A 72,089-nucleotide genomic window follows, 5' to 3' on the forward strand; every position below is an offset into this window, starting at 1 on the left:
CCGTTAACTCATCCTCTCATTATCTCATTGACTAGTTCCCTCTAGAACCCGTTAACTCATCCTCTCATTATCTCATTGACTAGTTCCCTCTAGAACCCGTTAACTCATCCTCTCATCTCATTGACTAGTTCCCTCTAGAACCCGTTAACTCATCCTCTCATTATCTCATTGACTAGTTCCCTCTAGAACTCGTTAACTCATCCTCTCATTATTTCATTGACTAGTTCCCTCTAGAACTCGTTAACTCATCCTCTCATTATCTCATTGACTAGTTCCCTCTAGAACTCGTTAACTCATCCTCTCATCTCATTGACTAGTTCCCTCTAGAACCCGTTAACTCATCCTCTCATTATCTCATTGACTAGTTCCTCTAGAACCCGTTAACTCATCCTCTCATTATCTCATTGACTAGTTCCTCTAGAACTCGTTAACTCATCCTCTCATTATTTCATTGACTAGTTCCTCTAGAACTCGTTAACTCATCCTCTCATTATCTCATTGACTAGTTCCTCTAGAACTCGTTAACTCATCCTCTCATCTCATTGACTAGTTCCCTCTAGAACCCGTTAACTCATCCTCTCATTATCTCATTGACTAGTTCCCTCTAGAACTCGTTAACTCATCCTCTCATTATCTCATTGACTAGTTCCCTCTAGAACTCGTTAACTCATCCTCTCATTATCTCATTGACTACTTCCATCTATTACTCGTTAACTCATCCTCTCCTTATCTCATTGACTAGTTCCCTCTAGAACTAGTTAACTCATCCTCTCATTATCTCATTGACTAGTTCCCTCTAGAACTCGTCAACTCATCCTCTCATTATTTCATTGACTAGTTCCCTCTAGAACCCGTTAACTCATCCTCTCATTATTTCATTGACTAGATCCCTCTAGAACCCGTTAACTCATCCTCTCATTATCTCATTGACTAGTTCCCTCTAGAACTCGTTAACTCATCCTCTCATTATTTCATTGACTAGTTCCCTCTAGAACCCGTTAACTCATCCTCTCATTATTTCATTGACTAGTTCCCTCTAGAACTCGTTAACTCATCCTCTCATTATTTCATTGACTAGTTCCCTCTAGAACTCGTTAACTCATCCTCTCATCTCATTGACTAGTTCCCTCTAGAACTAGTTAACTCATCCTCTCATTATCTCATTGACTAGTTCCCTCTAGAACTCGTTAACTCATCCTCTCATTATTTCATTGACTAGTTCCCTCTAGAACCCGTTAACTCATCCTCTCATTATTTCATTGACTAGATCCCTCTAGAACCCGTTAACTCATCCTCTCATTATCTCATTGACTAGTTCCCTCTAGAACTCGTTAACTCATCCTCTCATTATCTCATTGACTAGTTCCCTCTAGAACTCGTTAACTCATCCTCTCATTATCTCATTGACTAGTTCCCTCTAGAACTCGTTAACTCATCCTCTCATCTCATTGACTAGTTCCCTCTAGAACCCGTTACCTCATCCTCTCATTATCTCATTGACTAGTTCCCTCTAGAACTCGTTAACTCATCCTCTCATTATTTCATTGACTAGTTCCCTCTAGAACTCGTTAACTCATCCTCTCATTATCTCATTGACTAGTTCCCTCTAGAACTCGTTAACTCATCCTCTCATCTCATTGACTAGTTCCCTCTAGAACCCGTTAACTCATCCTCTCATTATCTCATTGACTAGTTCCCTCTAGAACTCGTTAACTCATCCTCTCATTATCTCATTGACTAGTTCCTCTAGAACTCGTTAACTCATCCTCTCATTATTTCATTGACTAGTTCCCTCTAGAACTCGTTAACTCATCCTCTCATTATCTCATTGACTAGTTCCCTCTAGAACTAGTTAACTCATCCTCTCATTATCTCATTGACTAGTTCCCTCTAGAACTCGTTAACTCATCCTCTCATTATTTCATTGACTAGTTCCCTCTAGAACCCGTTAACTCATCCTCTCATTATTTCATTGACTAGATCCCTCTAGAACCCGTTAACTCATCCTCTCATTATCTCATTGACTAGTTCCCTCTAGAACTCGTTAACTCATCCTCTCATTATTTCATTGACTAGTTCCCTCTAGAACCCGTTAACTCATCCTCTCATTATTTCATTGACTAGTTCCCTCTAGAACTCGTTAACTCATCCTCTCATTATTTCATTGACTAGTTCCCTCTAGAACTCGTTAACTCATCCTCTCATTATCTCATTGACTAGTTCCCTCTAGAACTCGTTAACTCATCCTCTCATCTCATTGACTAGTTCCCTCTAGAACCCGTTAACTCATCCTCTCATTATCTCATTGACTAGTTCCCTCTAGAACTCGTTAACTCATCCTCTCATTATTTCATTGACTAGTTCCCTCTAGAACTCGTTAACTCATCCTCTCATTATCTCATTGACTAGTTCCCTCTAGAACTCGTTAACTCATCCTCTCATCTCATTGACTAGTTCCCTCTAGAACCCGTTAACTCATCCTCTCATTATCTCATTGACTAGTTCCCTCTAGAACTCGTTAACTCATCCTCTCATTATCTCATTGACTAGTTCCCTCTAGAACTCGTTAACTCATCCTCTCATTATCTCATTGACTAGTTCCCTCTAGAACTCGTTAACTCATCCTCTCATTATCTCATTGACTAGTTCCCTCTAGAACTCGTTAACTCATCCTCTCATTATCTCATTGACTAGTTCCCTCTAGAACTCGTTAACTCATCCTCTCATTATCTCATTGACTAGTTCCCTCTAGAACTCGTTAACTCATCCTCTCATTATCTCATTGACTAGTTCCCTCTAGAACTAGTTAACTCATCCTCTCATTATCTCATTGACTAGTTCCCTCTAGAACTCGTTAACTCATCCTCTCATTATTTCATTGACTAGTTCCCTCTAGAACTCGTTAACTCATCCTCTCATTATCTCATTGACTAGTTCCCTCTAGAACTAGTTAACTCATCCTCTCATTATCTCATTGACTAGTTCCCTCTAGAACTCGTTAACTCATCCTCTCATTATTTCATTGACTAGTTCCCTCTAGAACCCGTTAACTCATCCTCTCATTATTTCATTGACTAGATCCCTCTAGAACCCGTTAACTCATCCTCTCATTATCTCATTGACTAGTTCCCTCTAGAACTCGTTAACTCATCCTCTCATTATTTCGTTGACTAGTTCCCTCTAGAACCCGTTAACTCATCCTCTCATTATTTCATTGACTAGTTCCCTCTAGAACTCGTTAACTCATCCTCTCATTATCTCATTGACTAGTTCCCTCTAGAACTCGTTAACTCATCCTCTCATCTCATTGACTAGTTCCCTCTAGAACCCGTTAACTCATCCTCTCATTATCTCATTGACTAGTTCCCTCTAGAACTCGTTAACTCATCCTCTCATTATTTCATTGACTAGTTCCCTCTAGAACTCGTTAACTCATCCTCTCATTATCTCATTGACTAGATCCCTCTAGAACTCGTTAACTCATCCTCTCATTATCTCATTGACTAGTTCCCTCTAGAACTCGTTAACTCATCCTTTCATTATCTCATTGACTAGTTCCCTCTAGAACTCGTTAACTCATCCTCTCATTATTTCATTGACTAGTTCCCTCTAGAACTCGTTAACTCATCCTCTCATCTCATTGACTAGTTCCCTCTAGAACCCGTTAACTCATCCTCTCATTATCTCATTGACTAGTTCCCTCTAGAACTCGTTAACTCATCCTCTCATCTCATTGACTAGTTCCCTCTAGAACCCGTTAACTCATCCTCTCATTATTTCATTGACTAGTTCCCTCTAGAACTCGTTAACTCATCCTCTCATTATTTCATTGACTAGTTCCCTCTAGAACTCGTTAACTCATCCTCTCATTATTTCATTGACTAGTTCCCTCTAGAACCCGTTAACTCATCCTCTCATTATTTCATTGACTAGTTCCCTCTAGAACCCGTTAACTCATCCTCTCATTATTTCATTGACTGGTTCCCTCTAGAACCCGTTAACTCATCCTCTCATCTCATTGACTAGTTCCCTCTAGAACTCGTTAACTCATCCTCTCATCTCATTGACTAGTTCCCTCTAGAACTCGTTAACTCATCCTCTCATTATTTCATTGACTAGTTCCCTCAAGAACCCGTTAACTCATCCTCTCATTATTTCATTGACTAGTTCCCTCTAGAACTCGTTAACTCATCCTCTCATCTCATTGACTAGTTCCCTCTAGAACTCGTTAACTCATCCTCTCATCTCATTGACTAGTTCCCTCTAGAACCCGTTAACTCATCCTCTCATTATTTCATTGACTAGTTCCCTCTAGAACCCGTTAACTCATCCTCTCATTATTTCATTGACTAGTTCCCTCTAGAACTCGTTAACTCATCCTCTCATCTCATTGACTAGTTCCCTCTAGAACTCGTTAACTCATCCTCTCATTATTTCATTGACTAGTTCCCTCTAGAACTCGTTAACTCATCCTCTCATCTCATTGACTAGTTCCCTCTAGAACCCGTTAACTCATCCTCTCATTATTTCATTGACTAGTTCCCTCTAGAACCCGTTAACTCATCCTCTCATTATTTCATTGACTAGTTCCCTCTAGAACCCGTTAACTCATCCTCTCATTATTTCATTGACTAGTTCCCTCTAGAACCCGTTAACTCATCCTCTCATTATTTCATTGACTAGTTCCCTCTAGAACTCGTTAACTCATCCTCTCATCTCATTGACTAGTTCCCTCTAGAACTCGTTAACTCATCCTCTCATCTCATTGACTAGTTCCCTCTAGAACTCGTCAACTAATTTCCTAATTAATCCACTTGATGACTCATTAACGAGTTTACTCATTTACTTGTCGACTCGTTAAGTTGTTCGTCTTCCTGTTGATAGTACTGACCGTTCTCCTGGAAGTCGATGCGGACCTTGTTGGACTCAGCACTCGTGGCTTTAGTCCAGGTGTGGCTTGGTGACTGCTTGGTCCACGCTGTGATGTCACACCAATAAAACGCCCTATCAGAGAGCTGCACGCCTGACAAACGGAAACGGAACTCTGACTGGGCTGACTTTACCAGGACCAGGCTGTCCCTGTCAAAATAAAAGCATGGGGAGAAAGAGTCTCAGAATAAAAGCACAGAGAGGAAAATGAGGTATCAAAATAAAAGCACAAAAGAGGGAGGAAGTGTCAAAATAAAGGCAAAGGTAGAGTGGGATGAGATTTCAGAATAAAAGCTCAGAATGAAGCCAACAATAAAAGCACAAAAAAGGGAGGTAATTTCAAACTAAAGGCAAAGGGAGAGGGGGATAAGATTTCAGAATAAAAGCCCAGATTGAGAGGAAAGAATCATTAAATCAAGAACACACACAGGAAGGGAGTTTCAAAATAAAGTACAGACAGCAGGAGGAGGTTGAAAATAAAAGATCACAAAACCTTCACATGCACCAGATGTTCCTGTCAAAATAAAAGCATAGAGAGAGAGAAAGTGTCAAGAAAAGATCCCACAGTAGGAGAGAAAAAGTCAAAATAAAAACCCACTGTAAGAGAGATACATTTCAAAAGCTTACAGTTAGAGTTAGAAAATGTCAAAATAAAAGCCCTCAGCGACTCAGTAATAGTGGTTTTCTGACCTCCTGGTGGGGTCAGTGGCGCCCCCGTGCTGAACCACGCTGTCCGGGCTCAGAGTCATGATCGTTCTCACAGCGCTCTGCAGGCTGTCCTGTGATTGGATGAGCACAGAGTAGCCCGCCTCCCCGAGGTTCTCTGTGGAAACGGTGCAGCTCATCTCAAAGGTAGCCCCGCCCACAGACGCCTCACGTACTTGCTTCGCCACCACGTTCAGAGACGGACCTGGAAGGGGAGCAGTGGAATGAAGTGCTTTATTTTGAAGGGTCAGAGAGTGATTGGGAGTATGATGGATGCAGAAAAAGTCTCTGTTGTTTTATTCTGAAGGGTCTAATAAATAAATAAATCTCACCACTGGTTCACACCAGCACACATCATATTCAGGAAAAGTACAGAAACGTGTATTTTAAACAGTATATTATCTTCATGATTATTATTGTTAGCATTACTAATATTATATATTCTATGAAAGACAAACATTGGAGCCTGTTTGCGTACGTTTGGCGTCCCAGCGTACAGTCAGCGCTGAGCTCTGGAACTCGGAAGTCTTGACCACATCTCCCTGACCGCTGAGCGTCCACGCCGACACCGAGCACACGTACTGACCCATGTCTTTCTCCTTTAAGACACAGAGAGTCATCATATGAGAGACGTGACATCATGATATATCCCACTGCAGGTCAAAAAGACCTGTTAACACCTGTGAGTAAATAATACATAAGATAATAATTAATAAAGAAGAAATAAATAAAAAAGCATGGGATTTAACTTTATTTCAAAACATTCCATCTCTGCCATTAAAGATGATGTCATACTTAAACATTCCATCTCTGCCATTAAAGATGATGTCATACTTAAACATTCCATCTCTGCCATTAAAGATGATGTCATACTTAAACATTCCATCTCTGCCATTAAAGATGATGTCATACTTAAACATTTCATCTCTGCCATTAAAGATGATGTCATACTTAAACATTCCATCTCTGCCATTAAAGATGATGTCATACTTAAACATTCCATCTCTGCCATTAAAGATGATGTCATACTTAAACATTCCATCTCTGCCATTAAAGATGATGTCATCCTTAAACATTCCATCTCTGCCATTAAAGATGATGTCATACTTAAACATTCCATCTCTGCCATTAAAGATGATGTCATACTTAAACATTCCATCTCTGCCATTAAAGATGATGTCATACTTAAACATTTCATCTCTGCCATTAAAGATGATGTCATACTTAAACATTCCATCTCTGCCATTAAAGATGATGTCATACTTAAACATTCCATCTCTGCCATTAAAGATGATGTCATACTTAAACATTCCATCTCTGCCATTAAAGATGATGTCATCCTTAAACATTCCATCTCTGCCATTAAAGATGATGTCATACTAAAACATTCCATCTCTGCCATTAAAGATGTCATACTAAAACATTCCATCTCGGCCATTAAAGATGATGTCATACTAAAACATTCCATATCTGACATTGAAGATGATGTCATACTAAAACATTCCATCTCTGCCATTAAAGATGTCATACTAAAACATTCCATCTCGGCCATTAAAGATGATGTCATACTAAAACATTCCATCTCTGTCATTAAAGATGATGTCATACTAAAACATTCCATCTCTGCCATTAAAGATGATGTCATACTAAAACATTCCATCTCGGCCATTAAAGATGATGTCATACTAAAACATTCCATCTCTGTCATTAAAGATGATGTCATACTAAAACATTCCATCTCTGCCATTAAAGATGATGTCATACTAAAACATTCCATCTCGGCCATTAAAGATTATGTCATACTAAAACATTCCATCTCTGTCATTAAAGATGATGTCATACTAAAACATTCCATCTCTGCCATTAAAGATGATGTCATACTTAATCATTCCATCTCTGCCATTAAAGATGATGTCATACTTAAACATTCCATCTCTGCCATTAAAGATGATGTCATACTTAAACATTCCATCTCTGTCATTAAAGATGATGTAATACTTAAACATTCCATCTCTGCCATTAAAGATGATGTCATACTAAAACATTCCATCTCTGCCATTAAAGATGATGTCATACTTAAACATTCCATCTCTGCCATTAAAGATGATGTCATACTTAAACATTCCATCTCTGCCATTAAAGATGATGTCATACTTAAACATTCCATCTCTGCCATTAAAGATGATGTCATACTTAAACATTTCATCTCTGCCATTAAAGATGATGTCATACTAAAACATTCCATCTCTGCCATTAAAGATGTCATACTAAAACATTCCATCTCGGCCATTAAAGATGATGTCATACTAAAACATTCCATATCTGACATTGAAGATGATGTCATACTAAAACATTCCATCTCTGCCATTAAAGATGTCATACTAAAACATTCCATCTCGGCCATTAAAGATGATGTCATACTAAAACATTCCATCTCTGTCATTAAAGATGATGTCATACTAAAACATTCCATCTCTGCCATTAAAGATGATGTCATACTAAAACATTCCATCTCGGCCATTAAAGATGATGTCATACTAAAACATTCCATCTCTGTCATTAAAGATGATGTCATACTAAAACATTCCATCTCTGCCATTAAAGATGATGTCATACTAAAACATTCCATCTCGGCCATTAAAGATTATGTCATACTAAAACATTCCATCTCTGTCATTAAAGATGATTTCATACTAAAACATTCCATCTCTGCCATTAAAGATGATGTCATACTTAATCATTCCATCTCTGCCATTAAAGATGATGTCATACTTAAACATTCCATCTCTGCCATTAAAGATGATGTCATACTTAAACATTCCATCTCTGTCATTAAAGATGATGTCATACTTAAACATTCCATCTCTGCCATTAAAGATGATGTCATACTAAAACATTCCATCTCTGCCATTAAAGATGATGTCAAACTAAAACATTCCATCTCTGCCATTAAAGATTATGTCATACTTAAACATTCCATCTCTGCCATTAAAAATGATGTCATACTTAAACATTCCATCCCTGCCATTAAAGATGATGTCATACTTAAACATTCCATCTCTGCCATTAAAGATGATGTCATACTTAAACATTCCATCTCTGCCATCAAAGATGATGTCATCCTAAAACATTCCATCCTTTGTAAACCTGTGTTTTCTACCTGAGTGTTCAGTATTATTAGAATAAAGGTGTTATTATAATAATAAAAGAGTTAGTTTAAAGGTGTGATGTTACCTGGTGAAACAGGTGTGATGTTACCTGTCTAGTGTACAGGTGTGTTTCCTACCTGAGTGTTCAGTATCTTCAGAGTAAAAGTGTTGGGTTGAACTCTGCTAAGACTCAGCGCTCCGCTCTTCATCCTGTCGGAGTATGATGAAGCAGCGATCAGGTTACCATGAGCGTCCAAAGAGCCAATAGGATGGGAGGTAGGCGGGCTATCAGACACACCTGTAGACAGCAGAGCTCGTCAATAACTAGAATAGACTGGTGTTCAGAATTTAAGAGTGTTTAAATAAAGGTTTCACAGTACCAGGTAGAGGCGTGTGCTCCCAAGTTACCGCCAGCCGGCCACCCCGGGGCAGATGGGTAATGTTGGTCACATGACACGCCAGCTCTGTGAGGTCAGAGGTCGTCTGAGGGGACAGGATGGGATCAAGTGACAGCGTGAAGCTCGGCTCTGAGGAAGAAACAGATAAAATTAAACTTAAACATTTTATAGATTTAAACTGGTTAAAAGGCCAGGCTGATTCGCTGACATCAGTTTCAGGATTAAAATAAGAAAAACAATGACATCTCTATATTAGCTGTAAATATTGGTCTAAATATAAATGATCACCTCCTTTAATAAAAGCTCTGTAGCATCCTGATCAGGAAAAGTCAAAAATCAGGCGTCTAAACATCACAGAAGGTCACTGCTGTTATCTGAAATAGATGCTGTGTAAACATGGCCTCCAACAGTTTAAAGAAAGCAGGATTTAAAAAATAAAATCATTAATAAACAAAGAAAGCAGGATTTCCCCTTTAAGGGAAGGCGAGAGTGAAGCCAGCAGAAACAGGGCAGTGTTAGTGTGCTTAGACAGATTGAACTCTTCCAGCTCAGTGAACACAGAGAGCTACACCTGTTTACCTGGGAGGATCACACTCTGACACCTCCAACTGACCCCAACACAAACACACACACTATAAATAGATCTACAGTCACACACACCTCCTCTATAGCTCTGGTTACACCTAGACAGGACATTCCCCTGTTCACATCCTCCAATCACACTGCAGAATAATCCTTATGTCAGTGTTTTAGGGCGTGTTCACATTAGGCATGACTGTTTCAGACATGACATTCAAGAGCAGATGAGAGACGAGCCTGGACCTCTAGAACCAAGAGTTCTGCTCTGTAGCAGAAAATCCTGAAGGAGAACGTCCGACCATCAGCTCGTGACTTCAAGATCAAGATCACTTGGGTTCTGGAGAAGGACCATGATCCCAAACACACTCGCAAGTCCACCTCTGAATGGACTAAAGGCTAAATGAAGGTTCTTGAGTGGTCTAGTCAAAGTCTGGACTTACATCTGACTGAGATGCTGTGGGAGGACCTTTAACAGGCCGTTCATGCTGGAAAACCCTCCTATCTGCAGAGAAGAATGGGAAAACATTCCTCCACAGTGATGAGAAAGACTCAAGTGTGAAGAAGATGTCAGCTCTGTCCTGTGGCTCTGACACATCACACACACTGTGGCCGCCATCTGATCATGATCTATACTCTACACACACAGTAATCACACTCTACTACCACACACACATACACACACTTACACCACACACTGTATGACACACTCTACACACACACACTACCACACACTCTGTGTTATTGGCAGAGATGTCACATTCACAGTCTACACACTGCCTTACAAGACACTCTGACTCACACACACTACACCACACACTACCACACACTCACACACACTCTACACCACACACACTACACATTCACACTACCACACTCTACACCACACTCATTTCTACACCACACACTCATTATCTACACACTACACACCACACACACTACCACACACTCTACACCACACACTCTACACCACACACTCTACACCACACACACTACCACACACTCTACACCACACACACTACCACACACTCTACACCACACACTCTACACACTCACCACACACTACACACATCTCTACCACACACTCTACACCACACACTACACACCACACACTACCACACACTCTACACCACACACTCTACACCACACACTCTACACCACACACACTACCACACACTCTACACCACACACACTACAACACACTCTACACCACACACACTACACAACACACTCTACACCCCACACACTACCACACACTACCACACACTCTACCTCCACCACACACACTACCACACACTCTACCACACACACTCTACACACACACTCTACACCACACACATTCCATCTCTGCACACTCTACACACACACTACCTCTACACACACCATCTCTACACACTCCCACCACACATACTACACCACACCACTCTGCACACTCTACACCACACACACACTACCACACACTCTACACCACACACTCTACACCACACACTCTACACCACACACACTACCACACACTCTACACCACACACTCTACACCACACACTCTACACCACACACACTACCACACACTCTACACCACACACTCTACACCACACACTCTACACCACACACACTACCACACACTCTACACCACACACACTACCACACACTCTACACCACACCCTCTACACCACACACACTACCACACACTCTACACCACACACTCTACACCACACACTCTACACCACACACACTACCACACACTCTACACCACACACTCTACACCACACACTCTACACCACACACACTACCACACACTCTACACCACACACACTACCACACACTCTACACCACACCCTCTACACCACACACACTACCACACACTCTACACCACACACACTACCACACACTCTACACCACACACTCTACACCACACACTCTACACCACACACACTACCACACACTCTACACCACACACACTACCACACACTCTACACCACACACTCTACACCACACACACTACCACACACTCTACACCACACACTAGGGATGTACATTCTCTTAATCTCACCCGTATTTAGGACTGGAAATATGACACACTGAGAATGCTGATTAATCTAAATGTACGCACTGTTCTTGAGCTAATCTAAAGGCCACATGAAGTTTGGAGGTCTGTAGCCATTGACTCTGCAGAAAGTTGGTGACCTCTGTGCACTATGACCTCAGCATCCTCTGACCCCGCCCCGTCATTTTACGTGGCCTACCACTTGGTGGCTGAGTTGCTGTGGTTCCCAACGACTTCCACTTTGTTCTAATACCACTGACAGCTGACAGTGGAATATTTAGGAGCCAGGAAATTTCACCACTGGACTTGTTGCACAGGTGGCATCCTATCACAGTACCACGCTGGAATTCACTGAGCTCCTGAGAGCGAGCCATTCTTTCACTAATGTTTGTAGAAACAGTCTGCATGCCTAGGTGATGATTTTATACACTTGTGGACATGGAATTGACTGGAACACCTGGTTTACATTATTAGGATGGCTGAGTCAATACTTTTGGCTACACATATATATATATATATATGTATACACACTATATTAGTCAGTCTCTATGATACTATGGAGCATCCTGGTATCAGTCAGGTTTCACAGATGTATTTATTAGTCAGTCTCTATTATTATGGAGGATCAGCAGAGCTCTGTCTCTTCTTCTGTGGAGTTTATCGGAGCAGCAGCTGCTCTCATCACCACTCAGAGACTGTGTTAGAGTCAGTGTTGATGTGTTGTGTTGTTGCTGAGCAGCGTTGCTGGAGGAGTTGCCGTTGCAGTAAATAGGTCAATGTCAGAAACAGAGTTTTATCAGCCGGCTGCATGTGTTCACTGTTAGCACTCTCAGGGTTCAAATGTCTACAACTTTATTCATACCCTGTCTCTAATAAACACAGAGACAACAGGAACTCTGGATTATTTTCTGTGGTAGTTTTTAGATGTGATTATGGTTTTTTAAGTTTCTATTAAAACTGCTGAGGTCAGACCAACAGACTGTATAAAGGGATGATCTGACTCCTCTGAACCCTCCATGATAACACTGACATGTTTTTACTGTGATCATACAGTCATATTCTGACATCAGGGAAACTGAGACAAGATTAACCTTTACGTTCTCTAGATCACTCAGACAGTGGTCTAAACATGTCTACTAACTGGTCTGGTCGATGCACCAGTGGAACAGCAGCTCAGATCTGAGCAGGGTTAATGTTAATGAGTCAGAGCATTCTGACAGACAGTAAGTCTGAGAATCTAGAGAACAGAGGGCTCGCCTAGTTAACTTCAGATGGTTTGGAGTATCTAGAGAACAGAGGGCTCGTCTAGTTAACTTCAGATGGTTTGGAGTATCTAGAGAACAGAGGGCTCGTCTAGTTAACTTCAGATGATGTGGAGTATCTAGAGAACAGAGGGCTCGCCTAGTTAACTTCAGATGGTGTGGAGTATCTAGAGAACAGAGGGCTCGTCTAGTTAACTTCAGATGGTTTGGAGTATCTAGAGAACAGAGGGCTCGTCTAGTTAACTTCAAATGGTGTGGAGTATCTAGAGAACAGAGGGCTCGTCTAGTTAACTTCAGATGGTGTGGAGTATCTAGCGAACAGAGGGCTCGTCTAGTTAACTTCAGATGGTTTGGAGTATCTAGAGAACAGAGGGCTCGCCTAGTTAACTTCAGATGGTGTGGAGTATCTAGAGAACAGAGGGCTCGCCTAGTTAACTTCAGACAGTGTGGAGTATCTAGAGAACAGAGGGCTCGTCTAGTTAACTTCAGACAGTGTGGAGTATCTAGCGAACAGAGGGCTCGTCTAGTTAACTTCAGATGGTTTGGAGTATCTAGAGAACAGAGGGCTCGCCTAGTTAACTTCAGATGGTTTGGAGTATCTAGAGAACAGAGGGCTCGTCTAGTTAACTTCAGATGGTGTGGAGTATCTAGAGAACAGAGGGCTCGTCTAGTTAACTTCAAATGGTGTGGAGTATCTAGAGAACAGAGGGCTCGCCTAGTTAACTTCAAATGGTGTGGAGTATCTAGAGAACAGAGGGCTCGTCTAGTTAACTTCAGATGGTGTGGAGTATCTAGAGAACAGAGGGCTCGTCTAGTTAACTTCAAATGGTGTGGAGTATCTAGAGAACAGAGGGCTCGCCTAGTTAACTTCAGATGGTTTGGAGTATCTAGAGAACAGAGGGCTCGCCTAGTTAACTTCAGATGGTTTGGAGTATCTAGAGAACAGAGGGCTCGCCTAGTTAACTTCAGATGGTGTGGAGTATCTAGAGAACAGAGGGCTCGTCTAGTTAACTTCAGATGGTTTGGAGTATCTAGAGAACAGAGGGCTCGTCTAGTTAACTTCAGATGGTTTGGAGTATCTAGAGAACAGAGGGCTCGCCTAGTTAACTTCAGATGGTGTGGAGTATCTAGAGAACAGAGGGCTCGCCTAGTTAACTTCAGATGGTTTGGAGTATCTAGAGAACTGCCTAGTTAACTTCAGATGGTTTGGAGTATCTAGAGAACAGAGGGCTCGCCTAGTTAACTTCAGATGGTGTGGAGTATCTAGAGAACAGAGGGCTCGCCTAGTTAACTTCAGATGGTGTGGAGTATCTAGAGAACAGAGGGCTCGCCTAGTTAACTTCAGATGGTGTGGAGTATCTAGAGAACAGAGGGCTCGCCTAGTTAACTTCAGATGGTGTGGAGTATCTAGAGAACAGAGGGCTCGTCTAGTTAACTTCAGATGGTTTGGAGAATCTAGAGAACAGAGGGCTCGCCTAGTTAACTTCAGATGGTGTGGAGTATCTAGAGAACAGAGGGCTCGCCTAGTTAACTTCAGATGGTTTGGAGTATCTAGAGAACAGAGGGCTCGCCTAGTTAACTTCAGATGGTTTGGAGTATCTAGAGAACAGAGGGCTCGTCTAGTTAACTTCAGATGGTTTGGAGTATCTAGAGAACAGAGGGCTCGCCTAGTTAACTTCAGATGGTTTGGAGTATCTAGAGAACAGAGGGCTCGCCTAGTTAACTTCAGATGGTGTGGAGTATCTAGAGAACAGAGGGCTCGCCTAGTTAACTTCAGATGGTGTGGAGTATCTAGAGAACAGAGGGCTCGTCTAGTTAACTTCAGATGATGTGGAGTATCTAGAGAACAGAGGGCTCGCCTAGTTAACTTCAGATGGTGTGGAGTATCTAGAGAACAGAGGGCTCGCCTAGTTAACTTCAGATGGTGTGGAGTATCTAGAGAACAGAGGGCTCGCCTAGTTAACTTCAGATGGTGTGGAGTATCTAGAGAACAGAGGGCTCGCCTAGTTAACTTCAGATGGTGTGGAGTATCTAGAGAACAGAGGGCTCGTCTAGTTAACTTCAGATGGTTTGGAGTATCTAGAGAACAGAGGGCTCGTCTAGTTAACTTCAGATGGTGTGGAGTATCTAGAGAACAGAGGGCTCGTCTAGTTAACTTCAGATGGTTTGGAGTATCTAGAGAACAGAGGGCTCGCCTAGTTAACTTCAGATGGTGTGGAGTATCTAGAGAACAGAGGGCTCGTCTAGTTAACTTCAGATGGTGTGGAGTATCTAGAGAACAGAGGGCTCGTCTAGTTAACTTCAGATGGTGTGGAGTATCTAGAGAACAGAGGGCTCGCCTAGTTAACTTCAGATGGTGTGGAGTATCTAGAGAACAGAGGGCTCGTCTAGTTAACTTCAGACAGTGTGGAGTATCTAGAGAACAGAGGGCCTGCCTAGTTAACTTCAGATGGTGTGGAGTATCTAGCGAACAGAGGGCCTCGCCTAGTTAACTTCAGATGGTTTGGAGTATCTAGTGAACAGAGGGCTCTGCCTAGTTAACTTCAGATGGTTTGGAGTATCTAGAGAACAGAGGGCCTGCCTAGTTAACTTCAGATGGTGTGGAGTATCTAGAGAACAGAGGGCTCGCCTAGTTAACTTCAGATGGTGTGGAGTATCTAGAGAACAGAGGGCTCGCCTAGTTAACTTCAGATGGTGTGGAGTATCTAGAGAACAGAGGGCCTGCCTAGTTAACTTCAGATGGTGTGGAGTATCTAGAGAACAGAGGGCCTGCCTAGTTAACTTCAGATGGTGTAGAGTATCTAGAGAACAGAGGGCTCGCCTAGTTAACTTCAGATGGTTTGGAGTATCTAGAGAACAGAGGGCTCGTCTAGTTAACTTCAGATGGTTTGGAGTATCTAGAGAACAGAGGGCTCGCCTAGTTAACTTCAGATGGTGTGGAGTATCTAGAGAACAGAGGGCCTCTAGTTAACTTCAGATGGTTTGGAGTATCTAGAGAACAGAGGGCTCGCCTAGTTAACTTCAGATGGTTTGGAGTATCTAGAGAACAGAGGGCTCGCCTAGTTAACTTCAGATGGTGTGGAGTATCTAGAGAACAGAGGGCTCGCCTGGTTAACTTCAGATGGTTTGGAGTATCTAGAGAACAGAGGGCTCGCCTAGTTAACTTCAGATGGTTTGGAGTATCTAGAGAACAGAGGGCTCGCCTAGTTAACTTCAGATGGTGTGGAGTATCTAGAGAACAGAGGGCTCGCCTAGTTAACTTCAGATGGTGTGGAGTATCTAGAGAACAGAGGGCTCGCCTAGTTAACTTCAGATGGTTTGGAGTATCTAGAGAACAGAGGGCTCGCCTAGTTAACTTCAGATGGTGTGGAGTATCTAGAGAACAGAGGGCTCGTCTAGTTAACTTCAGATGGTTTGGAGTATCTAGAGAACAGAGGGCTCGCCTAGTTAACTTCAGATGGTGTGGAGTATCTAGAGAACAGAGGGCTCGCCTAGTTAACTTCAGATGGTTTGGAGTATCTAGAGAACAGAGGGCTCGCCTAGTTAACTTCAGATGGTGTGGAGTATCTAGAGAACAGAGGGCTCGCCTGGTTAACTTCAGATGGTTTGGAGTATCTAGAGAACAGAGGGCTCGCCTGGTTAACTTCAGATGGTGTGGAGTATCTAGAGAACAGAGGGCTCGCCTGGTTAACTTCAGATGGTGTGGAGTATCTAGAGAACAGAGGGCTCGTCTAGTTAACTTCAGATGGTGTGGAGTATCTAGAGAACAGAGGGCTCGCCTAGTTAACTTCAGATGGTTTGGAGTATCTAGAGAACAGAGGGCTCGTCTAGTTAACTTCAGATGGTGTGGAGTATCTAGAGAACAGAGGGCTCGTCTAGTTAACTTCAGGCAGTGTGGAGTATCTAGAGAACAGAGGGCTCATCTAGTTAACTTCAGATGATGTGGAGTATCTAGAGAACAGAGGGCTCGCCTAGTTAACTTCAGATGGTGTGGAGTATCTAGAGAACAGAGGGCTCGTCTAGTTAACTTCAGATGATGTGGAGTATCTAGAGAACAGAGGGCTCGCCTAGTTAACTTCAGATGGTGTGCAGTATCTAGAGAACAGAGGGCCGCCTAGTTAACTTCAGATGGTGTGGAGTATCTAGAGAACAGAGGGCCTGCCTAGTTAACTTCAAATGGTGTGGAGTATCTAGAGAACAGAGGGCTCGTCTAGTTAACTTCAGATGGTGTGGAGTATCTAGAGAACAGAGGGCCTGTCTAGTTAACTTCAGATGGTGTTGAGTATCTAGAGAACAGAGGGCTCGTCTAGTTAACTTCAGATGGTTTGGAGTATCTAGAGAACAGAGGGCTGCCTAGTTAACTTCAGATGGTGTGGAGTATCTAGAGAACAGAGGGCTGCCTAGTTAACTTCAGATGGTGTGGAGTATCTAGAGAACAGAGGGCTCGCCTAGTTAACTTCAGATGGTTTGGAGTATCTAGAGAACAGAGGGCTCGCCTAGTTAACTTCAGATGGTGTGGAGTATCTAGAGAACAGAGGGCTGCCTAGTTAACTTCAGATGGTGTGGAGTATCTAGAGAACAGAGGGCTGTCTAGTTAACTTCAGACAGTGTGGAGTATCTAGAGAACAGAGGGCTCGTCTAGTTAACTTCAGATGGTTTGGAGTATCTAGAGAACAGAGGGCTCGCCTAGTTAACTTCAGATGGTGTGGAGTATCTAGAGAACAGAGGGCTCGCCTAGTTAACTTCAGATGGTGTGGAGTATCTAGAGAACAGAGGGCCTCGTCTAGTTAACTTCAGACAGTGTGGAGTATCTAGAGAACAGAGGGCTGCCTAGTTAACTTCAGATGGTTTGGAGTATCTAGAGAACAGAGGGCTCGCCTAGTTAACTTCAGATGGTTTGGAGTATCTAGAGAACAGAGGGCTCGCCTAGTTAACTTCAGATGGTGTGGAGTATCTAGAGAACAGAGGGCACCACTAGTTAACTTCAGTTGGTGTGCAGTATCTAGAGAACAGAGGGCTCGCCTAGTTAACTTCAGATGGTGTGGAGTATCTAGAGAACAGAGGGCTCGTCTAGTTAACTTCAGATGGTGTGGAGTATCTAGAGAACAGAGGGCTCGCCTAGTTAACTTCAGATGGTGTGGAGTATCTAGAGAACAGAGGGCTCGTCTAGTTAACTTCAGATGGTTTGGAGTATCTAGAGAACAGAGGGCTCGTCTAGTTAACTTCAGATGGTTTGGAGTATCTAGAGAACAGAGGGCTCGCCTAGTTAACTTCAGATGGTGTGGAGTATCTAGAGAACAGAGGGCTCGCCTAGTTAACTTCAGATGGTGTGGAGTATCTAGAGAACAGAGGGCTCGACTAGTTAACTTCAGATGGTTTGGAGTATCTAGAGAACAGAGGGCTCGCCTAGTTAACTTCAGATGGTGTGGAGTATCTAGAGAACAGAGGGCCTGCCTAGTTAACTTCAGATGGTTTGGAGTATCTAGAGAACAAAGAGTTAACTTCAGATGGTTTGGAGTATCTAGAGAACAGAGGGCTCGCCTAGTTAACTTCAGATGGTGTGGAGTATCTAGAGAACAGAGGGCTCGCCTAGCTAACTTCAGATGGTGTGGAGTATCTAGAGAACAGAGGGCTCGCCTAGTTAACTTCAGATGGTGTGGAGTATCTAGAGAACAGAGGGCTCTAGTTAACTTCAGATGGTGTGGAGTATCTAGAGAACAGAGGGCTCGTCTAGTTAACTTCAGATGGTTTGGAGTATCTAGAGAACAGAGGGCTCGTCTAGTTAACTTCAGATGGTGTGGAGTATCTAGAGAACAGAGGGCTCGTCTAGTTAACTTCAGATGGTTTGGAGTATCTAGAGAACAGAGGGCTCGCCTAGTTAACTTCAGATGGTGTGGAGTATCTAGAGAACAGAGGGCTCGCCTGGTTAACTTCAGATGGTTTGGAGTATCTAGAGAACAGAGGGCTCGCCTGGTTAACTTCAGATGGTGTGGAGTATCTAGAGAACAGAGGGCTCGCCTGGTTAACTTCAGATGGTGTGGAGTATCTAGAGAACAGAGGGTTCGTCTAGTTAACTTCAGATGGTGTGGAGTATCTAGAGAACAGAGGGCTCGCCTAGTTAACTTCAGATGGTTTGGAGTATCTAGAGAACAGAGGGCTCGTCTAGTTAACTTCAGATGGTGTGGAGTATCTAGAGAACAGAGGGCTCGTCTAGTTAACTTCAGGCAGTGTGGAGTATCTAGTGAACAGAGGGCTCATCTAGTTAACTTCAGATGATGTGGAGTATCTAGAGAACAGAGGGCTCGCCTAGTTAACTTCAGATGGTGTGGAGTATCTAGAGAACAGAGGGCTCGTCTAGTTAACTTCAGATGATGTGGAGTATCTAGAGAACAGAGGGCTCGCCTAGTTAACTTCAGATGGTGTGCAGTATCTAGAGAACAGAGGGCTCGTCTAGTTAACTTCAGATGGTGTGGAGTATCTAGAGAACAGAGGGCTCGTCTAGTTAACTTCAAATGGTGTGGAGTATCTAGAGAACAGAGGGCTCGCCTAGTTAACTTCAGATGGTGTGGAGTATCTAGAAAACAGAGGGCTCGTCTAGTTAACTTCAGATGGTGTGGAGTATCTAGAGAACAGAGGGCTCGTCTAGTTAACTTCAGATGGTTTGGAGTATCTAGAGAACAGAGGGCTCGTCTAGTTAACTTCAGATGGTGTGGAGTATCTAGAGAACAGAGGGCTCGTCTAGTTAACTTCAGATGGTGTGGAGTATCTAGAGAACAGAGGGCTCGCCTGGTTAACTTCAGATGGTTTGGAGTATCTAGAGAACAGAGGGCTCGTCTAGTTAACTTCAGATGGTGTGGAGTATCTAGAGAACAGAGGGCTCGTCTAGTTAACTTCAGATGGTGTGGAGTATCTAGAGAACAGAGGGCTCGTCTAGTTAACTTCAGATGGTTTGGAGTATCTAGAGAACAGAGGGCTCGCCTAGTTAACTTCAGATGGTGTGGAGTATCTAGAGAACAGAGGGCTCGCCTAGTTAACTTCAGACAGTGTGGAGTATCTAGAGAACAGAGGGCTCGTCTAGTTAACTTCAGACAGTGTGGAGTATCTAGCGAACAGAGGGCTCGTCTAGTTAACTTCAGATGGTTTGGAGTATCTAGTGAACAGAGGGCTCGCCTAGTTAACTTCAGATGGTTTGGAGTATCTAGAGAACAGAGGGCTCGTCTAGTTAACTTCAGATGGTGTGGAGTATCTAGAGAACAGAGGGCTCTAGTTAACTTCAGATGGTGTGGAGTATCTAGAGAACAGAGGGCTCGCCTAGTTAACTTCAGATGGTGTGGAGTATCTAGAGAACAGAGGGCTCGCCTAGTTAACTTCAGATGGTGTGGAGTATCTAGAGAACAGAGGGCTCGCCTAGTTAACTTCAGATGGTTTGGAGTATCTAGAGAACAGAGGGCTCGTCTAGTTAACTTCAGATGGTGTGGAGTATCTAGAGAACAGAGGGCTCGCCTAGTTAACTTCAGATGGTTTGGAGTATCTAGAGAACAGAGGGCTCGCCTAGTTAACTTCAGATGGTGTGGAGTATCTAGAGAACAGAGGGCTCGTCTAGTTAACTTCAGATGGTTTGGAGTATCTAGAGAACAGAGGGCTCGTCTAGTTAACTTCAGATGGTTTGGAGTATCTAGAGAACAGAGGGCTCGCCTAGTTAACTTCAGATGGTGTGGAGTATCTAGAGAACAGAGGGCTCGTCTAGTTAACTTCAGATGGTTTGGAGTATCTAGAGAACAAAGGGCTCGTCTAGTTAACTTCAGATGGTTTGGAGTATCTAGAGAACAGAGGGCTCGCCTAGTTAACTTCAGATGGTGTGGAGTATCTAGAGAACAGAGGGCTCGCCTAGCTAACTTCAGATGGTGTGGAGTATCTAGAGAACAGAGGGCTCGCCTAATTAACTTCAGATGGTGTGGAGTATCTAGAGAACAGAGGGCTCGCCTAGTTAACTTCAGATGGTGTGGAGTATCTAGAGAACAGAGGGCTCGTCTAGTTAACTTCAGATGGTTTGGAGTATCTAGAGAACAGAGGGCTCGCCTAGTTAACTTCAGATGGTGTGGAGTATCTAGAGAACAGAGGGCTCGCCTAGTTAACTTCAGATGGTTTGGAGTATCTAGAGAACAGAGGGCTCGCCTAGTTAACTTCAGATGGTGTGGAGTATCTAGAGAACAGAGGGCTCGCCTGGTTAACTTCAGATGGTTTGGAGTATCTAGAGAACAGAGGGCTCGCCTGGTTAACTTCAGATGGTGTGGAGTATCTAGAGAACAGAGGGCTCGCCTGGTTAACTTCAGATGGTGTGGAGTATCTAGAGAACAGAGGGTTCGTCTAGTTAACTTCAGATGGTGTGGAGTATCTAGAGAACAGAGGGCTCGCCTAGTTAACTTCAGATGGTTTGGAGTATCTAGAGAACAGAGGGCTCGCCTAGTTAACTTCAGATGGTGTGGAGTATCTAGAGAACAGAGGGCTCGCCTAGCTAACTTCAGATGGTGTGGAGTATCTAGAGAACAGAGGGCTCGCCTAGTTAACTTCAGATGGTGTGGAGTATCTAGAGAACAGAGGGCTCGCCTGGTTAACTTCAGATGGTTTGGAGTATCTAGAGAACAGAGGGCTCGACTAGTTAACTTCAGATGGTTTGGAGTATCTAGAGAACAGAGGGCTCGCCTAGTTAACTTCAGATGGTGTGGAGTATCTAGAGAACAGAGGGCTCGCCTGGTTAACTTCAGATGGTGTGGAGTATCTAGAGAACAGAGGGCTGCCTAGTTAACTTCAGATGATGTGGAGTATCTAGAGAACAGAGGGCTCGACTAGTTAACTTCAGATGGTGTGCAGTATCTAGAGAACAGAGGGCTCGTCTAGTTAACTTCAGATGGTGTGGAGTATCTAGAGAACAGAGGGCTCGTCTAGTTAACTTCAAATGGTGTGGAATATCTAGAGAACAGAGGGCTCGACTAGTTAACTTCAGATGGTGTGGAGTATCTAGAGAACAGAGGGCTCGTCTAGTTAACTTCAGATGGTGTGGAGTATCTAGAGAACAGAGGGCCTCGCCTAGTTAACTTCAGATGGTTTGGAGTATCTAGAGAACAGAGGGCTCGTCTAGTTAACTTCAGATGGTGTGGAGTATCTAGAGAACAGAGGGCCTGCCTAGTTAACTTCAGATGGTGTGGAGTATCTAGAGAACAGAGGGCTCGCCTGGTTAACTTCAGATGGTGTGGAGTATCTAGAGAACAGAGGGCCTGTCTAGTTAACTTCAGATGGTGTGGAGTATCTAGAGAACAGAGGGCCTGCCTAGTTAACTTCAGATGGTTTGGAGTATCTAGAGAACAGAGGGCTCGCCTAGTTAACTTCAGATGGTGTGGAGTATCTCGAGAACAGAGGGCTCTAGTTAACTTCAGACGGTGTGGAGTATCTAGAGAACAGAGGGCCTGCCTAGTTAACTTCAGACAGTGTGGAGTATCTAGCGAACAGAGGGCTCGTCTAGTTAACTTCAGATGGTTTGGAGTATCTAGTGAACAGAGGGCTCGCCTAGTTAACTTCAGATGGTGTGGAGTATCTAGAGAACAGAGGGCTCGCCTAGCTAACTTCAGATGGTGTGGAGTATCTAGAGAACAGAGGGCTCGCCTAGTTAACTTCAGATGGTGTGGAGTATCTAGAGAACAGAGGGCTCGCCTAGTTAACTTCAGATGGTGTGGAGTATCTAGAGAACAGAGGGCTCGTCTAGTTAACTTCAGATGGTTTGGAGTATCTAGAGAACAGAGGGCTCGCCTAGTTAACTTCAGATGGTGTGGAGTATCTAGAGAACAGAGGGCTCGCCTAGTTAACTTCAGATGGTGTGGAGTATCTAGAGAACAGAGGGCTCGTCTAGTTAACTTCAGATGATGTGGAGTATCTAGAGAACAGAGGGCTCGCCTAGTTAACTTCAGATGGTGTGCAGTATCTAGAGAACAGAGGGCTCGTCTAGTTAACTTCAGATGGTGTGGAGTATCTAGAGAACAGAGGGCTCGTCTAGTTAACTTCAAATGGTGTGGAGTATCTAGAGAACAGAGGGCTCGCCTAGTTAACTTCAGATGGTGTGGAGTATCTAGAAAACAGAGGGCTCGTCTAGTTAACTTCAGATGGTGTGGAGTATCTAGAGAACAGAGGGCTCGTCTAGTTAACTTCAGATGGTTTGGAGTATCTAGAGAACAGAGGGCTCGTCTAGTTAACTTCAGATGGTGTGGAGTATCTAGAGAACAGAGGGCTCGTCTAGTTAACTTCAGATGGTGTGGAGTATCTAGAGAACAGAGGGCTCGCCTGGTTAACTTCAGATGGTTTGGAGTATCTAGAGAACAGAGGGCTCGTCTAGTTAACTTCAGATGGTGTGGAGTATCTAGAGAACAGAGGGCTCGTCTAGTTAACTTCAGATGGTTTGGAGTATCTAGAGAACAGAGGGCTCGCCTAGTTAACTTCAGATGGTGTGGAGTATCTAGAGAACAGAGGGCTCGCCTAGTTAACTTCAGATGGTGTGGAGTATCTAGAGAACAGAGGGCTCGTCTAGTTAACTTCAGACAGTGTGGAGTATCTAGCGAACAGAGGGCTCGTCTAGTTAACTTCAGATGGTTTGGAGTATCTAGTGAACAGAGGGCTCGCCTAGTTAACTTCAGATGGTTTGGAGTATCTAGAGAACAGAGGGCTCGTCTAGTTAACTTCAGATGGTGTGGAGTATCTAGAGAACAGAGGGCTCGTCTAGTTAACTTCAAATGGTGTGGAGTATCTAGAGAACAGAGGGCTCGCCTAGTTAACTTCAAATGGTGTGGAGTATCTAGAGAACAGAGGGCTCGTCTAGTTAACTTCAGATGGTGTGGAGTATCTAGAGAACAGAGGGCTCGTCTAGTTAACTTCAAATGGTGTGGAGTATCTAGAGAACAGAGGGCTCGCCTAGTTAACTTCAGATGGTTTGGAGTATCTAGAGAACAGAGGGCTCGTCTAGTTAACTTCAGATGGTTTGGAGTATCTAGAGAACAGAGGGCTCGCCTAGTTAACTTCAGATGGTGTGGAGTATCTAGAGAACAGAGGGCTCGTCTAGTTAACTTCAGATGGTTTGGAGTATCTAGAGAACAGAGGGCTCGTCTAGTTAACTTCAGATGGTTTGGAGTATCTAGAGAACAGAGGGCTCGCCTAGTTAACTTCAGATGGTGTGGAGTATCTAGAGAACAGAGGGCTCGTCTAGTTAACTTCAGATGGTTTGGAGTATCTAGAGAACAGAGGGCTCGCCTAGTTAACTTCAGATGGTGTGGAGTATCTAGAGAACAGAGGGCTCGCCTGGTTAACTTCAGATGGTTTGGAGTATCTAGAGAACAGAGGGCTCGCCTGGTTAACTTCAGATGGTGTGGAGTATCTAGAGAACAGAGGGCTCGCCTGGTTAACTTCAGATGGTGTGGAGTATCTAGAGAACAGAGGGTTCGTCTAGTTAACTTCAGATGGTGTGGAGTATCTAGAGAACAGAGGGCTCGCCTAGTTAACTTCAGATGGTTTGGAGTATCTAGAGAACAGAGGGCTCGCCTAGTTAACTTCAGATGGTGTGGAGTATCTAGAGAACAGAGGGCTCGCCTAGTTAACTTCAGATGGTGTGGAGTATCTAGAGAACAGAGGGCTCGCCTAGTTAACTTCAGATGGTGTGGAGTATCTAGAGAACAGAGGGCTCGCCTGGTTAACTTCAGATGGTTTGGAGTATCTAGAGAACAGAGGGCTCGCCTGGTTAACTTCAGATGGTGTGGAGTATCTAGAGAACAGAGGGCTCGCCTGGTTAACTTCAGATGGTTTGGAGTATCTAGAGAACAGAGGGTTCGTCTAGTTAACTTCAGATGGTGTGGAGTATCTAGAGAACAGAGGGCTCGCCTAGTTAACTTCAGATGGTTTGGAGTATCTAGAGAACAGAGGGCTCGCCTAGTTAACTTCAGATGGTGTGGAGTATCTAGAGAACAGAGGGCTCGCCTAGTTAACTTCAGATGGTGTGGAGTATCTAGAGAACAGAGGGCTCGCCTAGTTAACTTCAGATGGTGTGGAGTATCTAGAGAACAGAGGGCTCGCCTGGTTAACTTCAGATGGTTTGGAGTATCTAGAGAACAGAGGGCTCGCCTGGTTAACTTCAGATGGTGTGGAGTATCTAGAGAACAGAGGGCTCGCCTGGTTAACTTCAGATGGTGTGGAGTATCTAGAGAACAGAGGGTTCGTCTAGTTAACTTCAGATGGTGTGGAGTATCTAGAGAACAGAGGGCTCGCCTAGTTAACTTCAGATGGTTTGGAGTATCTAGAGAACAGAGGGCTCGCCTAGTTAACTTCAGATGGTGTGGAGTATCTAGAGAACAGAGGGCTCGCCTAGTTAACTTCAGATGGTGTGGAGTATCTAGAGAACAGAGGGCTCGCCTAGTTAACTTCAGATGGTGTGGAGTATCTAGAGAACAGAGGGCTCACATAAGTTTAACAGTAAAAACCAAAGTCAAAGTTAAAGCCCAGTTTGTCTTATCTGTGAACAGTCTTCCCTGGTCTATGCTGGTTCGGGTCTAAATGGTATCAGGTCTCTGTAGGGAGATTTTCTGAGGGTGAAACTGATGAATAAAGACAGGCCTGAGACAGAAGGGACACACGGGTGACAGGGAGCAAACAGGACCGGTGTGCACACCCTGACGCTGAGAGCAGACACGCTGCAGCCATGACAGCAAACACACACCCCGTCTACACGCGGTGGTTCAGCTGGCCCTTAAAGGAGGTACTTCAGGAGTGTGGACATGGTTTAGAGAGTCTGAGAGAGTCTGAGAGGGTCTGGCAGAGTCTGAGAGGGTCTGAGAGAGTCTGAGAGGGTCTGAGAGGGTCTGAGAGGGTCTGGGAGAGTCAGAGAGAGTCGGAGAGGGTGTGAGAGGGTCTGAGAGAGTCTGAGAGGGTCTGAGAGGGTCTGAGAGGGTCTGGGAGAGTCAGAGAGAGTCGGAGAGGGTGTGAGAGGGTCTGGGAGAGTATGAGAGGGTCTGGGAGGGTGTGGAAGAGTCTGAGAGGGTCTGAGAGGGTCTGAGAGAGTCTGGGAGAGTCTGAGAGGGTCTGGGAGGGTGTGGAAGAGTCTGAGAGGGTCTGAGAGGGTCTGGGAGAGTCAGAGAGAGTCGGAGAGGGTGTGAGAGGGTCTGGGAGAGTCTGAGGGGGTCTGGGAGAGTTTAAGAGGGTCTGGGAGAGTCTGGGAGAGTCAGAGAGAGTCAGAGAGAGTCGGAGAGGGTCGGAGAGGGTCTGGGAGGGTCTGAGAGGGTCTGGGAGGGTCTGAGAGGGTCTGGGAGGGTCTGAGAGTGTCTGGGAGAGTCAGAGAGAGTCGGAGAGGGTGTGAGAGGGTCTGGGAGAGTCTGAGGGGGTCTGGTAGAGTTTAAGAGGGTCTGGGAGAGTCTGGGAGAGTCAGAGAGAGTCAGAGAGGGTCGGAGAGGGTCTGGGAGGGTCTGAGAGGGTCTGGGAGGGTCTGAGAGGGTCTGGGAGAGTCTGGGAGAGTCAGAGAGAGTCTGAGAGGGTCTGAGAGGGTCTGGGAGGGTCTGAGAGGGTCTGGGAGGGTCTGAGAGGGTCTGGGAGAGTCTGAGGGGGTCTGGGAGAGTTTAAGAGGGTCTGGGAGAGTCTGGGAGAGTCAGAGAGAGTCAGAGAGGGTCGGAGAGGGTCTGGGAGGGTCTGAGAGGGTCTGGGAGGGTCTGAGAGGGTCTGGGAGAGTCTGAGAGAGGAGCTTTTCCCTGTGTCTAACATCTGAGAGTAGAGCTGAAACAACATGTAATCTGATTACTCTGTGTGCAGGGAGATTACTGCCATCTGCTCCTGCAGCAGGAACAACACGAACACTCTCATACACTCTGTAATACACACTCTGTAATACACACTCTGTAATACACACTCTGTAATACACACTGATATAAACACATCTATGCACACAGTTCTACACAGCTCTGTGCACAGCCGTCTATCAGAGAATGTGTGATAAATGTAGAAACATTGATTTATATTATATTGATATTATATAAACTGTAAATTGTATTTCAGACTCTCCTTCTGGACTCTAAGAGAGACCATGGTTCAGGTCCATCCCGATGCTGGTCCTGTCTCTAGCATTATCTCTAGTGGGTCTGTGTTCCACAGGCTGTCATGTAGCTGTGTGCTTTGATTAGCATGCTACTTACAGTGTTGTGCATGCTGTGAGCTCTGGTTTACTACCTTCTATGTTGAGATGCCAGGATTTTCATTCTAGTTCTCTTGTTTTAAAGGTTGTTTTCTTCATTTCACATCATATGCACCATGCTCTGCTATGCTTTGTTGACAGCTTTGGTTAACATGCTGCTGATGTTGTGCTACAGGCTTTGCTAAATGCTACTAGCTATGGATTGCATGCTGCTTTCCTCATTATCAAATGCTATGTTTAGTTCTGCATGCTCCATGCTCCATGTAGTTTTCTGACGTCTACATGCTATGTCCTGCGTCTTAAATGCTCCATGCTGGTCAGATGTAGAGTAAATATTTGTCCCTAGCAGCTCCTCACAGCTTTCCATCTGATATATGGAGGCTGAATTATAAATACTGTTCACATAATGTGTGAGTCAGAGTGAAAACAGGCGGCAGGGAGTCTGCAGGTGGAGACGGTCCAACACCGAGGAAGATAAACATGCTAGGATGAGAGCTAAACACATGACGCTAATGTTAGCTTCTTTATGTTTAACTGAAGGACACAGAGGACAGATATAACAGCAGGATGGACTGGAAATACTTTAGGAAGCTCAGGGGGTCCCTCAAAGTTTCCTGAAGTCAGTCCTTTAACATTGTGTTCATCATATCAGGAAATTTGTTTTATAATGTTTCAATCAATGAAAGTCGGGGTTAATACAGGAACACACTGAGCTTCTGTCCATTTGTGGTCATTACATCTGTATTCCTGCACGGCCTCTGGAGACGTGTCTTTAATAGCCACTACTGAAGGGGATGTGAGATATTATCAGCAAAATATTAAGATCAGCAGATATCAGTCTATATCAGCTGTAAATATCAGTCTATATCAGCCGTAAATATCGGTCTATATCAGCTGTAAATATCAGTCTATATCAGCCGTAAATATCAGTCTATATCAGCTGTAAATATCAGTCTATATCAGCTGTAAATATCAGTCTGTATCAGCTGTAAATATCAGTCTATATCAGCTGTAAATATCGGTCTGTATCAGCTGTAAATATCAGTCTGTATCAGCTGTAAATATCAGTCTATATCAGCTGTAAATATCAGTCTATATCAGCTGTAAATATCAGTCTATATCAGCTGTAAATATCAGTCTGTATCAGCTGTAAATATCAGTCTATATCAGCTGTAAATATCGGTCTGTATCAGCTGTAAATATCAGTCTGTATCAGCTGTAAATATCAGTCTATATCAGCTGTAAATATCAGTCTATATCAGCTGTAAATATCAGTCTATATCAGCTGTGAATATCAGTCTGTATCAGCTGTAAATATCAGTCTATATCAGCTGTAAATATCAGTCTATATCAGCTGTAAATATCAGTCAATATCAACTGTAAATATCAGTCTATATCAGCTGTAAATATCGGTCTATATCAGCTGTAAATATCAGTCTGTATCAGCTGTATATATCAGTCTACATCAGCTGTAAATATCAGTCTATATCAGCTGTAAATATCAGTCTATATCAGCTGTAAATATCAGTCTATATCAGCTGTAAATGTCAGTCTATATCAGCTGTAAATATCGGTCTATATCAGCTGTAAATATCAGTCTATATCAGCTGTATATATCAGTCTATATCAGCTGTAAATGTCAGTCTATATCAGCTGTAAATGTCAGTCTATATCAGCTGTAAATATCGGTCTATATCAGCTGTAAATATCAGTCTATATCAGCTGTAAATATCAGTCTATATCAGCTGTAAATGTCAGTCTATATCAGCTGTAAATATCGGTCTATATCAGCTGTAAATATCAGTCTATATCAGCTGTATATATCAGTCTATATCAGCTGTAAATATCAGCCTATATCAACTGTAAATATCAGTCTATATCAGCTGTAAATATCAGTCTGTATCAGCTGTAAATATCAGTCTATATCAGCTGTAAATATCGGTCTATATCAGCTGTAAATATCAGTCTGTATCAGCTGTAAATATCAGTCTATATCAGCTGTAAATATCAGTCTATATCAGCTGTAAATATCAGTCTATATCAGCTGTAAATATCAGTCTGTATCAGCTGTAAATATCAGTCTATATCAGCTGTAAATATCGGTCTGTATCAGCTGTAAATATCAGTCTGTATCAGCTGTAAATATCAGTCTATATCAGCTGTAAATATCAGTCTATATCAGCTGTAAATATCAGTCTATATCAGCTGTAAATATCAGTCTGTATCAGCTGTAAATATCAGTCTATATCAGCTGTAAATATCAGTCTATATCAGCTGTAAATATCAGTCAATATCAACTGTAAATATCAGTCTATATCAGCTGTAAATATCGGTCTATATCAGCTGTAAATATCAGTCTGTATCAGCTGTATATATCAGTCTATATCAGCTGTAAATATCAGTCTATATCAGCTGTAAATATCAGTCTATATCAGCTGTAAATATCAGTCTATATCAGCTGTAAATATCAGTCTATATCAGCTGTAAATATCGGTCTATATCAGCTGTAAATATCAGTCTATATCAGCTGTATATATCAGTCTATATCAGCTGTAAATATCAGTCTATATCAGCTGTAAATATCAGTCTATATCAGCTGTAAATATCGGTCTATATCAGCTGTAAATATCAGTCTATATCAGCTGTAAATATCAGTCTATATCAGCTGTAAATATCAGTCTATATCAGCTGTAAATATCGGTCTATATCAGCTGTAAATATCAGTCTATATCAGCTGTAAATATCAGTCTATATCAGCTGTAAATATCAGCCTATATCAACTGTAAATATCAGTCTATATCAGCTGTAAATATCGGTCTATATCAGCTGTAAATATCGGTCTATATCAGCTGTAAATATCGGTCTATATCAGCTGTAAATATCGGTCTATATCAGCTGTAAATATCGGTCTATATCAGCTGTAAATATCGGTCTATATCAGCTGTAAATATCGGTCTATATCAGCTGTAAATATCGGTCTATATCAGCTGTAAATATCGGTCTGTATCAGCTGTATATATCGGTCTATATCAGCTGTAAATATCGGTCTATATCAGCTGTAAATATCGGTCTGTATCAGCTGTAAATATCGGTCTGTATCAGCTGTAAATATCAGTCTACATCAGCTGTAAATATCAGTCTACATCAGCTGTAAATATCAGTCTATATCAGCTGTAAATATCAGTCTATATCAGCTGTAAATATCAGTCTACATCAGCTGTAAATATCAGTCTGTATCAGCTGTAAATATCAGTCTATATCAGCTGTAAATATCAGTCTGTATCAGCTGTAAATATCAGTCTATATCAGCTGTAAATATCAGTCTATATCAGCTGTAAATATCAGTCTATATTAGCTGTAAATATCAGTCTGTATCAGCTGTAAATATCAGTCTATATCAGCTGTATATATCCGGGGGGGGGGGGATGCCTCTACTCTGGGAGATGGTGGGGGCCCGTGTTTATTTAATTGTCTGTTTCTGCCTCACAGAACTCCTTAAATCTTTTTTATTTCTGGACTCTGTGCTTCCTGCTGCTTTCTGCTGGTAGCAAAGCATCGTGGGAAGAGTGGGCAACCTCAAGGCCGAACATCAAAAGAATAGGAGCTGACAGAGACTCACAGTAGAGGCTGATAGTGGAGTCTCAGAGGATGAAATATGTGAGGGAGAGTCAATCTGAGCACTGTTCTCTCCCACAGTTTAGCCTGAGGATACTCATTTCTTCTCCAACACTGTGGTTGGAGCGTTTCTTCTCTGGGATGAAGACTCTGATGATCCTCCTCTCTAAAACTGTCAGGATGTAAATAAACACATGATCTCTGTCAGTCATATCAGTGCTCGGATACATACTACATGATTATATCGATCTGATCTGTCCCCTCTGATGATCGGTGGGCCAGCCTGAAGACTGAACACCATAGCTATCTGCCCAGATATTCCTCATCTTCACGGTGTCATTGAACTGCTCCCGATGGAGAATCCCTAGTCTGGAATCAGAAATATCAAACATGTTGAGCATCAAGCACAATCTGTCCAGAGGGTCAAAGCCAAAGCACAGAGAATCACCAGCTGCCCACTCCCCTGTCTGAAGACATCTACAGGTCCCACTGACCCAGAAGAACCATGTGGGGCACGTGCAATATGGAATGTTGATGGATGTAAATATGGAATGATGATGGATGTGATATATGGAATACTGATGCATGTGCAATATGGAATGTTGATGGATGTGATTAATGGAATGTTGATGGATGTGATACATGGAATGTTGATGGATGTGAAATATGGAATGATGATGGATGTGATACATGGAATACTGATGCATTTGAAATATGGAATGATGATGGATGTGATATATGGAATACTGATGTATGTGATATATGGAATACTGATGGATGTGATTTATGGAATGTTGGTGGATGTGATACATGGAATGTTGATGGATGTGAAATATGGAATGATGATGGATGTGATTTATGGAATACTGATGCATGTGATATATGGAATACTGATGGATGTGACATATGGAATGTTGGTGGATGTGATTTATGGAATGTTGATGGATGTGCAATATGGAATATTGATGGATGTGATATATGGAATACTGATGCATGTGAAATATGGAATGTTGATGGATGTGTTATATAGAAAGGTTGATGGATGTGATACATGGAATACTGATGCATTTGAAATATGGAATGATGATGGATGTGATATATGGAATACTGATGTATGTGATATATGGAATACTGATGGATGTGATTTATGGAATGATGATGATGTGATATATGGAATACTGATGTATGTGATATATGGAATGTTGATGTGTGATATATGGAATACTGATGCATGTGCAATATGGAATGTTGATGGATGTGATTAATGGAATGTTGATGGATGTGATACATGGAATGTTGATGGATGTGAAATATGGAATGATGATGGATGTGATTTATGGAATACTGATGCATGTGATATATGGAATACTGATGGATGTGACATATGGAATGTTGGTGGATGTGATTTATGGAATGTTGATGGATGTGCAATATGGAATATTGATGGATGTGATATATGGAATACTGATGCATGTGAAATATGGAATGTTGATGGATGTGATATATAGAAAGGTTGATGGATGTGATACATGGAATACTGATGCATTTGAAATATGGAATGATGATGGATGTGATATATGGAATACTGATGTATGTGATATATGGAATACTGATGGATGTGATATATGGAATGTTGATGTGTGATATATGGAATACTGATGCATGTGCAATATGGAATGTTGATGTGATATATGGAATACTGATGCATGTGCAATATGGAATGTTTATGGATGTGATTAATGGAATGTTGATGGATGTGATATATGGAATACTGATGTATGTGAAATATGGAATGTTGATGGATGTGATATATGGAATACTGATGTATGTGAAATATGGAATGTTGATGGATGTGATATATGGAATGTTGATGATGTGATTTATGGAATGTTGATGATGTGATTTATGGAATGTTGATAGATGTGACATATGGAATGTTGATGGATGTGAAATATGGAATGTTGATGGATGTGATATATGGAATACTGATGGATGTGAAATATGGAATGTTGATGGATGTGATGTATGGAATACTGATGGATGTGATATATGGAATGTTGATGATGTGATATATGGAATGTTGATGTGAAACATGGAATGTTGATGGATGTGACATATGGAATGTTGATGGATGTGATATATGGAATACTGATGTATGTGAAATATGGAATGTTGATGGATGTGATTTATGGAATGTTAATGATGTGATACACGGAATGTTGATGGATGTGATATATGGAATGTTGATGTGATTTATGGAATGTTGATGGATGTGATTTATGGAATGTTAATGATGTGATACACGGAATGTTGATGGATGTGATATATGGAATGTCGATGTGATTTATGGAATGTTGATGGATGTGACATATGGAATACTGATGGATGTGAAATATGGAATGTTGATGGATGTGATATATGGAATACTGATGTATGTGAAATATGGAATGTTGATGGATGTGATATATGGAATGTCGATGTGATTTATGGAATGTTGATGGATGTGATATATGGAATACTGATGTATGTGAAATATGGAATGTTGATGGATGTGATATATGGAATACTGATGTATGTGAAATATGGAATGTTGATGGATGTGATATATGGAATACTGATGGATGTGATATATGGAATGTTGATGATGTGATTTATGGAATGTTGATGATGTGATTTATGGAATGTTGATAGATGTGACATATGGAATGTTGATGGATGTGAAATATGGAATGTTGATGGATGTGATATATGGAATACTGATGTATGTGAAATATGGAATGTTGATGGATGTGATGTATGGAATACTGATGGATGTGATATATGGAATGTTGATGATGTGATTTATGGAATGTTGATGATGTGAAACATGGAATGTTGATGGATGTGACATATGGAATGTTAATGATGTGATACACGGAATGTTGATGGATGTGATATATGGAATGTTGATGTGATTTATGGAATGTTGATGGATGTGATATATGGAATGGTGATGGATGTGACATATGGAATGTTGATGGATGTGATTTATGGAATGTTGATGATGTGAAACATGGAATGTTGATGGATGTGACATATTGAATGTTGATGGATGTGACATATGGAATGTTGATGGATGTGATTTATGGAATGTTAATGATGTGATACACGGAATGTTGATGGATGTGATATATGGAATGTTGATGTGATTTATGGAATGTTGATGGATGTGACATATGGAATACTGATGGATGTGATATACGGAATGTCGATGGATGTGAATTATGGAATGTTGATGATGTGAAACATGGAATGTTGATGGATGTGATATGTGGAATGTTGATGTGATTTATGGAATGTTGATGGATGTGACATATGGAATGTTGATGGATGTGATTTTTGGAATGTTAATGATGTGCTCTTATTTATTGCTTTATTTTAGTCATATCTTCTTTCTGCACGGTTTGCTCCAGCAGGGAAGCCTCTACTTTTATTGTACTATATTCACAGTGGATGTTGGACCCTAGGACCTAACCCTAGGACTGTGGACTTGCTGGACCAGGATGCACATCTCACTTCATTAGCTCTACAGGGATGCACTGATGCATCAGTTTGATGGAGGTATCGGTCCTATCTGCCCTGCTGGCAGATATCAGCATCCATCCCCAGTAATGACTTGTGATCTGCGGAGTAGAGTCATGTTGGCATGATGTACATCAAAGTGCTGATTTAGACCAAAGGGGATTCAGTAAGGTAGGATTGACCTGATGGCCAAACTCTGGTCTGATTTTATGGTCAAACAGGAGAGAAAATGTCAGCATCATTAAGCTCAAACACGCGGTGAGGGTACCAACTATTTTGTTCATGTGTGCATCTGAAAAAGGATGCTAACCTTAGCTCTCTAAGAGATCATGAGAAACTAAATGTGAACATTGATACCTTGCAGTGCTCAGCCACATAACCCTAACCCTGACTGTTGAATTTTAATCTAATGTCTTCATTCTTTATCACTAAGTCTGTGTGATATCGGTGAAAAATTCACGACTGTTTAGAAAAGAGAATGAAAATGTCTGATTATTGATGAGTTCATTATTGATCCTCAGGAACTCTCATATCTGTCAGCCTTTAGATTATCATGGTCAGGTTAAAGCCTGTGCAAAGAAAACACGTTAAAAATAAATATATAAAGGAGGAAACTGCAGAACAGGATGTAGATACAAACACAAAGAACAGGAAGTTAGGGTAGAGTTACCAAGATAAAGGTCAGAGATGTGAGGAGACGATAACGTCCGTCAGTCACACAGAGACAAACATTTCACAGAGCAAGTTTATTTGACATCAACAACAACTACAGACTCTAGAGGAATATTCCTCTGTCCCTCAGTCTGGAGCTCTGTCGCTCAGTCTGGAGCTCTGGAGCTCTGTCCCTCAGTCTGGAGCTCTGGAGCTCTGTCCCTCAGTCTGGAGCTCTGTCCCTCAGTCTGGAGCTCTGGAGCCCTGTCCCTCAGTCTGGAGCTCTGTCCCTCAGTCTGGAGCTCTGGAGCTCTGTGCCTCAGTCTGGAGCTCTGTCCCTCAGTCTGGAGCTCTGTCCCTCTGTCTGGAGCTCTGGGCCTCAGTCTGGAGCTCCGTCCCTCAGTCTGGAGCTCTGGGCCTCAGTCTGGAGCTCTGTCCCTCTGTCTGGAGCTCTGGGCCTCAGTCTGGAGCTCTGTCCCTCTGTCTGGAGCTCTGTCCCTCAGTCTGGAGCTCTGGAGCTCTGTGCCTCAGTCTGGAGCTCTGTCCCTCAGTCTGGAGCTCTGGAGCTCTGTGCCTCAGTCTGGAGCTCTGTCCCTCAGTCTGGAGCTCTGTCCCTCTGTCTGGAGCTCTGGGCCTCAGTCTGGAGCTCCGTCCCTCAGTCTGGAGCTCTGGGCCTCAGTCTGGAGCTCTGTCCCTCTGTCTGGAGCTCTGGGCCTCAGTCTGGAGCTCTGTCCCTCTGTCTGGAGCTCTGTCCCTCAGTCTGGAGCTCTGGAGCTCCGTCCCTCAGTCTGGAGCTCTGGAGCTCTGTCCCTCAGTCTGGAGCTCTGGAGCCCTGTCCCTCAGTCTGGAGCTCTGTCCCTCAGTCTGGAGCTCTGGAGCTCTGTGTCTCAGTCTGGATCTCTGTCCCTCAGTCTGGAGCTCTGGAGCTCCGTCCCTCTGTCTGGAGCTCTGGAGCTCTGTATGGAGCTCTGGAGCTCTGTCCCTCAGTCTGGAGCTCTGGAGCTCTGGAGCTCTGTATGGAGCTCTGGAGCTCCGTCCCTCAGTCTGGAGCTCTGTCCCTCAGTCTGGAGCTCTGTCCCTCAGTCTGGAGCTCTGGAGCCCTTTCCCTCAGTCTGGAGCTCTGTCCCTCAGTCTGGAGCTCTGGAGCCCTTTCCCTCAGTCTGGAGCTCTGTCCCTCAGTCTGGAGCTCTGGAGCCCTTTCCCTCAGTCTGGAGCTCTGTCCCTCAGTCTGGAGCTCTGGAGCCCTTTCCCTCAGTCTGGAGCTCTGTCCCTCAGTCTGGAGCTCTGGAGTTCTGTCCCTCAGTCTGGAGCTCTGGAGCTCCGTCCCTCGGTCTGGAGCTCTGGAGCTCTGTATGGAGCTCTGGAGCTCTGTCCCTCAGTCTGGAGCTCCGTCCCTCAGTCTGGAGCTCCGTCCCTCAGTCTGGAGCTCCGTCCCTCAGTCTGGAGCTCTGTCCCTCAGTCTGGAGCTCCGTCCCTCAGTCTGGAGCTCTGTGCCTCAGTCTGGAGCTCTGTCCCTCAGTCTGGAGCTCCGTCCCTCAGTCTGGAGCTCTGGAGCTCCGTCCCTCGGTCTGGAGCTCTGGAGCTCTGTATGGAGCTCTGGAGCTCTGTCCCTCAGTCTGGAGCCCTTTCCCTCAGTCTGGAGCTCTGTCCCTCAGTCTGGAGCTCTGGAGTTCTGTCCCTCAGTCTGGAGCTCTGGAGCTCCGTCCCTCGGTCTGGAGCTCTGGAGCTCTGTATGGAGCTCTGGAGCTCTGTCCCTCAGTCTGGAGCTCCGTCCCTCAGTCTGGAGCTCTGTCCCTCAGTCTGGAGCTCCGTCCCTCAGTCTGGAGCTCTGTGCCTCAGTCTGGACCTGATGGTCCTCCAGCTGATCCTCTACAGCTTTAAAAATAACTGAGAACTGTTAGATAACAAACATTCATTAATTCATCAAAGACGGCATCATTCATTCATTCATTCATCCACAGAGCAACAACAGGGCCACTACTTCACCACTGAAATAACATCTACCATCTACAGTCCATACATGAACACAATTCCCCAAAAAGCTGGGGCGCTGATAAAAACAGACATCAATGATGGTCTCAGAACGCGAGAACGTCTCTGTTCAAACTCTGAGGTGTTGTTTCTGTTCTCTCTGAGTTCAGACAGATTAGTCCTGAGGATGATCTGATGGTTTTAATGACTTTAATCATTATCTAGGACCTTTTTAACCATCGTCTATGTGGACCATAGACCTGCCTACAGAGGTGAATGTTTTTTAAAAGCAGCAGAGTTGATGGATTAATCTGGATTAGCAGAGTCTGATCAGCAGCTCCTCACATCACTGACGGCCTCCTCTATTTAATAAAACAAAGACCCAGTCCTTGATCCAGATCAGGCCTCTCTGAGAGTCTGTGCTAACCCCGGCGCAGAGAGAGACCTGAGAAGAAGTTTAAACAGAGAATCAAAGACAGACGGACACGGGACCTCCCACCACGCCACGCTTGGCCCTGCTGACTCAGCGCCGTTTGACAGCTCTGCTCTGCTGAGGCTCCGCACACGCTCAGTGAGGGTATATCAGAGCTCAGGACAGGCATTACTAATCAATCCTCCTCACAGCGCCAGCCGACAGGCCGAGCGGCGGATTAAAGAGCTCCCCTTTGAGACTCAGATTCTCCAACCACACCAGCGCTCTGTGACACATCAGAAAACCAACGAAGAAGAAGAGGGCGACACATTTGACTCTATAAACCAAAACTGAACTGACTTCACAGATGGAGCAGCAGACCCTGAATACTGGATCAGATGCAGGGTTTATCTGGGTTTGATGGCTCCGCCCACTTTTAGCCAGCATTGCCAACATATATGAACAATTTTCCTGCATTTTTATATAATATACCATAAAATACCCTGAAGAAACAAAAAGGTCTGAATCAGTTTGATTTTGACTAAACTTAAACTATACTTTATTCATCTGATATCACGAAAACATTTCAAAATAAAAACTAAATTCATTTATAATAAAAACTAAATATATTTTTATTTAAACTAAATCAATAAAACAAAAACTCAATTCATTTATATTAAAATGTAATTAATCAGTAATAAAGAAAAAACATTCAGACTCACTGATCTGCGTCACCTTCACTGCCACAACGTTGGACATCTTCTCTGCCGCCATATGCCACCTTCCTCCTCCTCCGGAGCTCCGCCCACCTTTCTCTACGAAGGCTCTGACCCTGCAGACGTATGCTCCCCCGTCCTCGCCGCTCACTCCCCTGACCCCCAGCCGATACTCCCCCAGCGCCGTCTGTTCCAGGCTGGCCTCCCCCCTCCTCCCCTGTGCTGGCAGAGAGGTGTTAGAGATGACCACGCCGCTACGCTCCATGGTGATGATGTCACGGCCATCAGCCAACCAGGTGACCTCCAGGGCCAAGGCGGGGAGGTTATCGGCGCTGACAGAGCACAGGAGGGTCAAGGTGTTACCTGGGGTGAGGACGAGGGAGGAAGAGGAGGAGGAGGGGGAGGAGGTCTTCACAGCGAGGGTCTGACCTGAAAAAGAGAAAACAAAAGGGTTAAATCAGGAGAAATAGCGAGCTCTGATTGGCTAAAGGACTATTATTAAAACTCACTGACCCATGACACAGAAAGGGTTAACTATCACTCTGATGACCACTCAACAGTCACAGAGTCACTCTGATGATCGCTCAACAGTCACAGAGTCACTCTGATGATCACTCAACAGTCACAGAGTCACTTTGGCAACCACTCAACAGTCATAGTGTTACTATGGCAACCACTCAACAGTCACAGAGTCACTTTGATGATCACTCAACAGTCACAGAGTCACTTTGGCAACCACTCAACAGTCACAGTGTTACTATGGCAACCACTCAACAGTCACAGAGTCACTCTGATGATCACTCAACAGTCACAGAGTCACTCTGATAATCACTCAACAGTCACAGAGTCACTTTGGCAACCACTCAACAGTCACAGGGTTACTATGGCAACCACTCAACAGTCACAGAGTCAGTCTGATGATCACTCAACAGTCACAGAGTCACTCTGATGATCACTCAACAGTCACAGAGTCACTCTGATGATCACTCAACAGTCACAGAGTCACTCTGATGATCGCTCAACAGTCACAGAGTCACTCTGATGATCGCTCAACAGTCACAGAGTCACTCTGATGATCACTCAACAGTCACAGAGTCACTTTGGCAACCACTCAACAGTCACAGAGTCACTTTGATGATCACTCAACAGTCACAGAGTCACTTTGGCAACCACTCAACAGTCACAGTGTTACTATGGCAACCACTCAACAGTCACAGAGTCACTCTGATGATCACTCAACAGTCACAGAGTCACTCTGATGATCACTCAACAGTCACAGAATCACTCTGATGATCACTCAACAGTCACAGAGTCACTTTGGCAACCACTCAACAGTCACAGTGTTACTATGGCAACCACTCAACAGTCACAGAGTCACTCTGATGATCACTCAACAGTCACAGAGTCACTCTGATGATCACTCAACAGTCACAGAATCACTCTGATGATCACTCAACAGTCACAGAGTCACTTTGGCAACCACTCAACAGTCACAGTGTTACTATGGCAACCACTCAACAGTCACAGAGTCACTCTGATGATCACTCAACAGTCACAGAGTCACTCTGATGATCACTCAACAGTCACAGAGTCACTCTGATAATCACTCAACAGTCACAGAGTCACTTTGGCAACCACTCAACAGTCACAGGGTTACTATGGCAACCACTCAACAGTCACAGAGTCAGTCTGATGATCACTCAACAGTCACAGAGTCACTCTGATGATCACTCAACAGTCACAGAGTCACTCTGATGATGTTAAAATACCTAGTCATTAAAGCTTGTTCTGATTCTGAAAGGCAGAGGATGGAGTGCTGGTGAAGCCGGGGATGTTGGGGCCTTTTTCCCTCCATATTTACCTACTCAGTCACAAAGAACAGAGATATTTGGTTTATCCTTGTTCTAGGAGGGGTAGAGAGATGAAGGATGTTGAACTGTCGTCTGCTCTGGTGTGAAGGATTCCCGTCTCTCTGATGGCGGCTCAGACAGCCTCGCTGCAGTGACAGAGAACATCTGACTGTCTTTAACCTACAGGCTGCTGATGAACACACAGAGACGGTGTCTCTAACAGGATGTCACAGCTCTCAGTGATATCATCTGTCAGAATGATCATATCAGCTCTCTCTGGTTGGCTCGTCTTATATTTACTCTGTTATATCAGGGCTGAAGGATTCTGGGAAAAGATACCGGGACATCTTTAAGTTTCTGTGATATCTACAACGCTTTGACTCTGCCGTTACTCAACAATATGATCAATAACACAGAGACATTAGTCAAATATTAGTGTTAATCTATAATTCTTATTTTCTATTTTCACATCCTTTAAAGGCTTTAATAAAGGACAGAGGTCCTCTTCTTTGTCAGGACCAACCACTCTTAGAGCTGAGCATTGACTTTAATGAGAGAGAAGTCTAGAACATGAGAGACTCTACACCAGTGTCGGTGTAACGTGATAGAAGATCTTTAATACTGATATTTATTTCTATCTGAGCTCCAGATCTGTGAGGTTTAGACTGACAGTTCTAGCAGAGCTGTCTGTTGTAAATACTCTGAGTAAACTCTCTCTCTATTCTACAGTAACCTTTAGAAACCATTAAACCTGCTCCGTCTCTCTGTTTACCTTAAACCAGAGCTCACGTTGCTCTACGTCTCCTAGACGGTGGACGGACGGCGTCTCAGAGAGGACAAAAAGACACAAAGGCAGCTTTGTTTGACTTTTCTCATCCTCTTTACTCTGCACACAAACCAGAGTCCATATGGAGAGAGAGAGCCGTGGAAACCTGCTCTGGTGAACGCCGGCACCCCTGAATGGCGCTTATAGATGCAAGAACATCCACCATGCATGTGATTGGCTGCTGCAGCACTGATCAGATTTTAGAATCAGGTCTAAAGGTTCCTGACTCACTGGCCTACATCAGTACAAATCACACATTCCAGCTTAAATCTAGTCCGACCCTGATATTCCTGACCACACCAGCCCTCTCCATGGGTCTGGACTCGGAAAACTCTCCATTTCCCCTGGATGGGCGGCCGTGAACACGGTCAATACGGAGAGAGGCATCCAAGGAAACAGACAGACAAAGAGACGGAGAGACCTCTCCCACGTCCCCCCGTCACTCCCGCTCTAATCCTGAAGGGTCTCTCTCTCTCTCTCTGAAAACCAGCCGTGAGACTGAGGCAGAGAGGAAACTCTCAGAAACAGCAGCTTTAGAGATCATGTAGAAAGATCCAGACTACAGCCCTGATTCTGACCATCCTTCAGGTAGAAACACTTTCACTGGAGTTAAGAAGCCTCCATCTGAGATTAAACAGCATCTAAAGATGTTCAGTTTGTGGAAAAGTTCTAAAAAGAAACTGAAAAAGGAATGAAAGGTCGTAAACATCTACTCATCATCAGACAGCGAGTCTACGTCTCCAACTCACCTGTGGGCGTGACTGCCACCGTCCCCATCTCCTTCTTACTCTCCACGATCTTCACCCAGCGTCCTCCGTCCTCATGTGTCCACTCCGTCCCGTTACACTCGTACGCTCCGTCGTCTGACGTCGTTGCCCTGGTAACCACCAGCTCAAAGACGCCGTTCCTCCCAGGAACCAATCGTATTCCACCGTCGGAGTACCGCCGGGCGTACTTGGACCCCACCGTCACGTCTCCCTGAGGGCCAAACACCAGGATGTCCTCGGAGGATGTCCCCCTCTTCACTGACCAGGTGACTGACAGGTAGGTGGGCTGGGTCAGCTCCCGGGTCACGTTACACGACAGCGTGATGTCACTTCCCTCTGGGACCGTGGGGGGCGGAGCCTGAGGGGAGACTCTCAGTGTGTTTGGGATCACTGATGGAAAAAAGAAAACAGAAACACTGATAAATAATGAGAACCAGAACTAATGAAGTCAGGACAGGATCAACAGGAAAACCTGAACTTTTACTGGGACAGGTGTCTTTTGGGACGGCACTGAAAGCCAACCCTCTCACCAGAGACCTTCTGTGGCAGACCCTCCATGTGAAGGGGGTCGATGATGTCCTCTGGACATGAGCTAAGGCAGCAGTCCTCCCCATGACTGTGGTTCTGGACCAGAGTGTCAGAATAAAGGTTCTGGACCAGAGTGTCAGAATAAAGGTTCTGGACCAGAGTGTCAGAATAAAGGTTCTGGACCAGACTGTCAGAATAAAGGTTCTGGACCAGAGTGTCAGAATAAAGGTTCTGGACCAGACTGTCAGAATAAAGGTTCTGGACCAGAGTGTCAGAATAAAGGTTCTGGACCAGAGTGTCAGAATAAAGGGTCAGGACCAGACTGTCAGAATAAAGGTTCTGGACCAGAGTGTCAGAATAAAGGTTCTGGACCAGAGTGTCAGAATAAAGGTTCAGGACCAGAGAGTCAGAATAAAGGTTCTGGACCAGACAATCAGAATAAAGGGTCAGGACCAGACTGTCAGAATAAAGGTTCAGGACCAGAGTGTCAGAATAAAGGTTCAGGACCAGAGTGTCAGAATAAAGGTTCTGGACCAGACTGTCAGAATAAATGTTCTGGACCAGAGTGTCAGAATAAAGGTTCTGGACCAGAGTGTCAGAATAAAGGGTCAGGACCAGACTGTCAGAATAAAGGTTCTGGACCAGAGTGTCAGAATAAAGGTTCAGGACCAGACTGTCAGAATAAAGGGTCAGGACCAGAGTGTCAGAATAAAGGTTCTGGACCAGACTGTCAGAATAAAGGTTCTGGACCAGAGTGTCAGAATAAAGGTTCTGGACCAGACTGTCAGAATAAAGGTTCTGGACCAGAGTGTCAGAATAAAGGTTCTGGACCAGAGTGTCAGAATAAAGGTTCAGGACCAGAGTGTCAGAATAAAGGTTCAGGACCAGAGTGTCAGAATAAAGGTTCAGGACCAGAGTGTCAGAATAAAGGTTCTGGACCAGACTGTCAGAATAAAGGTTCTGGACCAGAGTGTCAGAATAAAGGTTCTGGACCAGAGTGTCAGAATAAAGGGTCAGGACCAGACTGTCAGAATAAAGGTTCTGGACCAGAGTGTCAGAATAAAGGTTCTGGACCAGAGTGTCAGAATAAAGGTTCAGGACCAGAGAGTCAGAATAAAGGTTCTGGACCAGAGTGTCAGAATAAAGGGTCAGGACCAGACTGTCAGAATAAAGGTTCTGGACCAGAGTGTCAGAATAAAGGTTCAGGACCAGAGTGTCAGAATAAAGGTTCTGGACCAGACTGTCAGAATAAATGTTCTGGACCAGACTGTCAGAATAAATGTTCAGGACCAGAGTGTCAGAATAAAGGTTCTGGACCAGAGTGTCAGAATAAAGGGTCAGGACCAGACTGTCAGAATAAAGGTTCTGGACCAGACAGTCAGAATAAAGGTTCTGGACCAGAGTGTCAGAATAAAGGTTCAGGACCAGAGAGTCAGAATAAAGGTTCTGGACCAGAGTGTCAGAATAAAGGTTCTGGACCAGAGTGTCAGAATAAAGGTTCAGGATCAGAGTGTCAGAATAAAGGTTCTGGACCAGAGTGTCAGAATAAAGGTTCAGGATCAGAGTGTCAGAATAAAGGTTCTGGACCAGAGTGTCAGAATAAAGGTTCAGGACCAGAGTGTCAGAATAAAGGTTCAGGATCAGAGTGTCAGAATAAAGGTTCAGGATCAGAGTGTCAGAATAAAGGTTCTGGACCAGAGTGTCAGAATAAAGGTTCAGGACCAGAGTGTCAGAATAAAGGTTCTGGACCAGAGTGTCAGAATAAAGGTTCAGGACCAGAGTGTCAGAATAAAGGTTCTGGACCAGACAATCAGAATAAAGGTTCTGGACCAGAGTGTCAGAATAAAGGGTCAGGACCAGACTGTCAGAATAAAGGTTCTGGACCAGAGTGTCAGAATAAAGGTTCTGGACCAGAGTGTCAGAATAAAGGTTCTGGACCAGAGTGTCAGAATAAAGGTTCAGGACCAGAGTGTCAGAATAAAGGTTCTGGACCAGACAATCAGAATAAAGGTTCTGGACCAGAGTGTCAGAATAAAGGTTCAGGACCAGACTGTCAGAATAAAGGTTCAGGACCAGAGTGTCAGAATAAAGGTTCTGGACCAGACAATCAGAATAAAGGTTCTGGACCAGAGTGTCAGAATAAAGGTTCAGGACCAGACTGTCAGAATAAAGGTTCAGGACCAGAGTGTCAGAATAAAGGTTCTGGACCAGAGTGTCAGAATAAAGGTTCAGGACCAGAGTGTCAGAATAAAGGTTCTGGACCAGAGTGTCAGAATAAAGGTTCTGGACCAGAGTGTCAGAATAAAGGTTCAGGACCAGAGTGTCAGAATAAAGGTTCAGGACCAGAGTGTCAGAATAAAGGTTCTGGACCAGACTGTCAGAATAAAGGTTCTGGACCAGAGTGTCAGAATAAAGGTTCAGGACCAGAGTGTCAGAATAAAGGTTCTGGACCAGAGTGTCAGAATAAAGGTTCTGGACCAGACTGTCAGAATAAAGGTTCTGGGCCAGACTGTCAGAATAAAGATTCTGGACCAGACTGTCAGAATAAAGGGTCAGGACCAGACTGTCAGAATAATGGGTCAGGACCAGAGTGTCAGAATAAAGGTTCTGGACCAGACTGTCAGAATAAAGGTTCTGGACCAGACTGTCAGAATAAAGGTTCTGGACCAGAGTGTCAGAATAAAGGTTCTGGACCAGAGTGTCAGAATAAAGGTTCTGGACCAGACTGTCAGAATAAAGATTCTGGACCAGACTGTCAGAATAAAGGTTCAGGACCAGAGTGTCAGAATAAAGGTTCTGGACCAGACTGTCAGAATAAAGGTTCTGGACCAGACTGTCAGAATAAAGGTTCTGGACCAGACTGTCAGAATAAAGGTTCAGGACCAGAGTGTCAGAATAAAGGTTCTGGACCAGACTGTAAAAATAAAGGTTCTGGACCAGACTGTCAGAATAAAGGTCAGGACCAGAGTGTCACAATAAAGGTTCTGGACCAGAGTGTCAGAATAAAGGTTCTGGACCAGAGTGTCAGAATAAAGGTTCTGGACCAGAGTGTCAGAATAAAGGTTCAGGACCAGAGTGTCAGAATAAAGGTTCTGGACCAGAGTGTCAGAATAAAGGTTCTGGACCAGAGTGTCAGAATAAAGGTTCTGGACCAGACTGTCAGAATAAAGGTTCTGGACCAGACTGTCAGAATAAAGGTTCTGGACCAGACTGTCAGAATAAAGGTTCAGGACCAGAGTGTCAGAATAAAGGTTCTGGACCAAACTGTCGAAAAAGGTTCTGGACCAGAGTGTCAGAATAAAGGTTCTGGACCAGAGTGTCAGAATAAAGGTTCAGGACCAGACTGTCAGAATAAAGGTTCAGGACCAGAGTGTCAGAATAAAGGTTCTGGACCAGACTGTCAGAATAAAGGTTCTGGACCAGACTGTCAGAATAAAGGTTCTGGACCAGAGTGTCAGAATAAAGGTTCTGGACCAGACTGTCGAAAAAGATTCTGGACCAGAGTGTCAGAATAAAGGTTCTGGACCAGAGTGTCAGAATAAAGGTTCTGGACCAGAGTGTCAGAATAAAGGTTCTGGACCAGAGTGTCAGAATAAAGGTTCTGGACCAGACTGTCAGAATAAAGGGTCAGGACCAGACTGTCAGAATAAAGGTTCAGGACCAGAGTGTCAGAATAAAGGTTCAGGACCAAAGTGTCAGAATAAAGGTTCTGGACCAGAGTGTCAGAATAAAGGTTCTGGACCAGAGTGTCAGAATAAAGGTTCTGGACCAGAGTGTCAGAATAAAGGTTCTGGACCAGAGTGTCAGAATAAAGGTTCTGGACCAGAGTGTCAGAATAAAGGTTCAGGACCAGAGTGTCAGAATAAAGGTTCTGGACCAGACTGTCAGAATAAAGGTTCTGGACCAGACTGTCAGAATAAAGGTTCTGGACCAGAGTGTCAGAATAAAGGTTCTGGACCAGAGTGTCAGAATAAAGGTTCTGGACCAGAGTGTCAGAATAAAGGTTCTGGACCAGACTGTCAGAATAAAGGTTCTGGACCAGAGTGTCAGAATAAAGGTTCTGGACCAGAGTGTCAGAATAAAGGTTCTGGACCAGACTGTCAGAATAAAGGTTCAGGACCAGAGTGTCAGAATAAAGGTTCTGGACCAGAGTGTCAGAATAAAGGTTCTGGACCAGAGTGTCAGAATAAAGGTTCAGGACCAGAGTGTCAGAATAAAGGTTCTGGACCAGAGTGTCAGAATAAAGGTTCTGGACCAGAGTGTCAGAATAAAGGTTCTGGACCAGACTGTCAGAATAAAGGTTCTGGACCAGACTGTCAGAATAAAGGTTCTGGACCAGAGTGTCAGAATAAAGGTTCTGGACCAGAGTGTCAGAATAAAGGTTCTGGACCAGAGTGTCAGAATAAAGGTTCTGGACCAGACTGTCAGAATAAAGGTTCTGGACCAGAGTGTCAGAATAAAGGTTCTGGACCAGACTGTCAGAATAAAGGTTCTGGACCAGACTGTCAGAATAAAGGTTCAGGACCAGAGTGTCAGAATAAAGGTTCAGGACCAGAGTGTCAGAATAAAGGTTCTGGACCAGAGTGTCAGAATAAAGGTTCTGGACCAGAGTGTCAGAATAAAGGTTCTGGACCAGACTGTCAGAATAAAGGTTCTGGACCAGACTGTCAGAATAAAGGTTCTGGACCAGAGTGTCAGAATAAAGGTTCTGGACCAGACTGTCAGAATAAAGGTTCTGGACCAGACTGTCAGAATAAAGGTTCTGGACCAGAGTGTCAGAATAAAGGTTCTGGACCAGACTGTCAGAATAAAGGTTCTGGACCAGACTGTCAGAATAAAGGTTCTGGACCAGAGTGTCAGAATAAATGTTCTGGACCAGACTGTCAGAATAAAGGTTCTGGACCAGACTGTCAGAATAAAGGTTCTGGACCAGAGTCTTCTCCATGACAATATATCAGGATGCCCCGGTATTTAACCCTCATCGTACCCCTCTAGGGCCGGGCAAAGCCCTCAGAACAGAAAAGTCAGAGACCCAGAACCGTTTCAGCACATTAGTGAGACCCCTACGGTTCTGTGGCGAGTCAGTTGTCAGCGGTGACCTTAAAAGGTCGTTAACCATCCTAACAGAGACGTGGTCAGAGAAACAGGAAGTACGGCGATCACTGATGTAGGTCAGCCTGCAGGTAAACGGTCTGATTCATAGAAACCTGTTAATGATTGATGGCGGCGGTACAGACACACCTACAGACCTGTTCAAACAGGTGTGGGACGTCCTCGCTCGCCCAGGTTACTCTCCCTCTCTCTAATCTGATGAGGAAACCGGCTCTTACACAACTCACTTCTCTTCTGTCACCATGACTGGTGACTAAAATCTGCTGAGTCACCACATGAGGAAATGAAATGATTTTATTTTATCAGCTAAAAGACGGTGGAGAGGACAAGGAGGAGGACGAAGAACAAGGACGAGGAGGAGGATGAGGAGGGGGAGATGAAGAATATGAGGGAGGAGGAGCAGAGTGGAGGAAATACTGGACCGAGTCTGAGACCAATCAGCTGTTTGGTGTCTGAACCAGATCAGTGTTGGTCCCCGTTATCATAATATCCTAACGCTGCTGTCCAGACCAGCTCCACTTTCTAAGACTGAACCATTAATGCCAGTCTGACCCTCTGTCAGTCTACAGGAGGAGTTTAGAGGTCAGCTCTGAGTCAAACATCCGTTAAAGAACCTGTTTAAACAAATACCAGACAGCAGACAATAACCCATCTCTGTTTGAGCACAAGAATCATGTTCACACTCGTCCTTTACTCAAGTAGCATGTGTTTACAGGAAAAACACAAGAAAGGTGTGAAAAATGTCAGTCTGGAAAACTAATATTCTTAATAACATTACAAGACGAGTCAAAAATAACCCACAAACACAGTTTCCCCAGTGTGGCACCACTAGAGCTGAGATAATATCACAATAACATCAGTCAGGCCTGAAAACGACGGGCTTTTACTGTGAAACAACTTCCTACACTTCACATTAAAAGCACAGAGGATGAGGCCTGAGAAGGGCAAGGATGAGGAAGACTATGATGATGAAGATGAAGAGTATGAGGAAAAGGACGAAGAAGTCTAAGAAGGAGACAAGAGGAAGAGCAGGAAGACAATAAAGAGAAGAAGATAACAAAGACGCAGAATAAAAACCAATGAAGAAGAAACGGAGAGGAGGAATCATCATCTCATCTGCACAGCGAGAGAAAGATCATTATCTCCTCTGATGATTGATGTTCAGGCAGTAAACACACTCAGGGGGTTAATCACCAAAATACTGCAGAATCTGAGCTCTGAACGTCTGCAGGATCAGGAAGTTACCAAGAAAAACACGCATGTTTAACTCTACATATTAGAATCATGACTCTGATTAACTCTACATATTAGAATCATGACTCTGATTAACTCTACATATTAGAATCATGACTCTGATTAACTCTACATATCTGCAGAATCATGACTCTGATTAACTCTACATATCTGCAGAATCATGACTCTGATTAACTCTACATATCTGCAGAATGATGACTCTGATTAACTCTACATATTAGAATCATGACTCTGATTAACTCTACATATTAGAATCATGACTCTGATTAACTCTACATATTAGAATCATGACTCTGATTAACTCTACATATCTGCAGAATCATGACTCTGATTAACTCTACATATTAGAATCATGACTCTGATTAACTCTACATATCTGCAGAATGATGACTCTGATTAACTCTACATATTAGAATCATGACTCTGATTAACTCTACATATTAGAATCATGACTCTGATTAACTCTACATATTAGAATCATGACTCTGATTAACTCTACATATCTGCAGAATCATGACTCTGATTAACTCTACATATTAGAATCATGACTCTGATTAACTCTACATATCTGCAGAATCATGACTCTGATTAACTCTACATATCTGCAGAATCATGACTCTGATTAACTCTACATATCTGCAGAATGATGAGCATTGCTGTAAGTTGGCCTACAGAATGTGATTTTTTTATCCTGTGTCTCTCTCACCAACAGCAGAGCTTTAAACAGGGTCCAGTTTTATCCCTGAATACTTCACATGAAAGGTAACAGTTTAAAATGAGTCCAACATGCAGCAGATGGTGCGACGCGTTCAGGTCCACTGGGAAAAATGAGTTTCTAAACGTTCAGAGGGAAAAAGGGTTTATCTCAGCGGGAGACGAGAAGAAAAGTTTATTCTGCAGTGGAGGGTTCTGACTGGTTTAAATGGGCTTCAGAACATTTATAGTCATGATTATTTAATGCTCAGCACTCATTTATATTCATGACAGTTTCATAGAAGAGTAAAATGATAGATATGCCTTTAGAATATGGGATTTATCAACACAATCTTATCAATCTTATTTTAAAGATGAAGAAGCTTTACAAAAACTGCTGATCTTCAGTCACATTCATGCAGATGACATTAGTCTATATATTTAAAAATATACTATCTTATGCAGATGACATTATTACATACATTTAAAAATATACTATCTTATGCAGATGACATTATTATATACATTTAAAAATATACTATCTTATGCAGATGACATTATTATATACATTTAAAAATATACTATCTTATGCAGATGACATTATTATATACATTTAAAAATATACTATCTTATGCAGATGACATTATTATATACATTTAAAAATATACTGTCTTATGCAGATGACATTAGTCTATATATTTAAAAATATACTATCTTATGCAGATGACATTATTATATACATTTAAAAATATACTATCTTATGCAGATGACATTATTATATACATTTTAAAATATACTATCTTATGCAGATGACATTATTATATACATTTAAAAATATACTATCTTATGCAGATGACATTATTATATACATTTAAAAATATACTATCTTATGCAGATGACATTATTATATACATTTAAAAATATACTATCTTATGCAGATGACATTATTATATACATTTAAAAATATACTGTCTTATGCAGATGACATTAGTCTATATATTTAAAAATATACTATCTTATGCAGATGACATTATTATATACATTTAAAAATATACTATCTTATGCAGATGACATTAGTCAATATATTTAAAAATATACTATCTTATGCAGATGACATTAGTCAATATATTTAAAAATATACTATCTTATGCAGATGACATTATTATATACATTTAAAAATATACTATCTTATGCAGATGACATTAGTCTATATATTTAAAAATATACTATCTTATGCAGATGACATTATTATATACATTTAAAAATATACTATCTTATGCAGATGACATTAGTCTATATATTTAAAAATATACTATCTTATGCAGATGACATTAGTCTATATATTTAAAAAATATACTATCTTATGCAGATGACATTAGTCAATATATTTAAAAATATACTATCTTATGCAGATGACATTATTATATACATTTTAAAATATACTATCTTATGCAGATGACATTATTATATACATTTAAAAATATACTATCTTATGCAGATGACATTATTATATACATTTAAAAATATACTATCTTATGCAGATGACATTATTATATACATTTAAAAATATACTATCTTATGCAGATGACATTAGTCTATATATTTAAAAATATACTATCTTATGCAGATGACATTAGTCTATATATTTAAAAATATACTATCTTATGCAGATGACATTATTATATACATTTAAAAATATACTATCTTATGCAGATGACATTATTATGTACATTTAAAAATATACTGTCTTATGCAGATGACATTATTATATACATTTAAAAATATACTATCTTATGCAGATGACATTATTATGTACATTTAAAAATATACTATCTTATGCAGATGACATTAGTCTATATATTTAAAAATATACTATCTTATGCAGATGACATTATTATATACATTTAAAAATATACTATCTTATGCAGATGACATTATTATGTACATTTAAAAATATACTATCTTATGCAGATGACATTAGTCTATATATTTAAAAATATACTATCTTATGCAGATGACATTAGTCTATATATTTAAAAATATACTATCTTATGCAGATGACATTATTATGTACATTTAAAAATATACTGTCTTATGCAGATGACATTATTATGTACATTTAAAAATATACTGTCTTATGCAGATGTTTTTGTTGTGATTTCTGTAATGGGTACCAGAGAGTTGATATTAAATTTGCAGGTCAGACACTTTATTAAAGTTTTGCTGCAGCTTTTCGGTGGGGTTATTCTTCTCCTAGTCACTTGTCTTTAAACAGAGATGTTTTTTTTTTAAGTTCTGGTCCTTGTTAATTCTATTGATCAGTAAAATAACAGACTGAAAGACTACTTATGGAGACTTTACCTGGCTAAATGGTTGAAAAAAGCACCCCAGGAGGATTTCAGGGATTTCTGTCTGTAATTTTCTTGAATTATCCTGCAGATGTCTTCAGTGTTTTGTTTAAATGAAAGGGAGAAAGCTGATTTCAGCAGCAGGCTTATGTTAGCATGGACAGAGACTCTGATTGTTAATCAGAGGAAAAACCTCCTTTTCTGCTCTGATTCAACAACATTTATTTATCCTCTGAGGTCAGAGCTAAAGCTGTAGCTGTGCTGTAAAAAATTCATCACAACACAGAACGTTAAAAAATCATGAAAATGTGATGTTTTCACTTTACAATCTGTCTTTATGGAGCCTGCAGTCAGGCGTTGGTGAAAATATGCTGTTGGCTTTCTGCAGAAAGTGATGGCCAGATCTGGACAGGAGGGTGTTCCTCGCTTCTCCTCAGATTCACCCACTTTTCCATATATGGTCATTTCCTCTGGAGTGAGAAACTAGTGTACAGGGATGTAATTTCAAGGAAAATTACTCTATGAAAGTCTCTCATTAAAAGGAATTCAAGATGGATCAGGATATGTAGCTCCATCTGATAGCTTGATGCTGATACATAATGGAAATCCTGATAACCTGATAACCCATCTCTACCAGATAACTTTTAAAATAATGTAAATCTATAGTTTTAAGATGAGATATTAGCCACATTAAATCTGTTCTATTACTGACTCACTGTCTGAATATTAAACCCGATAACCTGTCTCACCAGCAGGAGCCGTCTGGTCGGCTCGTTAAGGATCTAAAACGTTACTAGATAACGAAGGCCAGACCGATAATCAGCGTTTTGCTCCGTCAATTAAAAACACCCTGAAAGAGTGTGAAACCCTGAGCGACCTGAGCTTCACTCCTGCTTACATAACCACCATGCCTCAGTGTAATCTGCTCATCTCCACACCAACAGCCTTCAAACACAACAAACACTGGTACATATGCTGCAGACAAACAGGCAGCTCTAAATTTAACGAGCCGTCTGGGGACGCCGCGCTGCACTCCTTCATCCTGGTTTACCTGCCGCACGTGCTCAGAACATGTACCTGTACAGAGCATGTTCGTCCTGCTGTAGACCAGGGCTGCCATTAGAGCGGGGATTCAGAATAAACCTCATTAAAGAGGAATAAAAATGCTGACTGGGTCCTTCTGTTTGAGCAGAAAATAATCCAAATTAAAAATCTGCACAACAAAAGAAAATCTGCAGACATCAGGAGAAAACATCAAACTGTTTGTGGACGATACAAGAGGGGAGCGCACGAGGAAAGCTCACAAATAAGACGGCAACCTGGGCACAGATATGAACAATACGAGGCCTGGTTTAGAGGAGGGAAACTCCTCACCGTCTCAGGGTCTCACTCTAAAAACAGCTCAGATGATGCTCCAGGGTTTAACAGAGTAGTAGAGCTGCTGTCAGAAGTCCATTCTTCTTCAGCCAAGCCCACCCCTCTCCAAGATGGCGCCTGCACAGACGCACGTCAGAGCCTCAGAGAAGCATCTCTATGTTTTCAGCTATAGATGTAATCCTTTAAACAGTGGCTAAGGAGGGATCCCACTGGTCTGATGGAGAGGATTGTGGACCTAAAACTGGACCAAGTATGAGGGAGCATCCTCAGGTTTCTCTGCTGGAGTCAGCCTTTATAATCCCTGAGAATATCTACGTTTATGTCAGAGACACAGGAGGAAATATCTGACTCTGTCCTCAAAGATACAGCAGAATAAAGCAGGAGGCTTTGTGTTTCCTCTAACAGCATCATGACTGTCTGATGAAGACAGTATGAGTCTAACGGTCAGGCCTTCAGTGAGGTCCTTTCCCCTCCACAATGAGGAGGAATGAAACATTTAAGAGAATAAAACCGCCATAATAAACAACAGATTATAACCCTCCAGGTCAGAGCAGTGCAGACCTCAATAACCATGAATATAAATAAATATAAACGCTGAGTCCTCCCACAGAAGAATGATTAATGACAGCAGAAATCACAACCAGCTGATGAGTCAGTGAGGAGCGTTCTGATGTGGAACCCAGCGCCAACAACTCCCACCTCAGATCTGCCCCTTATTTATTTATTATATAGATTTAAAAATATTAGTATGACTTTAACTCTTTATATCTGCCCTGTTCTTATTTATTTATTTATTATATAGATTTAAAAATATTAGTACGACTTTAACTATTTATATCTGCCCTGTCCTTATTTATTTATTTATTATATAGATTTAAAAATATTAGTACGACTTTAACTCTTTATATCTGCCCTGTTCTTATTTATTTATTTATTATATAGATTTAAACATATTAGTACGACTTTAACTATTTATATCTGCCCTGTTCTTATTTATTTATTTATTATATAGATTTAAAAATATTAGTATGACTTTAACTATTTATATCTGCCCTGTTCTTTTTTATTTATTTATTATATAGATTTAAAAATATTAGTATGACTTTAACTATTTATATCTGCCCTGTTCTTATTTATTTATTTATTTTAAAGATTTAAAAATATTAGTATGACTTTAACTATTTATATCTGCCCTGTTCTTATTTATTTATTTATTATATAGATTTAAAAATATTAGTATGACTTTAACTATTTATATCTGCCCTGTTCTTATTTATTTATTTATTATATAGATTTAAAAATATTAGTATGACTTTAACTCTTTATATCTGCCCTGCTCTTATTTATTTATTATATAGATTTAAAAATATTAGTACGACTTTAACTATTTATATCTGCCCTGTCCTTATTTATTTATTATATAGATTTAAAAATATTAGTACGACTTTAACTCTTTATATCTGCCCTGTTCTTATTTATTTATTTATTATATAGATTTAAAAATATTAGTATGACTTTAACTATTTATATCTGCCCTGTTCTTATTTATTTATTTATTATATAGATTTAAAAATATTAGTACGACTTTAACTCTTTATATCTGCCCTGTTCTTATTTATTTATTTATTTTAAAGATTTAAAAATATTAGTATGACTTTAACTATTTATATCTGCCCTGTCCTTATTTATTTATTATATAGATTTAAAAATATTAGTACAACTTTAACTCTTTATATCTGCCCTGTTCTTATTTATTTATTTATTATATAGATTTAAAAATATTAGTATGACTTTAACTATTTATATCTGCCCTGTTCTTATTTATTTATTTATTATATAGATTTAAAAATATTAGTATGACTTTAACTATTTATATCTGCCCTGTTCTTATTTATTTATTTATTTTAAAGATTTAAAAATATTAGTATGACTTTAACTATTTATATCTGCCCTGTTCTTATTTATTTATTATATAGATTTAAAAATATTAGTACAACTTTAACTATTTATATCTGCCCTGTTCTTTTTTATTTATTTATTATATAGATTTAAAAATATTAGTACGACTTTAACTCTTTATATCTGCCCTGTTCTTATTTATTTATTTATTATATAGATTTAAAAATATTAGTATGACTTTAACTCTTTATATCTGCCCTGTTCTTATTTATTTATTTATTATATAGATTTAAAAATATTAGTATGACTTTAACTCTTTATATCTGCCCTGTTCTTATTTATTTATTTTAAAGATTTAAAAATATTAGTACGACTTTAACTATTTATATCTGCCCTGTTCTTATTTATTTATTATATAGATTTAAAAATATTAGTACAACTTTAACTATTTATATCTGCCCTGTTCTTATTTATTTATTTATTATATAGATTTAAAAATATTAGTATGACTTTAACTATTTATATCTGCCCTGTTCTCATTTATTTATTTATTATATAGATTTAAAAATATTAGTATGACTTTAACTATTTATATCTGCCCTGTTCTTATTTATTTATTTATTATATAGATTTAAAAATATTAGTATGACTTTAACTATTTATATCTGCCCTGTTCTTATTTATTTATTATATAGTTTTTAAAAATATTAGTACGACTTTAACTATTTATATCTGCCCTGTTCTTATTTATTTATTTATTATATAGATTTAAAAATATTAGTATGACTTTAACTATTTATATCTGCCCTGTTCTTATTTATTTATTATATAGTTTTTAAAAATATTAGTACGACTTTAACTATTTATATCTGCCCTGTTCTTATTTATTTATTTATTATATAGATTTAAAAATATTAGTACGACTTTAACTATTTATATCTGCCCTGTTCTTATTTATTTATTTATTATATAGATTTAAAAATATTAGTATGACTTTAACTCTTTATATCTGCCCTGTTCTTATTTATTTATTTATTATATAGATTTAAAAATATTAGTACAACTTTAACTATTTATATCTGCCCTGTTCTTATTTATTTATTATATAGATTTAAAAATATTAGTACGACTTTAACTCTTTATATCTGCCCTGTTCTTTTTTATTTATTTATTATATAGATTTAAAAATATTAGTACAACTTTAACTATTTATATCTGCCCTGTTCTTATTTATTTATTTATTATTTAGATTTAAACATATTAGTATGACTTTAACTCTTTATATCTGCCCTGTTCTTATTTATTTATTTATTATATAAATTTAAAAATATAAGTATGACTTTTACTATTTATATCTGCCCTGTTCTTATTTATTTATTTTAAAGATTTAAAAATATTAGTATGACTTTAACTCTTTATATCTGCCCTGTTCTTATTTATTTATTTATTATATAGATTTAAAAATATTAGTATGACTTTAACTATTTATATCTGCCCTGTTCTTATTTATTTATTTATTTTAAAGATTTAAAAATATTAGTATGACTTTAACTATTTATATCTGCCCTGTTCTTATTTATTTATTTATTATATAGATTTAAAAATATTAGTATGACTTTAACTCTTTATATCTGCCCTGTTCTTATTTATTTATTTATTATATAGATTTAAAAATATTAGTATGACTTTAACTATTTATATCTGCCCTGTTCTTTTTTATTTATTTATTATATAGATTTAAAAATATTAGTATGACTTTAACTATTTATATCTGCCCTGTTCTTATTTATTTATTTATTATATAGATTTAAAAATATTAGTATGACTTTAACTCTTTATATCTGCCCTGTTCTTATTTATTTATTTATTATATAGATTTAAAAATATTAGTATGACTTTAACTCTTTATATCTGCCCTGTTCTTATTTATTCATTTATTATATAGATTTAAAAATATAAGTATGACTTTTACTATTTATATCTGTCCTGTTCTTATTTATTTATTTTAAAGATTTAAAAATATTAGTATGACTTTAACTATTTATATCTGCCCTGTTCTTATTTATTTATTTATTATATAGATTTAAAAATATTAGTATGACTTTAACTATTTATATCTGCCCTGTTCTTATTTATTTATTTTAAAGATTTAAAAATATTAGTATGACTTTAACTATTTATATCTGCCCTGTTCTTATTTATTTATTTGTTATATAGATTTAAAAATATTAGTATGACTTTAACTATTTATATCTGCCCTGTTCTTATTTATTTATTTATATTATAGTTTTAAAAATATTAGTATGACTTTAACTATTTAAATCTGCCCTGTTCTTATTTATTTATTTTAAAGATTTAAAAATATCTGTATTTATGACTCCTCATGATAAATAAATAAGACCAGGGGGTCTGACATAACCTATAAACTAACAGTATGCCATTAAGCAGGAAGTTGAAAGTTTTAATAGACCAGATCATCCTTTTAAGACCTATAAACTAACAGTACCGACCTAATGAAACAGGAAGTTGAACACTGTAATAGACCTGATCATCCTCTTTGAACCTATAAACATTAATGATGCCATTAAACAGGAAGATGAGAGTCTAAAAAAACCTGGTCATCCTCTTTAAACCTATAAACTAACAGCCCTGATACCATGAAACAGGAAGTTGACAGTCTAAATAAACCAGGTCATCCTCTTTAAACCTATAAACTAACAGCCCTGATGCCATTAAACAGGAAGTTGACAGTCTAAATAAACCATGTCATCCTCTTTAAACCTATAAAATAACAGCCCTGAAACTACTAAACAGGAAGTTGAAATTTAAATAAACCAGGTCATCCTCTTTAAACCTATAAACTAACAGCCCTGACACCATGAAACAGGAAGTTGACAGTCTAAATAAACAATGTCATCCTGTCTAAACCTATAAACTAACGGCCCTGAAACCATTAAACAGGAAGTTGAGATTTAAATTTACCATGTCATCCTGTCTAAACCTATAAACTAACAGCCCTGACGCCATTAAACAGGAAGTTGACTTTTAAATTTACCAGGTCATCCTCTTTAAACCTATAAACTAACAGCCCTGATGCCATTAAACAGGAAGTTGACTTTTAAATTTACCTTGTCATCCTCTTTAAACCTATAAACTAACAGCCCTGACACCATTAAACATGAAGTTGACAGTCTAAATAAACAATGTCATCCTGTCTAAACCTATAAACTAATGGCCCTGAAACCATTAAACAGGAAGTTGACATTTAAATTTACCATGTCATCCTTTTTAAACCTATAAAATAACAGCCCTGACGCCATTAAACAGGAAGTTGACATTTAAATTTACCAGGTCATCCTCTTTAAACCTATAAACTAACAGCCCTGATGCCATTAAACAGGAAGTTGACTTTTAAATTTACCTTGTCATCCTCTTTAAACCTATAGACTAACAGCCCTGACACCATTAAACCGGAAGTTGACATTTAAATTAACCAGGTCATCCTCTTACCGATGAGCTGGACCTCGTCCTCATAGTTCCCGCTGATCACTGAGTCTGTGCTCGGCGTTGTACACCAATAAAATCCTGCGTCTGTGGACTTCACCTCGGCCACCTTTAGCTCCACCTGGTTGTCGGCCAATCGCTGCACAGAGATATCTCCAGACGCCACACGCTTACTGAGGGACTGGTGGGAATAAGTGGTGTCAAAGGTGGAGATGATCTTTATCCTGGCGCCGCCCGAATCACGGGAGATCATCCACTCAAAGTCCTGAGGAGAGACAGAGGACAGAGGTTTTACTGACATGGCAGTGAGGTTTGGGGTCAGCTCAGACCAGGACCCTGGTCTCAGATGACAAACCTCCTCCAGTATTCAGTCATCCTACATCCTATATGGACTAAGTTATCAGAAAAAGGTCACAGGTCACTGCCCTGATGAAATAAAGCCTTCATGATAAGAAAGGAAACTGGTACCAGCACCATGCCCCGATCCATCTGACCCCCAGAGTCCAGCTGGTCTGACTCTCTTACCTGCTCTCGTGGTCCTCCATATTCCCTGACGTCACAGCGGATGGAGACGGGCTGACCCTCCACTCGAATTAACGGACCAGGAGACACCTTCACCACCCGGGCCGAGACTCCCCCTGCAGGACAAAGACCAGATTTGATTAAAATCCCCCTAAATGAGGAGGTTATGAGGGAGGCGGAGCAAAGGGCGTTAACCATGGTTACAGAAGGACTGTAGAGATGGTGGTGGGCTGAAACTAGAACTGATTTCAGAGTCACATGACCACCTGGGAGTCAGGCCAATGGCTGCATGTTAGTGGAATAAAGAAGATAGTGTTTGGATGGATTTATTAATTATTATTATTATTAATTATCATTTTAGTTTCCCACCATGCTGACAGTTGGGCTATGAATCAGATCTTCCTCCTGGTAAAAGTCTCTTTGATTCAGTTAGACTAGATATCAGGATTTAACCCATCAGAAACAGAAGACTAACATCAGCCTCTAACATCTGCTCACGGTCCGAGTCTGTTAGAGGGGCTGAGATCAGCTACTATGAAACATCTGTACATCCCTACCCTATCACAAATCAGAGCTCCTGACTCCACCAGCAGGGCGGCTAAAGTCCTGCTCAGAGTTCCTGGTGGGACGGTTGGAGCTGGTGGGACGGTTGGAGCTGGTGTCCTTTTCTGGACCATGTTGTCCTGCTGTAGAGCAGTGATGGGGCTGCAGACTCACGCTGAGATCAGCTGTGGTTTATTTCTCTGTCCTCTCTCTCCAGCTGATCCCGGGTCAGAGAGAGCAATGCAAACAGGAAGTAAAGATGGTGTCAGAGATGACAACGCCTCAGCTGAGAATGACTCAGGATCAGTCCACCTCTGACTAGTGGGGAAACCTTCTCCTTCTAGTCCCTGACCCGTCATCAGTAATGGCTGACATTTCTACCAGCAGAGGGCTTGATGAAGGAGAAGAATGTCAGAAACAACACCTATGATCACATGACAGTGCTGTTGGTGTGACGGAGGGATCAGGATGAATAATAACATCTATCTCCTCCTTTCAGGATAAACACCGTCAAAGACTCCAAACCTGCTGCAGAACGCTCACATGTTTAACACCTTCGTCATCACAGCGTGGCTCTGCACACGCTCAGACACGTCCAGGCGAGTCAGTTTAACGCCATTAGAGCTCAGAGAGGACAGACTGGAACATGGACTGTAGATCTCTGAGGCTGCTCAGATACCGGTCTGTCACTGATCAGACTAACTCTGACCTATATCATCAATAATATGGACCTACTGATTGTCTTTAACCCCCCCTGATCCTGGTCTCAGTCTCCTGGTCCTGGTTCAGACCACATCCTCAGTGTAGAGTTAAATCTGGGTTTTCTGATCTACCTGGAGCAGAGAAGTCTGCAGAATCCTTCTGTTCCTCCTCTCTCTGTATTGATTGATCCAGAGGTCCTGATCAGGTCAGCCTCACCTCCTCTGACTCTTATTGAAGATAAAATCTCAAAAACAGATCGGCCTGTTTTTTTATGGTTGCTATGCAACAGCAGTCCTAAATTAACTCTCTAAATGTAGAGTCCAGCTCTGATGGAGCTCCAGACTGCTGAGCGCCCAAACCTTCAGTGTTCACTCTTTAAATCAGCTGGTTTAAAGGACCAGAGACACCTGTCCAGGTAGTGAGGCCACGCCCCCTGTAAGGGGGAAATAAGACCATCCAGTAGGCTGATTTGGAACTTCCTTTCTGTTAACCAGAATAAACATAGAGCAGCTAAGTTTGAAGATGGACTCTGGACCCTGTGATGGTTTATGGAGGTGAGAGAGTTCACTACGAAGGCAGAGGAGATCCGAGACGCTCGGTTAAAACTGAAGAAACAACCACGGTTAGTTTATATAAACCAGAACGTGTTCTAGATTTAGGGTTAGTTAAGATAAACCAGAACGTGTTCTAGATTTAGGGTTAGTTAAGATAAACCAGAACGTGTTCTAGATTTAGGGTTAGTTAAGATAAACCAGAACGTGTTCTAGATTTAGGGTTAGTTTATATAAACCAGAACGTGTTCTAGATTTAGGGTTAGTTTATATAAACCAGAACGTGTTCTGGATTTAGGGTTTGTTTATATAAACCAGAATGTGTTATAGATTTAGGGTTAGTTTATACAAACCAGAACGTGTTCTAGATTTAGGGTTAGTTAAGATAAACCAGAACGTGTTCTAGATTTAGGGTTAGTTAAGATAAACCAGAACGTGTTCTAGATTTAGGGTTAGTTAAGATAAACCAGAACGTGTTCTAGATTTAGGGTTAGTTTAGATAAACCAGAACGTGTTCTAGATTTAGGGTTAGTTTAGATAAACCAGAACGTGTTCTGGATTTAGGGTTAGTTTATATAAACCAGAACGTGTTCTGGATTTAGGGTTAGTTTATATAAACCAGAACGTGTTCTAGATTTAGGGTTAGTTAAGATAAACCAGAACGTGTTCTAGATTTAGGGTTAGTTTATATAAACCAGAACGTGTTCTAGATTTAGGGTTAGTTAAGATAAACCAGAACGTGTTCTGGATTTAGGGTTTGTTTAGATAAACCAGAACGTGTTCTAGATTTAGGGTTAGTTTATATAAACCAGAACGTGTTCTAGATTTAGGGTTAGTTTACATAAACCAGAACGTGTTCTAGATTTAGGGTTAGTTTATATAAACCAGAACGTGTTCTAGATTTAGGGTTAGTTTATATAAACCAGAACGTGTTCTGGTTTATATGTTCTAGATTTAGGGTTAGTTTATATAAACCAGAACGTGTTCTAGATTTAGGGTTAGTTTATATAAACCAGAACGTGTTCTAGATTTAGGGTTAGTTAAGATAAACCAGAACGTGTTCTAGATTTAGGGTTAGTTTATATAAACCAGAACGTGTTCTAGATTTAGGGTTAGTTAAGATAAACCAGAACGTGTTCTAGATTTAGGGTTAGTTAAGATAAACCAGAACGTGTTCTAGATTTAGGGTTAGTTAAGATAAACCAGAACGTGTTCTAGATTTAGGGTTAGTTAAGATAAACCAGAACGTGTTCTAGATTTAGGGTTAGTTTATATAAACCAGAACGTGTTCTAGATTTAGGGTTAGTTTATATAAACCAGAACGTGTTCTGGATTTAGGGTTTGTTTATATAAACCAGAATGTGTTATAGATTTAGGGTTAGTTTATACAAACCAGAACGTGTTCTAGATTTAGGGTTAGTTAAGATAAACCAGAACGTGTTCTAGATTTAGGGTTAGTTAAGATAAACCAGAACGTGTTCTAGATTTAGGGTTAGTTAAGATAAACCAGAACGTGTTCTAGATTTAGGGTTAGTTTAGATAAACCAGAACGTGTTCTAGATTTAGGGTTAGTTTAGATAAACCAGAACGTGTTCTGGATTTAGGGTTAGTTTATATAAACCAGAACGTGTTCTGGATTTAGGGTTAGTTTATATAAACCAGAACGTGTTCTAGATTTAGGGTTAGTTAAGATAAACCAGAACGTGTTCTAGATTTAGGGTTAGTTTATATAAACCAGAACGTGTTCTAGATTTAGGGTTAGTTAAGATAAACCAGAACGTGTTCTGGATTTAGGGTTTGTTTAGATAAACCAGAACGTGTTCTAGATTTAGGGTTAGTTTATATAAACCAGAACGTGTTCTAGATTTAGGGTTAGTTTACATAAACCAGAACGTGTTCTAGATTTAGGGTTAGTTTAGATAAACCAGAACGTGTTCTAGATTTAGGGTTAGTTTATATAAACCAGAACGTGTTCTGGTTTATATGTTCTAGATTTAGGGTTAGTTTATATAAACCAGAACGTGTTCTAGATTTAGGGTTAGTTAAGATAAACCAGAACGTGTTCTAGATTTAGGGTTAGTTAAGATAAACCAGAACGTGTTCTAGATTTAGGGTTAGTTTAGATAAACCAGAACGTGTTCTGGATTTAGGGTTAGTTTATATAAACCAGAACGTGTTCTGGATTTAGGGTTAGTTTATATAAACCAGAACGTGTTCTAGATTTAGGGTTAGTTAAGATAAACCAGAACGTGTTCTAGATTTAGGGTTAGTTTATATAAACCAGAACGTGTTCTAGATTTAGGGTTAGTTAAGATAAACCAGAACGTGTTCTGGATTTAGGGTTTGTTTAGATAAACCAGAACGTGTTCTAGATTTAGGGTTAGTTTATATAAACCAGAACGTGTTCTAGATTTAGGGTTAGTTTACATAAACCAGAACGTGTTCTAGATTTAGGGTTAGTTTAGATAAACCAGAACGTGTTCTAGATTTAGGGTTAGTTTATATAAACCAGAACGTGTTCTGGTTTATATGTTCTAGATTTAGGGTTAGTTTATATAAACCAGAACGTGTTCTAGATTTAGGGTTAGTTTATATAAACCAGAACATGTTCTAGATTTAGGGTTAGTTTATATAAACCAGAACGTGTTCTGGATTTAGGGTTAGTTTATATAAACCAGAACGTGTTCTAGATTTAGGGTTAGTTTAGATAAACCAGAACGTGTTCTAGATTTAGGGTTAGTTTATATAAACCAGAACGTGTTCTGGATTTAGGGTTAGTTTATATAAACCAGAACGTGTTCTAGATTTAGGGTTAGTTTAGATAAACCAGAACGTGTTCTAGATTTAGGGTTAGTTAAGATAAACCAGAACGTGTTCTAGATTTAGGGTTAGTTTAGATAAACCAGAACGTGTTCTAGATTTAGGGTTAGTTTATATAAACCAGAACATGTTCTAGATTTAGGGTTAGTTTATATAAACCAGAACATGTTCTAGATTTAGGGTTAGTTTATATAAACCAGAACGTGTTCTGGATTTAGGGTTAGTTTAGATAAACCAGAATGTGTTCTGAGTGACTGTTGTATAAAGATGGTCTGGTTCATCAGTATTCCTGGCTACCATTACACCAAAAGGACAAAGGAACACCCCAAGCCACTCAGAGAAAGGGTTATTGAAAAAATTAGGTCAGGGGACAGAGACAAAAACATTTCCGCGGCTCTGAACATCCCCCACAGTTCAGTTCCATCCCCAGTGTGGAGCATGGTGGTGGCAGCATCATGCTGTGGGGATGCTTCTCAGCAGCATCATGCTGTGGGGATGCTTCTCAGCAGCAGCCCTGGAAGGCTTGTAAAGGTAAAGGGTAAAATTAATGTAGGACAATCTTCTTCAGTCTGACAGAACTACGACTAAGAGAAGATTTATTTTTCAATCAGACAATGAGCTGAAGCATCCAGAGAAAGCTACACAGAAATGGTTTAAAGACAACAAGAATGTTCTGGAGTGGCCGAGTCCAAGACCAGACCTCAGTCCAGTAGAGGATCAGTGTCTGGACTTGTAAAGGGCTGTTCAGTCCTGATCCCTGACCAACCTGACAGAGCTTGAGCAGTTTATCAAAGAAGAATGGAGTAAAATGTCCATAGTCCAGATGTTTGATCCTGACTGAGACCTATCCACACAGACTCAGAGAGACTGAGACCTATCCACACAGACCTAGAGAGACTGAGACCTATCCACACAGACTCAGAGACTGAGACCTATCCACACAGACTCAGAGAGACTGAGACCTATCCACACAGACCTAGAGAGACTGAGACCTATCCACACAGACTCAGAGAGACTGAGACCTATCCACACAGACCTAGAGAGACTGAGACCTATCCACACAGACTCAGAGACTGAGACCTATCCACACAGACTCAGAGACTGAGACCTATCCACACAGACCTAGAGAGACTGAGACCTATCCACACAGACTCAGAGACTGAGACCTATCCACACAGACTCAGAGACTGAGACCTATCCACACAGACTCAGAGACTGAGACCTATCCACACAGACTCAGAGACTGAGACCTATCCACACAGACTCAGAGACTGAGACCTATCCACACAGACCTAGAGAGACTGAGACCTATCCACACAGACTCAGAGAGACTGAGACCTATCCACACAGACCTAGAGAGACTGAGACCTATCCACACAGACTCAGAGACTGAGACCTATCCACACAGACTCAGAGACTGAGACCTATCCACACAGACCTAGAGAGACTGAGACCTATCCACACAGACTCAGAGACTGAGACCTATCCACACAGACTCAGAGACTGAGACCTATCCACACAGACTCAGAGACTGAGACCTATCCACACAGACTCAGAGACTGAGACCTATCCACACAGACTCAGAGACTGAGACCTATCCACACAGACCTAGAGAGACTGAGACCTATCCACACAGACTCAGAGAGACTGAGACCTATCCACACAGACCTAGAGAGACTGAGACCTATCCACAAAGACTCAGAGAGACTGAGACCTATCCACACAGACTCAGAGAGACTGAGACCTATCCACACAGACTCAGAGACTGAGACCTATCCACACAGACCTAGAGAGACTGAGACCTATCCACACAGACTCAGAGACTGAGACCTATCCACACAGACTCAGAGACTGAGACCTATCCACACAGACCTAGAGAGACTGAGACCTATCCACACAGACTCAGAGAGACTGAGACCTATCCACACAGACCTAGAGAGACTGAGACCTATCCACACAGACTCAGAGACTGAGACCTATCCACACAGACTCAGAGACTGAGACCTATCCACACAGACTCAGAGACTGAGACCTATCCACACAGACTCAGAGACTGAGACCTATCCACACAGACTCAGAGACTGAGACCTATCCACACAGACCTAGAGAGACTGAGACCTATCCACACAGACTCAGAGAGACTGAGACCTATCCACACAGACCTAGAGAGACTGAGACCTATCCACACAGACTCAGAGAGACTGAGACCTATCCACACAGACTCAGAGAGACTGAGACCTATCCACACAGACTCAGAGAGACTGAGACCTATCCACACAGACTCAGAGACTGAGACCTATCCACACAGACTCAGAGAGACTGAGACCTATCCACACAGACTCAGAGACTGAGACCTATCCACACAGACTCAGAGACTGAGACCTATCCACACAGACTCAGAGACTGAGACCTATCCACACAGACTCAGAGACTGAGACCTATCCACACAGACTCAGAGACTGAGACCTATCCACACAGACTCAGAGAGACTGAGACCTATCCACACAGACTCAGAGACTGAGACCTATCCACACAGACTCAGAGACTGAGACCTATCCACACAGACTCAGAGAGACTGAGACCTATCCACACAGACTCAGAGAGACTGAGACCTATCCACACAGACTCAGAGCTGAGACTGCAGACAGAGGAGACTCTACTAAAGACTGACTAGAAGGAGGAATATTTAAGCACTCACTGATTTATATTAGAGATTTTTATTTAATGACATTACTCTGTAGAAATCTGCCTTCACTTTGACATTAAAGAGATTTTCTGTCATTTCTTGTCAAAAAAGAAAAATTATATTGACTGTGACTGAATTATAAAATCAATAAAAGTGTAAAACAGACAGGAGGGTGAATATTTATTAATAGTGAGAGTAAATCAGGATCTGAGGACTGACCCTCTCTCTCTGAAGGTGAAACCAGGATCCTGCGGTGAAAACTAAAACTAGCGTTAGCATACGTCTGGTGTTTGAGAGGCTGATGGATGATTCATCTCTAGAATCAAAGTGCTGAGTTTGAGTTTGAGCTGCTGTCTGTCCAGGACAGAAACTGCTAATCCAGCAGGGTTTCACTGCAGAGCCGGGACTACAGACCATAGACCAGGACAGAGAGGGGGGCTGAAACCAGGACTACAGACCATAGACCAGGACAGAGAGGGGGTCTGAAACCAGGACTACAGACCATAGACCAGGACAGAGAGGGGGTCTGAAACCAGGACTACAGACCATAGACCAGGACAGAGAGGGGGGCTGAAACCAGGACTACAGACCATAGACCAGGACAGAGAGGGGGGCTGAAACCAGGACTACAGACCATAGACCAGGATGGAGAGGGGGTCTGAAACCAGGACTACAGACCATAGACCAGGACAGAGAGGGGGGCTGAAACCAGGACTACAGACCATAGACCAGGATGGAGAGGGGGTCTGAAACCAGGACTACAGACCATAGACCAGGACAGAGAGGGGGGCTGAAACCAGGACTACAGACCATAGACCAGGACTGAGAGGGGGTCTGAAACCAGGACTACAGACCATAGACCAGGACAGAGAGGGGGGCTGAAACCAGGACTACAGACCATAGACCAGGACAGAGAGGGGGGCTGAAACCAGGACTACAGACCATAGACCAGGATGGAGAGGGGGTCTGAAACCAGGACTACAGACCATAGACCAGGACAGAGAGGGGGGCTGAAACCAGGACTACAGACCATAGACCAGGATGGAGAGGGGTCTGAAACCAGGACTACAGACCATAGACCAGGACAGAGAGGGGGGCTGAAACCAGGACTACAGACCATAGACCAGGATGGAGAGGGGGTCTGAAACCAGGACTACAGACCATAGACCAGGACGAAGAGGGGGGCTGAAACCAGGACTACAGACCATAGACCAGGATGGAGAGGGGGGCTGAAACCAGGACTACAGACCATAGACCAGGACAGAGAGGGGGGCTGAAACCAGGACTACAGACCATAGACCAGGATGGAGAGGGGGGCTGAAACCAGGACTACAGACCATAGACCAGGACAGAGAGGGGGGCTGAAACCAGGACTACAGACCATAGACCAGGACAGAGAGGGGGGCTGAAACCAGGACTACAGACCATAGACCAGGATGGAGAGGGGGTCTGAAACCAGGACTACAGACCATAGACCAGGACAGAGAGGGGGGCTGAAACCAGGACTACAGACCATAGACCAGGACAGAGAGGGGGGCTGAAACCAGGACTACAGACCATAGACCAGGATGGAGAGGGGGTCTGAAACCAGGACTACAGACCATAGACCAGGACAGAGAGGGGGGCTGAAACCAGGACTACAGACCATAGACCAGGATGGAGAGGGGGTCTGAAACCAGGACTACAGACCATAGACCAGGACAGAGAGGGGGGCTGAAACCAGGACTACAGACCATAGACCAGGATGGAGAGGGGGTCTGAAACCAGGACTACAGACCATAGACCAGGATGGAGAGGGGGTCTGAAACCAGGACTACAGACCATAGACCAGGACAGAGAGGGGGGCTGAAACCAGGACTACAGACCATAGACCAGGATGGAGAGGGGGTCTGAAACCAGGACTACAGACCATAGACCAGGACGAAGAGGGGGGCTGAAACCAGGACTACAGACCATAGACCAGGATGGAGAGGGGGTCTGAAACCAGGACTACAGACCATAGACCAGGACAGAGAGGGGGGCTGAAACCAGGACTACAGACCATAGACCAGGATGGAGAGGGGGTCTGAAACCAGGACTACAGACCATAGACCAGGACAGAGAGGGGGGCTGAAACCAGGACTACAGACCATAGACCAGGAGGGAGAGGGGTCTGAAACCAGGACTACAGACCATAGACCAGGACAGAGAGGGGGGCTGAAACCAGGACTACAGACCATAGACCAGGATGGAGAGGGGTCTGAAACCAGGACTACAGACCATAGACCAGGACGAAGAGGGGGGCTGAAACCAGGACTACAGACCATAGACCAGGATGGAGAGGGGGGCTGAAACCAGGACTACAGACCATAGACCAGGACAGAGAGGGGGTCTGAAACCAGGACTACAGACCATAGACCAGGACAGAGAGGGGGGCTGAAACCAGGACTACAGACCATAGACCAGGACGGAGAGGGGGGCTGAAACCAGGACTACAGACCATAGACCAGGACAGAGAGGGGGGCTGAAACCAGGACTACAGACCATAGACCAGGATGGAGAGGGGGTCTGAAACCAGGACTACAGACCATAGACCAGGACAGAGAGGGGGGCTGAAACCAGGACTACAGACCATAGACCAGGATGGAGAGGGGGTCTGAAACCAGGACTACAGACCATAGACCAGGACGAAGAGGGGGGCTGAAACCAGGACTACAGACCATAGACCAGGATGGAGAGGGGGGCTGAAACCAGGACTACAGACCATAGACCAGGACAGAGAGGGGGGCTGAAACCAGGACTACAGACCATAGACCAGGATGGAGAGGGGGTCTGAAACCAGGACTACAGACCATAGACCAGGACAGAGAGGGGGGCTGAAACCAGGACTACAGACCATAGACCAGGATGGAGAGGGGGTCTGAAACCAGGACTACAGACCAGGGACGAAGAGGGGTCTGAAACCAGGACTACAGACCATAGACCAGGATGGAGAGGGGGGCTGAAACCAGGACTACAGACCATAGACCAGGATGGAGAGGGGGGCTGAAACAGGACTACAGACCATAGACCAGGACAGAGAGGAGGGCTGAAACAGGACTACAGACCATAGACCAGGATGGAGAGGGGGGCAGAAACCAGGACTACAGACCATAGACCAGGATGGAGAGGGGGGCTGAAACCAGGACTACAGACCATAGACCAGGATGGAGAGGGGGGCTGAAACCAGGACTACAGACCATAGATCAGGATGGAGAGGGGGACTGAAACCAGGACTACAGACCATAGACCAGGATGGAGAGGGGGGCTGAAACCAGGACTACAGACCATAGACCAGGACGGAGAGGGGGACTGAAACCAGGACTACAGACCATAGACCAGGATGGAGAGGGGGGCTGAAACCAGGACTACAGACCATAGACCAGGACGGAGAGGGGGGCTAAAACCAGGACTACAGACCATAGACCAGGACGAAGAGGGGGGCTGAAACCAGGACTACAGACCATAGACCAGGACGGAGAGGGGGACTGAAACCAGGACTACAGACCATAGACCAGGATGGAGAGGTGGGCTGAAACCAGGACTACAGACCATAGACCAGGATGGAGAGGGGGGCAGAAACCAGGACTACAGACCATAGACCAGGATGGAGAGGGGGGCTGAAACCAGGACTACAGACCATAGACCAGGATGGAGAGGGGGTCTGAAACCAGGACTACAGACCATAGACCAGGACAGAGAGGGGGTCTGAAACCAGGACTACAGACCATAGACCAGGATGGAGAGGGGGTCTGAAACCAGGACTACAGACCATAGACCAGGATGGAGAGGGGGGCAGAAACCAGGACTACAGACCATAGACCAGGATGGAGAGGGGGGCTGAAACCAGGACTACAGACCATAGACCAGGATGGAGAGGGGGACTGAAACCAGGACTACAGACCATAGACCAGGACAGAGAGGGGGGCTGAAACCAGGACTACAGACCATAGACCACGACAGAGAGGGGGGCTGAAACCAGAACTACAGACCATAGACCAGGATGGAGAGGGGGACTGAAACCAGGACTACAGACCATAGACCAGGATGGAGAGGGGGGCTGAAACCAGGACTATAGACCATAGACCAGGATGGAGAGGGGGGCTGAAACCAGGACTACAGACCATAGACCACGACAGAGAGGGGGGCTGAAACCAGGACTACAGACCATAGACCAGGATGGAGAGGGGGGCTGAAACCAGGACTACAGACCATAGACCAGGACAGAGAGGGGGGCTGAAACCAGGACTACAGACCATAGACCAGGACGAAGAGGGGGGCTGAAACCAGGACTACAGACCATAGACCAGGATGGAGAGGGGGGCAGAAACCAGGACTACAGACCATAGACCAGGATGGAGAGGGGGGCAGAAACCAGGACTACAGACCATAGACCAGGAGGGAGAGGGGGGCTGAAACCAGGACTACAGACCATAGACCAGGACGGAGAGGGGGGCTGAAACCAGGACTACAGACCATAGACCAGGATGGAGAGGGGGACTGAAACCAGGACTACAGACCATAGACCAGGATGGAGAGGGGGGCTGAAACCAGGACTACAGACCATAGACCAGGACGGAGAGGGGGTCTGAATCCAGGACTACAGACCATAGACCAGGATGGAGATGGGGGCTGAAACCAGGACTACAGACCATAGACCAGGACGGAGAGGGGGGCTGAAACCAGGACTACAGACCATAGACCAGGACGGAGAGGGGGGCTGAAACCAGGACTACAGACCATAGACCAGGATGGAGATGGGGGCAGAAACCAGGACTACAGACCATAGACCAGGACGGAGAGGGGGTCTGAAACCAGGTCTAAAGGAGACCATAGACCAGGGCAGAGTGGGGGTTAGTATCAGAGTTGTGGTGGTGCAGACAGTCCTGGTCTCACAGACTGACTCCATGTTTCTTCTCTTCTGGTCTACCACGGACCAGGTCAGCATGGAGAAGTGAAAGACTGATCTAGTTCCAAACGGTTTTAAACTCTGACCAGAGACGCGTGTTGTTGGCACCAAACAGGAAATAAATCACCATCTGGGACCAAACTGGACCCATGTGGAGGACTGATCATCCGTGACCTTATGTCAAAGTTCCTGTTGAATAAAGGAACCAGAACTGGTCTCACGTTAAGGCAGAAGTTTGATTTCACTGACAGAAGACATGTGATCAGGAACACATGACCCGGAGCTCCACTTCACACAAGGCTGGATCCACCACAGTCAAGAAACAGGTCCAGACCCAGCAAGACTTCAGGTCCAGAGCCAGACAGACTTCAGGTCCAGAATCAGGAGGACTTCAGGTCCAGAATCAGGAGGACTTCAGGTCCAGAATCAGGAGGACTTCAGATCCAGAACCAGACAGACTTCAGGTCCAGAATCAGGAAGACTTCAGGTCCAGAACCAGAAAGACTTCAGGTCCAGAACCAGGAGGACCTCTGGGTCTTGGCTCAGCCATGAAATGGTCTACAGACACTAAAAAGTTTAGGTCATGTCCCACAGCTCTGAATGGGTCTTTCCAGTAGAGGGCGCTGTTACAGATATCTAATACTGGTATACTGGTCTGATTAGGACTGGTCTGTAATCATACAGGTACAGTTGGAGGCAGGTTTACCCTGTGTGTTTGAATCACAGTAACTTCCTGTTTCATGGCAAAGCATCAGCCCTGAGTGTAGAATAACAGCTGACTACGTCTGTTACTAGCAGTAACAGATGTAACAGTAACTTCCTGTTTCATGGCAAAGCATCAGCCCTGAGTGTAGAATAACAGCTGAGTACATCTGTTACTAGCAGTAACAGATGTAACAGTAACTGCCTGTTACATGGCAAAGTATCAGCCCTGAGTGTAGAATAACAGCTGACTATGTCTGTTACTAGCAGTAACAGATGT

The 72,089-nt window shown here is 42.3% G+C and overlaps 1 protein-coding gene across 1 annotated transcript; it reads right to left on the bottom strand.

Annotated features, from left to right (window-relative positions):
- Positions 1–4,838: 4,838 nt before the first annotated feature.
- On the bottom strand, positions 4,839–59,076 carry si:ch211-132g1.7 (prostaglandin F2 receptor negative regulator). The gene is made up of 9 exons (XM_041782470.1): positions 58,882–59,076; positions 58,363–58,621; positions 41,624–42,031; positions 38,205–38,627; positions 9,164–9,310; positions 8,921–9,081; positions 6,113–6,233; positions 5,620–5,839; positions 4,839–5,079 (listed from the first exon to the last, which is right to left on the bottom strand). The coding sequence occupies exons 1-9, from the start codon at positions 59,074–59,076 to the stop codon at positions 4,839–4,841; spliced, it is 2,175 nt and encodes a 724-aa protein (XP_041638404.1).
- Positions 59,077–72,089: the final 13,013 nt, after the last annotated feature.

The sequence above is a fragment of the Cheilinus undulatus genome, unplaced genomic scaffold, assembly GCF_018320785.1.
Source record: "Cheilinus undulatus unplaced genomic scaffold, ASM1832078v1 Contig21, whole genome shotgun sequence".
NCBI lineage: Eukaryota > Metazoa > Chordata > Actinopteri > Labriformes > Labridae > Cheilinus > Cheilinus undulatus.

Coding starts and splice junctions, on each gene's coding strand:
- si:ch211-132g1.7 (XM_041782470.1), bottom strand. CDS start 59,076: ATGGTTAACGCCCTTTGCTCCGCCTCCCTCATAACCTCCTCATTTAGG. Junction 42,032..58,362: donor GGACGAGGTCCAGCTCATCG/GTAAGAGGATGA, acceptor TTTTTCCATCAG/TGATCCCAAACACACTGAGA. Junction 9,082..9,163: donor GGAGCACACGCCTCTACCTG/GTACTGTGAAAC, acceptor TGCTGTCTACAG/GTGTGTCTGATAGCCCGCCT.